The 72,089-nt window shown below is 48.8% G+C and overlaps 2 protein-coding genes across 2 annotated transcripts; one reads left to right on the top strand and one right to left on the bottom strand.

Moving 5' to 3' along the window:
- Positions 1–19,455: 19,455 nt before the first annotated feature.
- Positions 19,456–23,945, top strand: pln2 (phospholamban 2). The gene is made up of 3 exons (XM_080519959.1): positions 19,456–19,721; positions 21,000–21,059; positions 23,116–23,945. Exon 3 carries the CDS (start codon positions 23,210–23,212, stop codon positions 23,369–23,371), a length of 162 nt encoding a protein of 53 aa, XP_080376085.1. The 5' UTR covers positions 19,456–19,721; positions 21,000–21,059; positions 23,116–23,209; the 3' UTR covers positions 23,372–23,945.
- Positions 23,946–28,839: 4,894 nt separating this feature from the next.
- Positions 28,840–69,737, bottom strand: LOC308147544 (protein FAM184A-like; the record flags this gene model as incomplete). Its single annotated transcript, XM_080519756.1, is given in 27 exon segments — positions 28,840–28,888; positions 32,597–32,701; positions 32,791–32,908; positions 33,014–33,160; positions 33,270–33,454; positions 33,531–33,658; positions 36,799–36,952; positions 38,856–38,953; positions 40,067–40,136; positions 40,138–40,182; positions 43,099–43,250; position 43,359; positions 43,361–43,425; positions 43,428–43,479; positions 51,476–51,637; positions 51,730–51,852; positions 58,618–58,803; positions 59,390–59,571; positions 61,776–61,911; positions 64,213–64,374; positions 64,443–64,616; positions 64,807–65,013; positions 66,908–67,006; positions 67,658–67,792; positions 69,314–69,391; positions 69,584–69,591; positions 69,674–69,737. Coding segments are annotated over 27 exon segments (3,045 nt in total). The 3' UTR covers positions 28,840–28,879.
- Positions 69,738–72,089: the final 2,352 nt, after the last annotated feature.

The following is a 72,089-nucleotide window of genomic DNA, read 5'->3' as shown; positions in this document are numbered from 1 at the left end:
GAGACACGTTCATTCCCACACCCTCCTCTGACTCCACCCCCCCCCCCCCCCCCCCCCGTCCTCCAGACCCCCCACCCCGGTCCTCCAGACCCCCCTCCCCGGTGCTCCAGACCCCCCCCCCCCCCTCCAGGTTCTCTGGGCGTTTCAGATAAATCCTAAATGAACCAGTAACGTGGTGGATCAACATCTAGTCTAGCAATCTACTCATCTGATCCACCGCCAGGCTGGTCCCCTCCTGGTCCCCCCCTGGTCTCCTCCTGGTCCCCTCCTGGTCCCCCCCCTGGTCTCCTCCTGGTCCCCTCCTGGTCCCCCCCTGGTCCCCCCCTGGTCTCCTCCTGGTCTCCCCCTGGTCTCCCCTGGTCCCCTCCTGGTCTCCCCCTGGTCTCCCCCTGGTCTCCTCCTGGTCTCCTCCTGGTCTCCTCCTGGTCTCCTCCTGGTCCCCCCCTGGTCCCCTCCTGGTCCCCCCCTGGTCTCCTCCTGGTCTCCCCCTGGTCCCCCCCTGGTCCCCTCCTGGTCTCCCCTGGTCTCCCCCTGGTCTCCTCCTGGTCTCCCCCTGGTCTCCTCCTGGTCCCCCCCTGGTCTCCTCCTGGTCTCCCCCCTGGTCTCCTCCTGGTCTCCCCCTGGTCCCCCCCTGGTCTCCCCCTGGTCCCCCCATGGTCTCCCCCTGGTCCCCCCCTGGTCTCCTCCTGGTCCCCTCCTGGTCCCTCCTGGTCCCCTCCTGGTCTCCTCCTGGTCTCCCCTGGTCTCCTCCTGGTCTCCCCCTGGTCTCCTCCTGGTCTCCCCCTGGTCTCCCCCTGGTCCCCTCCTGGTCTCCCCCTGGTCTCCCCCTGGTCTCCTCCTGGTCTCCTCCTGGTCTCCTCCTGGTCCCCCCCTGGTCCCCTCCTGGTCTCCTCCTGGTCCCCTCCTGGTCCCCTCCTGGTCCCCCCCTGGTCCCCCCCTGGTCTCCTCCTGGTCCCTCTGGTCTCCTCCTGGTCCCCCCCTGGTCCCCTCCTGGTCCCCCCTTGGTCTCCTCCTGGTCTCCCCTGGTCTCCCCCTGGTCCCCCCCTGGTCACCCCCATGGTCCCCCCCGGTCTCCCCCAGGTCCCCCCCCCTGGTCCCCCCCCCCCCCCCCCCCCACCCGGTGCTCCAGACCCCGATGGAGGACAAGGTGTATTATTGAATCCAGGGGCCCCATGGAGGACAAGGTGTATTATAGAATCCAGGGGCCCCGATGGAGGACAAGGTGTATTATAGAATCCAGGGGCCCCATGGAGGACAAGGTGTATTATAGAATCCAGGGGCCCCATGGAGGACAAGGTGTATTATTGAATCCAGGGGCCCCATGGAGGACAAGGTGTATTATAGAATCCAGGGGCCCCATGGAGGACAAGGTGTATTATAGAATCCAGGGGCCCCATGGAGGACAAGGTGTATTATAGAATCCAGGGGCCCCATGAAGGACAAGGTGTATTATTGAATCCAGGGGCCCCGATGGAGGACAAGGTGTATTATTGAATCCAGGGGCCCCATGGAGGACAAGGTGTATTATAGAATCCAGGGGCCCCATGGAGGACAAGGTGTATTATTGAATCCAGGGGCCCCATGGAGGACAAGGTGTATTATAGAATCCAGGGGCCCCATGGAGGACAAGGTGTATTATTGAATCCAGGGGCCCCATGGAGGACAAGGTGCATTATAGAATCCAGGGGCCCCATGGAGGACAAGGTGTATTATAGAATCCAGGGGCCCCATGGAGGACAAGGTGTATTATTGAATCCAGGGGCCCCATGGAGGACAAGGTGTATTATTGAATCCAGGGGCCCCATGGAGGACAAGGTGTATTATAGAATCCAGGGGCCCCGATGGAGGACAAGGTGTATTATTGAATCCAGGGGCCCCGATAGAGGACAAGGTGTATTATTGAATCCAGGGGCCCCATGGAGGACAAGGTGTATTATAGAATCCAGGGGCCCCGATGGAGGACAAGGTGTATTATTGAATCCAGGGGCCCCATGGAGGACAAGGTGTATTATAGAATCCAGGGGCCCGATGGAGGACAAGGTGTATTATTGAATCCAGGGGCCCCGATGGAGGACAAGGTGTATTATTGAATCCAGGGGCCCCATGGAGGACAAGGTGTATTATTGAATCCAGGGGCCCCATGGAGGACAAGGTGTATTATTGAATCCAGGGGCCCGATGGAGGACAAGGTGTATTATAGAATCCAGGGGCCCCATGGAGGACAAGGTGTATTATTGAATCCAGGGGCCCGATGGAGGACAAGGTGTATTATAGAATCCAGGGGCCCCATGGAGGACAAGGTGTATTATTGAATCCAGGGGCCCCATGGAGGACAAGGTGTATTATTGAATCCAGGGGCCCGATGGAGGACAAGGTGTATTATAGAATCCGGGGGCCCCATGGAGGACAAGGTGTATTATTGAATCCAGGGGCCCGATGGAGGACAAGGTGTATTATAGAATCCAGGGGCCCCATGGAGGACAAGGTGTATTATTGAATCCAGGGGCCCGATGGAGGACAAGGTGTATTATTGAATCCAGGGGCCCCGATGGAGGACAAGGTGTATTATAGAATCCAGGGGCCCCATGGAGGACAAGGTGTATTATTGAATCCAGGGGCCCCATGGAGGACAAGGTGTATTATTGAATCCAGGGGCCCGATGGAGGACAAGGTGTATTATAGAATCCAGCGGCCCCATGGAGGACAAGGTGTATTATTGAATCCAGGGGCCCCATGGAGGACAAGGTGTATTATAGAATCCAGGGGCCCGATGGAGGACAAGGTGTATTATTGAATCCAGGGGCCCCGATGGAGGACAAGGTGTATTATAGAATCCAGGGGCCCCATGGAGGACAAGGTGTATTATTGAATCCAGGGGCCCCATGGAGGACAAGGTGTATTATTGAATCCAGGGGCCCCGATGGAGGACAAGGTGTATTATAGAATCCAGGGGCCCCATGGAGGACAAGGTGTATTATTGAATCCAGGGGCCCCGATGGAGGACAAGGTGTATTATTGAATCCAGGGGCCCTGATGGAGGACAAGGTGTATTATAGAATCCAGGGGCCCCATGGAGGACAAGGTGTATTATAGAATCCAGGGGCCCCATGGAGGACAAGGTGTATTATTGAATCCAGGGGCCCGATGGAGGACAAGGTGTATTATAGAATCCAGGGGCCCCATGGAGGACAAGGTGTATTATTGAATCCAGGGGCCCCATGGAGGACAAGGTGTATTATTGAATCCAGGGGCCCCGATGGAGGACAAGGTGTATTATAGAATCCAGGGGCCCCATGGAGGACAAGGTGTATTATTGAATCCAGGGGCCCCGATGGAGGACAAGGTGTATTATTGAATCCAGGGGCCCTGATGGAGGACAAGGTGTATTATAGAATCCAGGGGCCCCATGGAGGACAAGGTGTATTATAGAATCCAGGGGCCCCATGGAGGACAAGGTGTATTATTGAATCCAGGGGCCCGATGGAGGACAAGGTGTATTATAGAATCCAGGGGCCCCATGGAGGACAAGGTGTATTATTGAATCCAGGGGCCCGATGGAGGACAAGGTGTATTATAGAATCCAGGGGCCCCATGGAGGACAAGGTGTATTATTGAATCCAGGGGCCCGATGGAGGACAAGGTGTATTATTGAATCCAGGGGCCCGATGGAGGACAAGGTGTATTATTGAATCCAGGGGCCCCATGGAGGACAAGATGTATTATAGAATCCAGGGGCCCCATGGAGGACAAGGTGTATTATAGAATCCAGGGGAACCCACAACACACATTAGACACTTTCCTCCAGGCGACGTCGAGACAATCTGAAGACTTTTTCTAACAACAGTTTCGTCGTCATGGTAACAATCAGGCACAGACAGGAAGTGTTTCAGTTTTAATGAGACATTAAAAACCCAAAACAAGACGTGACTTGTCAACAAGTGAGGTTCTCTGGTGGTCCACGTTCCATTTCCCTGCAGGCTGCACTTCCTGCCCCGCCCACACTTCCAGGCTGCGGTCAGATGCATGCTGGGTCCACTGGGCAGGTCAAAGGTCAGCCCTCAGCCTTCAGCCGAACCTCCAGGTCAGAGGTCAGAGCTCCACGGGCCCTTCTGCCTTTCACATCCTATTGAACCGTACGTGTGTGTGTGTGTGTGTGTGTGTGTGTGTGTGTGTGTGTGTGTGTGAAGAGCGGTCCTGTGTTGTCATACGTCGTGTTCAAAGCGACCTCACGCAGACTCCTGCTGGTCGCAGCCTTACCTCACGCAGACTCCTGCTGGTCGCAGCCTTACCTCACCCAGACTCCTGCTGGTCGCAGCCTTACCTCACGCAGACTCCTGCTGGTCGCAGCCTTACCTCACGCAGACTCCTGCTGGTCGCAGCCTTACCTCACGCAGACTCCTGCTGGTCGCAGCCTTACCTCACCCAGACTCCTGCTGGTCGCAGCCTTACCTCACGCAGACTCCTGCTGGTCGCAGCCTTACCTCACGCAGACTCCTGCTGGTCGCAGCCTTACCTCACTCGCAGCCTTACCTCACGCAGACTCCTGCTGGTCGCAGCCTTACCTCACCCAGACTCCTGCTGGTCGCAGCCTTACCTCACGCAGACTCCTGCTGGTCGCAGCCTTACCTCACGCAGACTCCTGCTGGTCGCAGCCTTACCTCACGCAGACTCCTGCTGGTCGCAGCCTTACCTCACCCAGACTCCTGCTGGTCGCAGCCTTACCTCACCCAGACTCCTGCTGGTCGCAGCCTTACCTCACCCAGACTCCTGCTGGTCGCAGCCTTACCTCACGCAGACTCCTGCTGGTCGCAGCCTTACCTCACCCAGACTCCTGCTGGTCGCAGCCTTACCTCACGCAGACTCCTGCTGGTCGCAGCCTTACCTCACGCAGACTCCTGCTGGTCGCAGCCTTACCTCACCCAGACTCCTGCTGGTCGCAGCCTTACCTCACGCAGACTCCTGCTGGTCGCAGCCTTACCTCACGCAGACTCCTGCTGGTCGCAGCCTTACCTCACTCCTCCATCAGTCACTCACTGTGTCGGGGAATCTACACTTTATTGTTTATTGAGCAGCCTGGACCTGAACCTGAAGCTGAACCTGAACCTGAACCTGAACCTGAACCTGAACCTGAAGCTGAAGCTGAAGCTGAAGCTGAACCTGAAGCTGAAGCTGAACCTGAAGCTTAACCTGAACCTGAACCTGAACCTGAAGCTGAACCTGAAGCTGAACCTGAAGCTGAACCTGAAGCTGAAGCTGAACCTGAACCTGAACCTGAACCTGAACCTGAAGCTGAACCTGAACCTGAACCTGAAGCTGAACCTGAACCTGAACCTGAACCTGAACCTGAAGCTGAAGCTGAAGCTGAACCTGAACCTGAACCTGAAGCTGAACCTGAAGCTGAACCTGAAGCTGAAGCTGAACCTGAAGCTTAACCTGAACCTGAACCTGAACCTGAACCTGAACCTGAACCTGAAGCTGAACCTGAACCTGAACCTGAACCTGAAGCTGAAGCTGAACCTGAACCTGAACCTGAACCTGAACCTGAACCTGAACCTGAACCTGAACCTGAAGCTGAACCTGAACCTGAACCTGAACCTGAACCTGAACCTGAAGCTGAAGCTGAAGCTGAACCTGAACCTGAAGCTGAAGCTGAACCTGAACCTGAACCTGAACCTGAACCTGAAGCTGAACCTGAACCTGAACCTGAACCTGAACCTGAACCTGAACCTGAACCTGAAGCTGAAGCTGAAGCTGAACCTGAACCTGAACCTGAACCTGAACCTGAAGCTGAAGCTGAACCTGAACCTGAACCTGAACCTGAACCTGAAGCTGAACCTGAAGCTGAACCTGAACCTGAACCTGAACCTGAAGCTGAACCTGAAGCTGAAGCTGAAGCTGAACCGTGACCTTTGCCCTCCAGACTCTGGCCGTGGTTCCCTGAGGAGTCCCAGCAGTGATTGAGGCTCACATTCCCCAGAACGCTAAACCTCCGGACTGTTTCCTGGTTTCTCCACTGAAAAGGCAGAATTGAGCTGGTTTGTGCTTCAGCTTCCCCCCTGGAGCCCAACATGGAGCCTGAGCGCCTCCTGGTGGCAGCACAGGTTATTACTATTATTATTCTGCACGTTTGAATACGTCGATCACAATAAAGTTACTCCTCTGTGCAAAAGATAGGGGGGGGGGGGGGGGGGGGGTTGAAATAGTACAGCTTGATTGAATGTTGGTTTTGCCATTTTACTTTCAAAACGTTTGGTACAAATGTCAAAAAGTACTTTAGAATTCACCATAATGAGACGTAAGGATACAAAACACACACACACACACACACCTGAGAGGAATGTGTGTCACATGACCTTAAACAATACAGTAATTCATCACATGAGATAAAATGAGTTAAAACTCAGAGCAGTTGCAGTTTGAACTCACATTTCAGTTTGATCATCTATACAATAAAGTCATGAATCAATTGATCACAAGATACAACAATAAGAATAAAAGTTTTAAATAGGACTTCTCATGTGAAACACATTGAAGTGCATGAGGCAGAAAACGGGCCGTGAAGGGACAAACACAGCGAGGAGGACATCTCGTGGGACATCTGAAGAACAACACAGATTGAGTGATGATGAAAGCACAGATGAACAAACTGCTCTTCTATCGCTGCAAACAGGAAGTCTTCAATTATCAAACGCCAGGATCTCAGTCAGACACAGAGCATAAACGTGTTCAAAGCTTTTCTCTTTGTTTCTACGAGTACAGGAAGTCCTCCTCCGCTTCACATGCAGGGTCTGCATGCATCACTTTGACTCTGCATCACTTTGACTCTGTGTCACTTTTACTCTGTGTCACGTTGACTCTGCGTCACGTTGACTCTGCGTCACCTTGACTCTGCGTCACGTTGACTCTGCGTCACTTTGACTCTGCGTCACGTTGACTCTGCGTCACTTTGACTCTGCGTCACGTTGACTCTGCGTCACTTTGACTCTGCGTCACGTTGACTCTGCGTCACGTTGACTCTGCGTCACTTTGACTCTGCGTCACGTTGACTCTGCGTCACTTTGACTCTGCGTCACGTTGACTCTGCGTCACGTTGACTCTGCGTCACTTTGACTCTGCGTCACGTTGACTCTGCGTCACTTTGACTCTGCGTCACTTTGACTCTGCGTCACTTGACTCTGCGTCACCTTGACTCTGCGTCACGTTGACTCTGCGTCACTTTGACTCTGCGTCACGTTGACTCTGCGTCACTTTGACTCTGCGTCACTTTGACTCTGCGTCACGTTGACTCTGCGTCACTTTGACTCTGCGTCACGTTGACTCTGCGTCACGTTGACTCTGCGTCACTTTGACTCTGCGTCACTTTGACTCTGCGTCACCTTGACTCTGCGTCACGTTGACTCTGCGTCACTTTGACTCTGCGTCACGTTGACTCTGCGTCACTTTGACTCTGCGTCACGTTGACTCTGCGTCACTTTGACTCTGCGTCACTTTGACTCTGCGTCACGTTGACTCTGCGTCACTTTGACTCTGCGTCACGTTGACTCTGCGTCACTTTGACTCTGCGTCACTTTGACTCTGCGTCACGTTGACTCTGCGTCACTTTGACTCTGCGTCACGTTGACTCTGCGTCACGTTGACTCTGCGTCACTTTGACTCTGCGTCACGTTGACTCTGCGTCACTTTGACTCTGCGTCACTTTGACTCTGCGTCACCTTGACTCTGCGTCACGTTGACTCTGCGTCACTTTGACTCTGCGTCACGTTGACTCTGCGTCACTTTGACTCTGCGTCACTTTGACTCTGCGTCACGTTGACTCTGCGTCACTTTGACTCTGCGTCACGTTGACTCTGCGTCACATTGACTCTGCGTCACTTTGACTCTGCGTCACCTTGACCTCTGCGTCACTTTGACTCTGCGTCACTTTGACTCTGCGTCACGTTGACTCTGCGTCACTTTGACTCTGCGTCACCTTGACTCTGCGTCACTTTGACTCTGCGTCACTTTGACTCTGCGTCACGTTGACTCTGCGTCACTTTGACTCTGCGTCACCTTGACTCTGCGTCACGTTGACTCTGCGTCACTTTGACTCTGCGTCACCTTGACTCTGTGTCACTTTGACTCTGCGTCACTTGACTCTGCGTCACTTTGACTCTGCGTCACGTTGACTCTGCGTCACTTTGACTCTGCGTCACTTTGACTCTGTGTCTCTTTGACTCTGTGTTGTCTTGAGAAGAAAATGAGTCAGCGGATCCTTGAAGAACCGACGGAAACTTTTCCCCCAAAACGCCGTGACTTTTTGTTCACGTTGCAGTAAAAACACAACTTATTGTGTACAGAAGGGACAGTGATGGTAATGGGGGGGGGGGGGGGGGGGCGGGGGGTAAAAATGGGCGACGGGGGAAAGAATGTGATAAACGTGTTGTGTCACACCCTCTGGGCCCTGGGAGCCTTCTTCCTGGGCTGAGGAAGAGGAGGAGGCTGCTCGCCGTCGGCTGGTCTGGGCCCCTGGAGAGGAAGGTCAAACAGGAAACGGGGGGGGGTCAGACGGGGGGGTCACCTGCCAGCCAGGCTTTGCACGGTGGGTTGGGTTGGTCCTACCTTGGCGGCCGCCCCGCGGGGGGCGGGGAGCGGCTGGCCGGTGTTGGGGGTGTTGGGCAGTGGGGGGCGCTGCTGGTCGCGGTTCTGCCTGGAGCGACTGGGGCGGGGGCCGGTGTGGCCCGCCGCTGCTGCTGCTGCTGCTGCTGATGATGAAGATGCTGATGCTGATGATGACCAGGTTTATTGTGTTGATGACGATGGTGACGGTGATCGGTGTTGGTCAACTGCAGACGAAGCTCCCCCTCCTCTGAACCAAACGTTGACAAGAAGAAAGAATTGACTTGATTTAGAATTTCATTTATAGAATCTTGTCAGAACGTTTTGGATCTCTTGTACTGAAGATGTTGAGAAAACATCAACACGCCTGCCAAACGTTGAGCCGACCAGTTCAGGAATTTAAAAAAAAAAGAACACAAAAGAGTGGGAGTCCCAGTACGTCACCCTGAGGGACACCGTTTCGCTCTTCCTTGCCTTTTAGCCGCATGCGCTTCATCCGCCGGTTCCGAATGCAGCAAATGAGGACGAGGACGATCAGCACCAGGACGATACCTGGTGAGAGTGTTGTCATGGTTACGATGCAACGAGACATTCAGAGCGACGGACTCTCTTCACCCAGAACCAGACGTACCTCCTCCACCGCCAACAAACACCCAGATGCTAATGCCCAACACTTCCTTGGGGAAAACTTCAAAAAGAAATGGATTGAATTATTCATGGCAATGAAAGGTGTAAAAGTGAAGATGTGTCACTCAGAGAGAAGAACCGAGCGTCATGAGCGTCTTGAACTAATGTAATAAAACTTCATAGACACTCACTGGGTGTGAAGCAGGTTTGTGTGACGGCCTGACTGTCTGCCGAAATGGCCCGGTTGGAAATCCGGCAAGTGAATTTCTCCTTTTCCACTTCTTCTGCAACGAGCCTGAGAGTCCAGTCCTTGCTTTGGCCAATAGCCTTGCTGTTCTGAGACCAGACCACGGTCAGGTCTTTCTCCTGCGGCCGGTCTTTCTGCAGGACAAGAGGGAAAACAGAGAGAATAGCCAGGATGCTAGGTGGTCGGAGAAAACCCCCAAAAGAAAAGACTACTAGGTGGAAGGGGAGACGTGTTGCTGCTCACGTCCTGAATCACGCAGGTGAAAGCGACTTGTGCGCCGTCCTTTTCACACTTGACGTGGACTCTGGGTTCAGACACGGGTTCTGGAGACGTAAGACATTTGGTTCAGTCAAACTTTTCAACGTCGGCCCGACATTTGGATTTGGGGTCGACCTACCGATCACACACAGTCTTGTCGGCTTCAGATCTTTCTCGGCCACTTGTTGTCTGTTGTGGACCTCCGGCGTGTAGACCCCCGACTGGCTGACGCTCAGGTCCTTCAGGATCAGGGAGCCGCTCTGGTCCACGTCGCCGGGCTTCCCCGGTTTGACCAGAGTCCCCCTCCGGGTGAAGATGGCCGTCACGTTGTGACGCCACGTCAGTCGGTATGGTTCCTTCTCCTTGGAGCTCAGAGGCACGACGAAGTCCTGACCGGCCGCCACGTAGCTGTCGCACTGGCTGAGGGAGTCTGAGAGACAAAGACTCGTCAGAGGATTCGTGTGTGTTGGCGAACCCCCCCCCCCCCACCTCCACCCCCCCCCCTCCACCTCCGCCTAGGCTGCTGTCAACTTTGTTCAGTTCGCCTCAGAAAGGTGAAGAAATGAAACTCCTGCACAGATCAGCTTTTCGGCGAGGTCATATCCTGTTGCCTCAGAGCGTTGCCGTCCACGACACGGAAAACACGACAACACATCGCCCGGTTTACCGCTCGACTGCAGAGAACAAGTCCTGGCACATTTCCTGTGGTCAAAAACCACAACCACCCCAAAAAACTCATCTGAGTCTGTTTCAAAGAAATCATGTGGAAACACATGAAGCAGAGAAGTTCAAAGAAATCATGTGGAAACACATGAAGCAGAGAAGTTCAAAGAAATCCTCAGAGAAAGTCTGAAAACACGAGACATTTACAGTTTCTATTCATAAAGTTTCTATAAAAGGTTTACATTTTTATCACATTGTGTGTTTCTATTTTTTTTACAACTAAAAAAAACAACAACCCTCATTTACAATTCCATTAAGATTGTTCATATATTTCAGATTATTTTAGGTTCTAGAGATTATTATTATCATTATTATAATTTTTTTCTTTTTTCTTTTTTTATCAAAAATTTGTATTGGTGTTTACATCGGGAAGGTACAGACACATGTAAAAACACACCAGATGTGCAACAGTAGTCATCTCTCAATGTACTTAAACTCTCTACGGTAGAACATAAGATGGAAACCTTATTTGCATTAGAGAGCAAATCTCCCTTCCCGAACCAAATTAATCATTCAGTCGCAGCATTAACACCACAAGACAAGACAAGACAAGACAAGACAAGACAAGACAAGACAAGACAAGACAAGACAAGACAAGACAAGACAAGGACTCAAGGGTTAAAGATAATCACAATGAAAAAATTATGTAAATAATTACATATTAATTAAAAATAAATAAATAATAATTAAAAACAAAAAAACAACAACAATAACAACATGATCAAATAGCTTGTTATTTTACGACATATTACTTGTTTCTAAATCCTGAAACTGTTTTAAACTCGGGTCAGAACAACTGGATGTTCGGGTTTGAAATAAGTCTCATATTCCAGTAAATATAGAATCTGGGGAAAAAAGGCAATCCAGTGTAATTTAGTGGAACCTCAAACTCTCAGGTTACAACAGATTATTAACTTTAAAGCATTACGGACAATATTTGCCAACAAAAGCGTCAGATGTCAAATGATAAGCACCACACTTGATCCCATTTAACACAAACAGGTTCTGCATTTTTCACACTGGATTTTCTCTTTCAGAAGAAGTAACAAAATATATTTAAAAAAAAAAGGTTTCAAATCAATTCTACACATGATGTATAAATTGCCAAAGTAAAGCGAAAAGGTGAAACGGGTCTTTTATTGAAATGATTTTATAACGAGTAAAAGAGGAGTGAAGATGGTAGAACACCAAAACACAAGGGAGGATTTTGCATTGAATCATATTTAAAAAATAAAAAAATAAAACTGTAATAACTAAACTGTAATGAAACAAAACGTGTACCTGCTGGGACGACGACGGCGCAGCAGAGCAGAAGCAGGAAGGCGGTGGAGGCAGAAGCCATCTTCATCATGTCCTCGTCGCGCTCAGAGCAGAAGAACATCCACCTTCCATTATCAAGGTCATTTCCTGTGTGTGTGTGTGTGTGTGTGTGTGTGTGTGTGTGTGTGTGTGTGTGTGTGTGTGTGTGTGTGTGTGTGTGTGTGTGTGTGTGTGTGTGTGTGTGTGTGTGTGCTACAGTTTGGAGAGGAAGTGATTCTGAAGACAATAAAGCAAGTGAGCTCACTCATCACCTATAGAAACTGGGGGTTCAGTAGCTACTCTCTGAAGTACCGTCACTTCCAAGTTGAAGAAATGTTCCGTCGTGACTCCTGCTACTTTCAACACGACAAGCTAGCTCATGAACACAGTTCGGCTTCTCGCCATGCAGCCGATGATTTGACCTTTACGTAGTGACATCGTGGTTTCCCTTCGCCAATGCGAGCTGCAGACCTCCCGGTTGGGTGAAACAGTGTTCCTCTCTGAAGGAGGGAATCAGTTCTCACAAGTGTAGTAGGCCTGACTCCAGTCTCGCCGCACGGCGAAAGGCAAGGCGATGCGGAGGCCAGGTAGGGTTCCTATTTGACGGTAGCAGAAGATAGAAACTGCACAAGTTCCCTTTTAGAAACGACTTGAGCTTTTCGTTCCTCGTGCAGCGCGAGGGAACAGATCCTCATCGTGAACGTTCCGCCTGCGTCGCTAGCAAGCTCACAACCCTTTAACGTCATTAGGATCCTGTACGACCCTCGGTTCTCCTCTATAACGTCATTAGGATCCTGTACGACCCTCGGTTCTCCTCTATAACGTCATTAGGATCCTGTACGACCCTCGGTTCTCCTCTATAACGTCATTAGGATCCTGTACGACCCTCGGTTCTCCTCTATAACGTCATTAGGATCCTGTACGACCCTCACGGTTCTCCTCTATAACGTCATTAGGATCCTGTACGACCCTCATGGTTCTCCTCTATAACGTCATTAGGATCCTGTACGACCCTCATGGTTCTCCTCTATAACGTCATTAGGATCCTGTACGACCCTCATGGTTCTCCTCTATAACGTCATTAGGATCCTGTACGACCCTCGGTTCTCCTCTATAACGTCATTAGGATCCTGTACGACCCTCGGTTCTCCTCTATAACGTCATTAGGATCCTGTACGACCCTCGGTTCTCCTCTATAACGTCATTAGGATCCTGTACGACCCTCACGGTTCTCCTCTATAACGTCATTAGGATCCTGTACGACCCTCATGGTTCTCCTCTATAACGTCATTAGGATCCTGTACGACCCTCATGGTTCTCCTCTATAACGTCATTAGGATCCTGTACGACCCTCATGGTTCTCCTCTATAACGTCATTAGGATCCTGTACGACCCTCATGGTTCTCCTCTATAACGTCATTAGGATCCTGTACGACCCTCATGGTTCTCCTCTATAACGTCATTAGGATCCTGTACGACCCTCATGGTTCTCCTCTATAACGTCATTAGGATCCTGTACGACCCTCACGGTTCTCCTCTATAACGTCATTAGGATCCTGTACGACCCTCATGGTTCTCCTCTATAACGTCATTAGGATCCTGTACGACCCTCATGGTTCTCCTCTATAACGTCATTAGGATCCTGTACGACCCTCCTGGTTCTCCTCTATAACGTCATTAGGATCCTGTACGACCCTCACGGTTCTCCTCTATAACGTCATTAGGATCCTGTACGACCCTCATGGTTCTCCTCTATAACGTCATTAGGATCCTGTACGACCCTCATGGTTCTCCTCTATAACGTCATTAGGATCCTGTACGACCCTCATGGTTCTCCTCTATAACGTCATTAGGATCCTGTACGACCCTCACGGTTCTCCTCTATAACGTCATTAGGATCCTGTACGACCCTCATGGTTCTCCTCTATAACGTCATTAGGATCCTGTACGACCCTCACGGTTCTCCTCTATAACGTCATTAGGATCCTGTACGACCCTCCTGGTTCTCCTCTATAACGTCATTAGGATCCTGTACGACCCCCACGGTTCTCCTCTATAACGTCATTAGGATCCTGTACGACCCTCATGGTTCTCCTCTATAACGTCATTAGGATCCTGTACGACCCTCACGGTTCTCCTCTATAACGTCATTAGGATCCTGTACGACCCTCACGGTTCTCCTCTATAACATCATTAGGATCCTGTACGACCCTCACGGTTCTCCTCTATAACGTCATTAGGATCCTGTACGACCCTCACGGTTCTCCTCTATAACGTCATTAGGATCCTGTACGACCCTCACGGTTCTCCTCTATAACATCATTAGGATCCTGTACGACCCTCACGGTTCTCCTCTATAACGTCATTAGGATCCTGTACGACCCTCACGGTTCTCCTCTATAACATCATTAGGATCCTGTACGACCCTCCTGGTTCTCCTCTATAACGTCATTAGGATCCTGTACGACCCTCCTGGTTCTCCTCTATAACGTCATTAGAATCCTGTACGACCCTCATGGTTCTCCTCTATAACGTCATTAGGATCCTGTACGACCCTCATGGTTCTCCTCTATAACGTCATTAGAATCCTGTACGACCCTCATGGTTCTCCTCTATAACGTCATTAGGATCCTGTACGACCCTCATGGTTCTCCTCTATAACGTCATTAGGATCCTGTACGACCCTCACGGTTCTCCTCTATAACGTCATTAGGATCCTGTACGACCCTCACGGTTCTCCTCTATAACGTCATTAGGATCCTGTACGACCCTCACGGTTCTCCTCTATAACGTCATTAGGATCCTGTACGACCCTCACGGTTCTCCTCTATAACGTCATTAGGATCCTGTACGACCCTCGGTTCTCCTCTATAACGTCATTAGGATCCTGTACGACCCTCCTGGTTCTCCTCTATAACGTCATTAGGATCCTGTACGACCCTCCTGGTTCTCCTCTATAACGTCATTAGGATCCTGTACGACCCTCACGGTTCTCCTCTATAACGTCATTAGGATCCTGTACGACCCTCCTGGTTCTCCTCTATAACGTCATTAGGATCCTGTACGACCCTCGGTTCTCCTCTATAACGTCATTAGGATCCTGTACGACCCTCACGGTTCTCCTCTATAACGTCATTAGGATCCTGTACGACCCTCCTGGTTCTCCTCTATAACGTCATTAGGATCCTGTACGACCCTCACGGTTCTCCTCTATAACGTCATTAGGATCCTGTACGACCCTCATGGTTCTCCTCTATAACGTCATTAGAATCCTGTACGACCCTCATGGTTCTCCTCTATAACGTCATTAGGATCCTGTACGACCCTCATGGTTCTCCTCTATAACGTCATTAGGATCCTGTACGACCCTCACGGTTCTCCTCTATAACGTCATTAGGATCCTGTACGACCCTCACGGTTCCGTCTTATCCGTTGATGCACTGCAGACCCATCAGAGGGGACGAGGCTGGCCAACGATTCAAGGCCATTTCAAACCCTCAGTGACAGTACCCCCATCTGCCCACAAGGTGGCAGTGGAACCTCACTTAATTGACACCAATTGTTTTTTAAGGCCTCATATTGACTTCAAATAGAGCGTCGTGGTTTTATAATAGTATTAACAGGACAGGACTTCTGCAGGATGATGGTCCAATAAGGGACTGAAGGTTTTTCAGGGGAAAAAGGGGGAAGAAGCTTGAACGTGTCAGTTTCAAGGCAGAACCAAGGAATGTTGACCGTTTGTGTTCCAAAGACCACGATGACCCCGTTCTTCTGAACTGGGTCTTTATAAATAGAGCAGTGATGTTTCCACTGCGCCGGTCCAACCGGTCCAACCGGTCCAACTGGTCCAGCTGGTCCAACTGGTCCAACTGGTCCACACATCAGACCCTTTACATTACGCCAATCGGGGCGCTCGCCTCCGCGGCCAATCAGAGCCAAGGGTTCTCGGGGGGGGGGGGGGGGGGGGGTCTTTTGGCATAAGTTTTGTTGGTTCCATGAGTTACCTCCACTCCAAGACACTTCCACTGATCCCAAGGGCCAGACCATTACGGGATGACTGGGGGGGGGGGTCCAAAACCTAAATAGGAATCAATCGTCCCTCCAACCTCTCCGCCGTTTCCTGTCCGCTCTGCACAGACTCAGTTGGATTCGAGGCCGACAGCAGCGGAGGAAGAGGAAGGAGGATGAGACAAAACAGGGTCACGTTGTTTTTTTTTGTTAAACAAAACAATTAAGAAAAGATAATAAACAAACCCAGACAGGATTAGTGACATCCAACAAAAGCAGTGCATGATGGGATAAATGTCCGATATCGGGGGCTCTATTTGTAGAGGAATGACAAGTGGCTCCCAAACTGCTGCACAGCGGGGGGTATTTTTAGCGTCCCGGGGCGTTTTGGGGGGGGGGGGGGGGGGTGACTGATCGCCTGCCGGGTGTCTCTGGGGGAACGCTGGGATTAGTTTGGAGACGTGATGGTGGACGACACTGCTCAGCTGGTTTTTATTACTGGTTTGAAATGACCACAGGATTTGGGGTTTGTGTTTTGATCCATCGGTTCGTTGTACCACCTTTGATGTACCACCTTTGATGTACCACCTTTGTACGGTGGCCGACAAGTACAACAGAAACGCTTTTTCAAAACTGAAACGTTTTTTCAAAAGGCAAGCGCTTTTTCAAAACATAAACGCTTTTTTAAAAGAGAAATGCTCTTTCAAAACAGAAACTTTTTTCAAAACAGAAACTATTTTTCAAAAGAGAAACGTTTTTTTCAAAACAGAAACACTTTTTCAAAACAGAAACAATTTTTCAAAAGAGAAACGTTTTTTTCAAAACAGAAACACTTTTTCAAAACAGAAACTATTTTTCAAAAGAAAAACGTTTTTTTCAAAACAGAAACACTTTTTCAAAACAGAAACAATTTTTCAAAAGAGAAACGTTTTTTTCAAAACAGAAACACTCTTTCAAAACAGAAACAATTTTTCAAAAGAGAAATGTTTTTTTCAAAACAGAAACACTTTTTCAAAACAGAAACTATTTTTCAAAAGAGAAACGTTTTTTTCAAAACAGAAACACTTTTTCAAAACAGAAACTATTTTTCAAAAGAGAAACGTTTTTTTCAAAACAGAAACACTTTTTCAAAACAGAAACTATTTTTCAAAAGAGAAACGTTTTTTTCAAAACAGAAACACTTTTTCAAAACAGAAACTATTTTTCAAAAGAGAAACGTTTTTTTCAAAACAGAAACACTTTTTCAAAACAGAAACTATTTTTCAAAAGAGAAACGTTTTTTCAAAACAGAAACACTTCAAAAGAGAAACGCCACCAGTAACGTTAACAAACGTCACCACTGTAAATCCACTGCTCCAAATATCAACAGACTCAGGTCAACTATTAAAATCTATTACAAGTATTTCCACAGTCGCACCTGAAGGCCTCATGGAAAGAAAGAAGAAGAAAAGAAAAGAAAAGAAGAAGAAAAGACGTCACACACCTTCCTGTGTCGTCTTCTGCCTCAGCTTTAATTTACTTATTTTTTGTCACAAATTAATTGGGGGAAGAAAATATAAAGTGCTTCATGAATTTAATCAATAAGTTCAAAAATGTGAGAAAACAGGCCCAGATATGTAAACATTCTATGTATTTACAGGATCAAAGTGATTTTCACTAATCAGACCATTGATGTCGTGACGTCGTCACGTTAGCGGAGGGAAGATCAATGTTTTCTGTTGTTGGAGTCGTCGCGGCGCATTTCAGAAGTCCATGTTGGATAAATCCCGCTGTGAGGCCGAGGCCTCGGGGGGAAACGACGCTGGAGCTTCCTCTGCATAGCTGGCTATATCTGGAGAACGGAGAGAGAGAGAGAGGGAGAGAGAGAGAGAGAGAGAGAATGTGTGTTAGGCTGCCAACAGCAGCAGTAAGTCTTCCAGGGTAAACACAGCTGAAGGGGTGAAGCCTCCCTCCGTCCTTCGCCATCCCTCATCCATTCAGCCGTCCATCGATGGCGGACGACGCGGCGTTCCGCGGTGCGACAGCTAGCCTCTCCGTTCTGCGGTGCGACGGCTAGCCTCTCCGTTCCGCGGTGCGACGGCTAGCCTCTCCGTTCCGCGAGGCGACAGCTAGCCTCTCCGTTCCGCGGTGCGACAGCTAGCCTCTCCGTTCCGCGGTGCGACAGCTAGCCTCTCCGTTCCGCGGTGCGACAGCTAGCCTCTCCGTTCCGCGAGGCGACAGCTAGCCTCTCCGTTCCGCGAGGCGACAGCTAGCCTCTCCGTTCCGCGGTGCGACAGCTAGCCTCTCCGTTCCGCGGTGCGACAGCTAGCCTCTCCGTTCCGCGAGGCGACAGCTAGCCTCTCCGTTCCGCGGTGCGACAGCTAGCCTCTCAGTTCCGCGGTGCGACAGCTAGCCTCTCCGTTCCGCGAGGCGACAGCTAGCCTCTCCGTTCCGCGAGGCGACAGCTAGCCTCTCCGTTCCGCGGTGCGACAGCTAGCCTCTCCGTTCCGCGGTGCGACAGCTAGCCTCTCCGTTCCGCGAGGCGACAGCTAGCCTCTCCGTTCCGCGGTGCGACAGCTAGCCTCTCCGTTCCGCGAGGCGACAGCTAGCCTCTCCGTTCCGCGGTGCGACAGCTAGCCTCTCCGTTCCGCGAGGCGACAGCTAGCCTCTCCGTTCCGCGGTGCGACAGCTAGCCTCTCCGTTCCGCGGTGCGACAGCTAGCCTCTCCGTTCCGCGAGGCGACAGCTAGCCTCTCCGTTCCGCGGTGCGACAGCTAGCCTCTCCGTTCCGCGAGGCGACAGCTAGCCTCTCCGTTCCGCGAGGCGACAGCTAGCCTCTCCGTTCCGCGAGGCGACAGCTAGCCTCTCCGTTCCGCGGTGCGACAGCTAGCCTCTCCGTTCCGCGAGGCGACAGCTAGCCTCTCCGTTCCGCGAGGCGACAGCTAGCCTCTCCGTTCCGCGAGGCGACAGCTAGCCTCTCCGTTCCGCGAGGCGGCGCCGCCGCCTCGCGGAACGGAGAGGCTAGCTGTCGCACGGCTGGTCTTTGTTCGGGGGATCGACTTCCTCGCTTCGTCTTGCGCTCGCTGACACGTCGAGACAAACATTTCAGTTTGTATTGAATCCCTCCGCTATAGTGGCTCGTTGTCGTACGTTCAGCAGTACAGCGCAGTTCATCACGGGGTCGGGGGGGGGGGGGAACATCGCATTCAAGTGTTTGTCCAAACTGACGCTTATTTAGCTGAAATGACCAAAAAAACCACCACCTTGAGGTACAAAGTGGTACTGCAAGACGTTCTGACATGAAGATTGAAAACTTTCGTTGCGTCTTTTTGAACTTTTTGAGGACGCTCCATCTCCATGGAAACGGGGGGAAATGCAAAAGAACCCCCCAAAAATCAACAATGGCCGCCTCCAGAGGGGCACAACACGATCTACCACCGTTTTCAGCGTTCCGCGGTTTCCCCATGGAAACGGACGTCGTTTCTCAAGGTGTTTTCACTCCGTCTGCATTCAGACGTTTGCTTTGCTTCAGTTCAGAGGGTTAGCTTGGTGTCGTCCCACTTCAGGCCACTGGGGGAGCCGTTGAGTCACACTCACTGACACTGATAAAAGAGTTTTCCTCCTTCCCCTCTGTCAGTCTCTCTTCCCAGTGGAAGGTCGGAGGAGTGTGGTATTTCACCATGTATGGCTGCAGAGCACAGCCGCTCCCGGGGAAGAAGAAGAAAAAAACAAAAAAAGAGGAAGACAAGTCTTTTCTTGGTGGAGCAGTGTTGGTCATTCTCCTCCAGCTGGGAGAGAAAAGCTCGACGCCCTGAGGTGGAGTTCACTTGACTTACTCATCGTTGCGTAGCGCTGAACGGACTGGGCCGAGGTGTACTACTATTATTAGTAGTATTGTAATACGGCGGTATATTTAGCGGCGCCAGCAGCTGTTGGCAGCAGGATAATGAAGACAATGGAGCTTCAGCGTGACATTTGGACCACAGGTGACTGTTTCCAGCCGCCGCGTCATCAAAGCACTAAAAGCAGAGCGACGGACGCCGTTCATTCATTCATTCATTCATTCATTCATTCATTCATTCAAGTCACATACCTGCTATTTATTATTAACCCCTGAATCCCACAGGAGGCGCTGGTTGGACTGATCTTACTGAGATACATCAGGTATCGACCTTTTTCTCCTTTCACCTTCTTTTCAAGACAAATATCTCAACAAACATCGGCCTGTATGTGATTGTGTGTATTTGATTGTGTGTATTTGATTGTGTGTATTTGATTGTGTGTATTTGATTGTGTGTATGTGATTGTTGTACAAGGAAGAAAGGATGAATCTTATTGTCTTTTCCCCCATTGTGAGACCTACTTCTTCTCCTAATAGTCTTTTTTTTTATATATTATATTTTTCTTTTTTCTTCTTTCCTTTCTCCTTACATTCTCGTTTCTTCTTATTTTTTAATCTATTTTGTCTTTTTTCTCATTTATTCTTTCCTTTCTCTTTATATTCTTCTTTTTTAATAAATTTTCTCTTTTTTTCTAATTTCTTCTTTCCTTTCTCTTTATATTCTTTTTTAATCAATTTTCTCTTTTTTTCTAATTTCTTCTTTCCTTCTCTCCTTAAATTCTTCTTTTTTTCTTATTTTTCCTTTCGTATTTTTCTTTAATTTCCTTTCCTTTTCCTTTTGTCCTTATTTCTCAAATCTTGTTTCTCTTTCGTCCTGTTCACTTTTCTTGCTGTATTTTCTAAATCTTTTTTTTTTTTAATCTTTTTTTAATCTATTTTAAATTAGTCTGATTCAGTGACAATGAAAAGATGATAAAACATTCATCCACGCTGAAAACTGGGTTTTAAGTACATTACAATCATTGAATGCCCAATAAAAGAAACAGTCCTTCCAATATAAGGATTATTGATATTTTATAGAAAATACTTCACTATGCTATTGAATTAACTTGTTTCTTCACTAATAGAATTCCATCTTCTTCCAGAAGCAATAAAAACATGTTGTTTTCTTCAGGCACGTAATGAAAAGTGCATCTAAACTTATTAAAAGAGACTTTGAAATGTTTGACTGCTGAAAACTTCCAGTTGGTAACGACTAGAACTCATAAAGCTGTCTGCAGTCAGTTTGAAGGGATCCAGACGAGGTAACCCCCCCAGCCCCCCCCCCCCCCCCCTTTAACTGGGATGCCCTGCCTCCCTCCCTCCCTCCCTCTCTCTCTCTCTCCCTCATTTTAAAACCCTCTCGCCCTCACTGTGTTTACAGCCTTCAGAGCTCTGCATATCTGACATTTCTCCGTCACCAAGCTGCTCTCCCTTCTGAAAGGTAAGGTCCAGCATCCTCCTCATGTAGGGACGGGACAAGTCCCACATTTAGACCAGCAAGAGGTTTAGATCAGTGGAAGTGAAGTGAGAGGTCTTCCTCACAGTGTGGATCTTGTTTTGTTCGTCGTTCTTGTGAGAAGTGGTGGTTCCCACACGGCGGAGCAGCGGGGGGGAACGGAAGCTGGATAAACACTCGTCCCCTCGGCTTTGATCTCCGGCTGGTCCCACAAGTTCAAAGAACCAGGGAATCGATACATAAGAAAAAAGAATCGCTCGATTTCACCCAATCGATGCTGCAGAATGAGCAGCTTCTTACATAATCTGCTGAGAGGGAAAGGGATTTGGGAACATGGGAGCAGGAATTGGCCTTTTTCTGGTCCTCGGGGTGAAACAGACCAGCTGTGAGGACGACTGGAGACTGACGGTGTCCTAGTTAGAACAACAGTCCACGACCAGGAGCTGGACCTGGAGACTGACGACCAGGAGCTGGACCTGGAGACTGACGGCGTCCTAGTTAGAACAGTGGACGACCAGGAGCTGGACCTGGAGACTGACGACGTCCTAGTTAGAATAAAGTGGACGACCAGGAGCTGGACCTGGAGACTGACGACGTCCTAGTTAGAATAAAGTGGACGACCAGGAGCTGGACCTGGAGACTGACGACCAGGAGCTGGACCTGGAGACTGACGACCAGGAGCTGGACCTGGAGACTGACGGTGTCCTAGTTAGAACAACAGTCCACGACCAGGAGCTGGACCTGGAGACTGACGGCGTCCTAGTTAGAATAAAGTGGACGACCAGGAGCTGGACCTGGAGACTGACGACCAGGAGCTGGACCTGGAGACTGACGACCAGGAGCTGGACCTGGAGACTGACGGTGTCCTAGTTAGAATAAAGTGGACGACCAGGAGCTGGACCTGGAGACTGACGACCAGGAGCTGGACCTGGAGACTGACCACCAGGAGCTGGACCTGGAGACTGACGACCAGGAGCTGGACCTGGAGACTGACGGAGTCCTAGTTAGAATAAAGTGGACGACCAGGAGCTGGACCTGGAGACTGACGGTGTCCTAGTTAGAATAAAGTGGACGACCAGGAGCTGGACCTGGAGACTGACGACCAGGAGCTGGACCTGGAGACTGACCACCAGGAGCTGGACCCACATGCAGCAGTGGACTGAACCGGATCACTGCAGCTGATGGGGACGGCGGGCTGTCAGTCATTTTACAGGACTACAACTGTTGCTGGAGGGAAAATTATGAAGACAAATCAATGAGATTTTTCTTCATAATGGTCAGATCTCGTCAGATGGCGGCCCGAGCTTTAAAGCCCGAAGAAAAAAAGAAAAAAAAAACCAAAAATGGATATTTGTTGCTCCAGAATGTGAAGTCGGATCCAGAGAGGTTTAAAGGTCGAGACTCCATGTGGAAACTGGAAAGAATCCAAACTGCTAGTCTTTAAAATCCAGAAAACATCTCGACACTGAAGTCATCCAGTGTGTGTGTGTGTGTGTGTGTGTGTGTGTGTGTGTGTGTGTGTGTGTGTGTGTGTGTGTGTGTTTAAAGGTGTTAACATGGCGAGCGATAGCGGTGCAGATTAGGAAAAGTGGTGCGACAAAAATAGACGTGCGAAGACGAACCATTTAAAATGCGAGAGCAAAACGGGACGATCTCCCAACGAGAATCCAACTTCCCCCCGTCGGGGGGGATGCGAGAGCACGATGCGACCATCGGGGGGGGGGGGGGGGGGGGGTCCGACGTACCGGTGGCAGTAATGTCACTGTTAGCAGGGGACGCTAATACGGGAGCAAGGTAACCTTGCGAGCGCGGCTTTGATCCCTTTCAAGCCGCCGATCGGGTGACACGCGGGGATTAAGGCAGCGTGTTAGCATGACCCGCGGGAACAAACGGCAGCGGCGCTCCCCGGACGCCACTGCGACCCGACACATCGTCTCTTGTCAACGCTCGCCACGTTCTGGAGGAGCGCCGTCGCCTCCGCCAGGGCGTCTGCCTGTTTTTGGTTTTCCTGCAGATTAGCGTGTATCTGCTCTTTGTTCAGGACGCCAGGGGATCGTCTGGCTCCAGATCACCTCCAGCCAGCAGCAGTCGGCCTGACTCCGCCCCCTTCCCTCGACCTCAGCGCCGCCGCCAGCATGGAGCGCGTGCAGCACATGACCAAGTCGGCCATCCGCCGGGCGTCGCAGATCGAGGTCAACCCCCAGGTCAAGAGGAACATGCAGGAGCTGTTCGTCAACTTCACGCTCATCCTCATCTGCCTGCTGCTCATCTACATCATCGTGCTGCTGAGCAGCTGAGCGTCCGGGGGCCGGGGGGGGGGGGGGGGGGGGCTCTCCCTCTTTCTTTCTCAAGGCGACGGTCTGAAGAGAATCAGCCATCTCCTCCATGAAGCGATATCCTGCATACCCCAGAGAACGATGTGTTTCACACTGACGTACCATCAGATTTGAAGTCTTTTGTTGTTGTAGTTGCAGCTTTAGCGCCCTCCAGTGGCTAAATGACAGAATGTTCACAATGGTTCTCCAAAGCGCCAGGTTTCCACCTATTCCTCAGACTCACACAACACTTCATATAAAAGTGTATTTTTTTCCCGTTCCAACCTGCAAACGTGTGAATGTGCTTGGCGTGGCGTAGCGTTTCTCTGCAGCTGTAGCCTCCACCACCTCATTTAGTCCACAGACGTCGTTATGAACCCACATTGTAGCTCTGCAGAGGAAACTAGTGAACAATGTGTGAGCCAGGATCTGTCCTCATGCGTTTGTACAAACTGACAGAATGTGTTGATTGTGTCTTTGTGATGCGCATGAAAGACTGTCACACCTGATACTTACTTTCTAATTTGAGGAACACGGAATAAACTGCATGTCGATACGTGTTAGTGCGAGTCTTTTTGTCGTTATTGAAAAGTGTCAAACCAACATGTGGGTTTTAAAACTGAATAACTCGCCAAAGAAGACTTTCAATGTTCATCAGGTGTCACAATAATCCAGGTTTCTGCACGTCAGATTACAATTTGCACAAATTCAGAGGTTGTTTTCTGGGAGTTTCAGGAAACAGGAACTCACCTGAGCCTGGACAGGAAGTGAGTTGTGACATCACGGGGCCCGCCCACTGGAAGAGGACACGTGATTGGATGATTAGACAGCCGGTCTAAAAAAAACTAAACAAAACAAAGCAAAACAAGAAATAGAGGGAAAAGGATCAAATGAAAAAAGGAAAAAATTAAAAAGGGAAAAAAGATTAGGAGAAACAATAGAAAAATAAAAAAGAGGAAAAAGAGGAAAAAAGAAAGGAAAAAGAGGAAAAAAGAAAAAAAGGGAAAAGTGTTACAAGAAAACAAAGGAAAAGTGGAAAAAAGAAAAAAAAAAAGAGGAAAAAAGAAAAAAGAGGAAAAAAGGGAAAAAAAGAGTAGAGGAAACAGGAAATAGAAAAAATAAGGAAAAAAAGGGAAAAAAGAAAAAAGGGAAAAAAGTTACAAGGAAACGGTGGAAAAAACAAGAAAAGAGGAAAAAAATTGGAAAATAGAAAAAAAAGGTAAAAAGATGAAAAAAGGAAAAATTAAAAAAGATAGGGAAAAAGAAAAAAATGGAAAAAACCCCATAGGAAAAAAAGAAGAGAAAAAACATGGGGAAAAAGAATAAAAACAAGAAAAAGGATAAAGGAGAGAACAAAGAGTAAAAAAGAAAGAAAGAAAACCAGCCCGTCCCTGTTTGAGTCTCCACCACAAAGAACATGACCAGGATGGACATTTCTTTTATTTCACCTCTACTTAACTCAACATCCACGAAAACTAAAGGTAATAAAATGTAATTGTAATTTAATTACATGGTTTGAATGAATGAAATGGTTTAAATTCCAATTAAACCATTTCACTTTCAAATGTTTTCAATCTTGTAAAGTGAAATAATGTGAATAATCTGTTGACGGTGTCGTCGTCACTGTTTAAATACACAAAGACATTGTAATTATATAATAAAAGATATTCATGTTCCAATAATTAATTCACACAAAGAAATGAGTCCAACAGTATATTTTTTGTCTCACAATCATAATTTTACTGTTCCATAACATACAACAGAAATTATATAAATAAATATTATTATTGTTATATTTGTTACATATTAAAAAATGGCAAGACAGACATCTTTAAAGTCACAAAGAGGACGTCAGTTCACTTCCAATCCAGTCTTTTTACTTTTTAAACATTTTTTTTTTTTTAAAGCATTTTAAGGAAAAAGACTGAGTGGAAAGTGAAACATTTAAACTGTATATTGTCACATTAAAGCAAAACAGACAAAACCAAACCAGTTAATGTTGCAGGTTCCATGTAAGTGTTATAAAACCTTCATCTGTCAGGCATCAACTCTCGGTTTAAAAAGATCAAAGAAAAAAGAAAAAAGAGTAACAGTAATGAAAAAGAGGAAGTAAAATGAGTTAGTCCTTCCCTCGATGTGCTTCTTGGACCCACAACGCCACGCTTCTTGTTTTTAGGGAGACAAGTATGATCAAACTTACAACAGGGAGGCAGTAAAATTGGAAGTGATTGTGAGAAAAGTGCTATTAATTAAAAAAAAACTCAAAACAAAACACTATGAACAAAAGAAAAACAAAAACCCTTCTGCATCGCAATTATAATGCTTTAAAAATTGGAATAAAAATAATTTTCACAGTGCGCATGGAGGAACCAGCCAGCAGTGGTTGGGTGGAGTCGAGGACGCCGGCGTTTCATTCCACCGGGCCGTCGCTGAGGTTTGCCGCGTCGTTCAAGACCAGTATTTACACTTCCGACACGACATGAGAACACATTTACGATCAGATGGACTCATCTGATGGCACGCTTTTATTTTGAACCACCTTTCCCACATGCCACGAAGACCTGCCGGAGGTTTCAGCTGAGCTTCAGGAAATTCACTGCTTCATTCTGCCTTTGTGTCAGTGAGTATTTAGGTAATCGGCTGCGTTGTATTTATTTATCTTTCGGTCATTTCACTAACTTTTCCTGAAAAACTGTCAAACGGAATTGGATGAAATTTTCAGGGATGATTCGTCACCATCACAACGGTTAACTGTTTTCCAATAAATCACTCAAAAAACTGTGAAAAAATGTCCCATACAACGCTTTGTACGGGACATTTTTGTATGTTCTGCTTTGATCTGCTTTGATGAGGTGCCTCCCCCATCAGCGGATGGGGGAGGCACATCATCAAAGCAGATCAAAGGAGATCAGCGTCTGTTGCTCCCTGCTCAGCGTTTCACAAAGTGATGTTGCTTCCCGACATACCTATGCTATTGATGCTAACTCGGTTCTGCAAACAAATGTGGCGCCGGTGAGTCAGTATGCGCTCTACCGAGTGTAGATCTAGTTTATTTATCAGTTTGTATGTATTTTACCAAGTTTTTTCGCAACAGCTATTGACCAGATTGCATGAAATTTTCTGGGATGATTTGTCACCATCCAAGGACCAATCGATTAAACCTTTGGATCGGTCAGGTCAAAGGTGAAGGTCAGGTAAAAGTCAAAAATTTATTTTCACTAGTTTTAATTCGATTAATGTCAAGCCAATGCCAAAAGGTATTTGCACAACTAAATTGGATTATTCTAAGAGTATGTTAATAATAATAACAATCAAGCTAAAACTCTTTAAATTGGCCACATTATTTACTGTATTTCTGAAAAAAACGTGAACTTTCAGACACCGTCGATTGTCACGGATGTGCAATAATAAAATGTAAACAGTTTGCGGCTGACAAGCTCTGTTCTGTTCTGTCATCATCCCGAGATCTGAGGCGCTCTCCGAGGCCTTCACAAGAAAGGCGGCGGGAAAGCCTTTGAGCCCGGCGAGAGACTTAAAGAGAGCTGGAATCAAATATTCCACCATGAGGGGAAGAAGAAAAACCCGGAGATGTCAAAACAAGCCAGAGAAATCTCATTACCGGCGGCAAGTCCAAAGAAACCTTTCCTGAAGAGCTGAAACCTGGAGTCTCTTCGTATGGAAGACGAGAGCTGAGATGTGTCGCCGAAAGTGACAAACCACGACCATGCAGCTTGGAAACTGTACAGATTACTTGAACGGACTTCGGCACGAGAACCTTGTAAACTTTCAAGTATTTAAAAAACAAAACAAAACAAAACAAAACAGCACGGCGAAAACTGGAGATATGAGGATTTCAAGTGAGCGACAGCAGCATCATGATAAGTGTGTTTTCTTTTTTTCTGTTTTCACATGCTCTATGGTCTGCCTTTCTCTTGCCGGAGAAGAGTCCCGTCGCAGACAACTTGACAAAACTCTCCTTGGCTTTTGAAAAAAGGGAAGAAAAAAAAAGATGAACGTCGGAGACGGGACTCCTGCTCTTGACGTCTCCGCATCACAACCAGACCGTAGAAAAACAGTAGCATCATACGTTATAAATACTGGAATAATAAAAATATTAAGGGATGGGGGGGGGCGCTTGATTCGGCTTCAGTTTGAGGAAAAAGGTAAATCAAGCGCACCCCCACTTCACTTCACTTGCTTAGAAACTTCCAGATACTGTATGTACACAGTCCAAACACGGGGGACAGCAAGCTAAAGTTAGTCTCTTTGCTGGTGTCCTGTACGTTATGGTTACAGTAGAGGCCAAAAAACAAACAAACAAACAAACAACCAGAACTAGAGGTTTGCATTTCCAGAAGAAAATGCAAGTGTGAATGCTGAAGGTTGAATAAAGCTGATCTCCCCGTCTCCATTGATATTGAGTCTTTTCCCAGGGAGATGCTAAGATCAAAGGTTTTGTCCTGCTTTGATCTCAGAGGTACCTCTCTCACCCGTTTGTATGGGGCAATTTTTGGTGATTTATTTGTAACAGTTAAAGACATAAAAAGCACACAACATAGCAATTATCTCATGAACAAGCTGCACGTTTTGATATTTGAACGGTTCAAATCGGTTCAAGATTGCAGGAGATATAGTGGCAAAGATGTCAGAATAATGATATTAATAAAGATTTGGATCACTAATGTGTGACTGCCTTCAGCATTCACACAACCTTTGTTTTTTTCTCCCCTCAAAGCCAGGTTTCAATGCACTGAATGCAAATGGAGCAACACTATGAAAGACTAAAAGGCGGGTATCAAGGCAGTAATCCTGGCTGAGAGCTCAGAAGCAGCCCGTAAGACACATGGAACTTCAAATACTCCTCCAAACATCAGCACAGGTGATCACACCGGGTCATTCCACGTGGAATCCCTCATTTCTCCAAGATTTCAGATCAAACCTTGCATAAGTCACTGCTTTCAGTAGAGTCAAGTCAGATTATAATCTGAGAAGCTCAAGCCAGCCTCACTGTGGGTCTCTTCACCATCTGACTGGGAAAAAATTAATAAATCACTGAACTTATTCGAAAAATAAACAAGTTTAATGACGCTGGTAACTTAACCAAACTATGTTATGGTGTGAAGCGACATTCATCTTTTTAAAGTTGTATATTCGACATGAAATGACTGAAAAAACAGCAGAAGAATTCGAGCATGACGCCTCGGAAGCCCTCGGTGGAAATGATCTGATATTCAGGACTCTCCAAACACCTGGAGTTTGATCGCTGTCCAACTTTAGCTCTCTGTCCCAGTACTTCTTGTTTTTGTTGTTGCATTGTTGACAGAATTGGGATGTTGTTGTTGGTTATTATTCCCCCCCCCCCCCCCCCCCCCCCTCCCCCCAGCCGCCGGTCAAAAAGTGAAGTACTGAGCGTTCAGTTCCTCTTCTTTTGTAGTTCTGCTTTGTCCCGCCTCCACCCCACTCGGGTCTGACGGCGTGGCGGCGCTGCCTTCAGGAAGGCTGCAGGAAGAGAGAGAGAGAGAGAGAGAGAGAGAGAGAGACACCGGGTTTGTAAAATGACAACGAGAGGAGAGAAAAGACATTGAAATACACAAGACGACACGTCAAAAGATTGTTTTGTGGAGTGACTGAAGAGATCCAGTGCTCAGTGGGAAGCAGTTTGACGTCCAACACATCAGCAAACAGAGGAGCTGGACTTGAACCAGACATTAAAAGGTACCACACTAATATGTAATGCACTGCCACTGTTGTCCACTAGGTGGCAGTTGTGAGTCACAGAATATTTGAGCAGCAGTGTCACGGAACACATTTCTAGCCTCAGAGACCCTGTCAGGGTGGAGAAACATGGATTTCTTTCTCTCACCATGGAAATTGGCTTCATGTTGAGCTTTTTGTCATTTTCCTGTGGTAAACGTGTGGTTTTGTCAAAATACAGACGTTTTAATCACGTATACTGCACGACAAAGAAGAACTTGAAAGTTTCAGTCTAAGTTCCTCTGGCTCACTGCTTCAAGCTGGAACTCAAATATTACATGTGGTACCTTTAAATAGACACACACACACACACACACACACACACACACACACACACACACACACACACACACACACACACACACACACACACACACACACAACACACACACACACACACACACACACACACACACACACACACACACACACACACACACACACACACACACACACACGCCCCATTCAAAGCCGATGTGTGACTCCATCATTTCAATCAGGTGAATCAATCCAGAACATGCAGGACGGTGACAATCCAGGTGCATTTCCATTTCTGATCCTTTGGGTGAGGCCTGGGGTGTGTCTTGTCTTGTCTTGTCTTGTCTTGTCTTGTCTTTTTACACGTCAGTTTGCACTTCATGAGATGGTCAAAGTGGCTTCAGAGGAGGCGTTTCTGCGTTTCCACGTCTTTCACCGCCGAGGAAGCTCCTTGTGTGTTTGCTTTATTTAGTAAGACTATTTGTACTGTGAGAAGCAAACGGTGATTGTGGATCCATCGTCAATAGGTGAGGTGAGGGGGCAGTGGAGGCAGCAGACGTCACGGGGGGGGGGGGGGGGGGGTGGTTTCTCACCTCCTCAAGTTGGCAAGGCACTGAAGCTGCAGCGGGGTTTCCTGAGGGTGAGGAGAGGGAGGAGGGGGGGGAGGAGGGGGCCGCTGGGGGAGGCGGAGGGGAGGGAGGGAGCTGAACAGGGGCAGGGCCTTCCTGAGTCGGGGGAGGGAGCGGTGGAGGAGGGAGTGGGGGGGGCCCCGCTCCTCCGCCTCCCGGGGCCCCCCTCCATGGCTCAGGACGAAGTGCAGAGCCGAGTGGCTCGGGAAGCTGCTGGAGCCCCCTCCCATTGGGACTATTGACACACACAGGGGGGGCCGGGGGGGGGGGGGGGGGTAGAGGAGACCACCGTCCATCACCTTCAAGTTCACCCCCCCTCGCTACTGAAGACTCACATCCTTTAAAAGTGAAGTGTTACTCTAAATATCCTCCATCCGACAAATGATGGGTGTTACCTAACAGGAGGAGGAGGAGGAGGAGGAGGAGGAGGAGGAGGAGGAGGAGGAGGAGGAGGAGGAGGAGGAAGAGCAGGAGGAGGATGAGGAGGAGGAGGAGGAAGAGCAGGAGGAGGAGGAGCAGGAGGAGAAGGAAGAGGAGGAGGAGGAGGAGGAGGAGGAGGAGGAGGAGGAAGAGGAGGAGGAGGAGGAGGAAGAGCAGGAGGAGGAGGAGCAGGAGGAGGATGAGGAGGAGGAGGAGGAAGAGGAGGAGGAGGAGGAGGAGGAGGAGGAGGGGGAGGAAGAGGAGAGGAGGAGGAGGAAGAAGAGAGGAGGAGGAGGGGGAGGAAGAGGAGAGGAGGAGAGGAGGAGGGAGGGAGGAGGAGGAGGAGGAGGAGGAGGAGGAGGAAGAGGAGGAGGAGGAGGAGGAGGAGGAGGAGGAGGAGGAAGAGAGGAGGAGGAAGAAGAGAGGAGGAAGAGAGGAGGAGGAGGAGGAGCAGGAGGAGGAGGAGGAAGAGGAGGAAGAGAGGAGGAGGAGGAGGAAGAAGAGAGGAGGAGGAGGGGGAGGAAGAGGAGAGGAGGAGAGGAGGAGAGGGAGGGAGGAGGAGGAGAGGAGGAGGAAGAGGAGGAGAGGAGGAGGAGGATGATGATGATGAACTGATATGATGATGGTGAAATCAAAGCGTATTGTTTGGAGTGACTGGTGGTGATTGATGTGTTCACACACCGAGCCTGGGAGACTCACTGACTCACTGAGTCACTGAGTCACTGAGTCACTGAGAAGAATGGAGACGTGACGAAGAAGAAGCAGAAGAAGAAGAAGAAGAAGAAGAAGAAGAAGGAGAAGAAGAAGAAGAAGAAGGAGAAGAAGAAGGAGAAGAAGAAGAAGCAGAAGAAGAAGAAGAAGCAGAAGAAGGAGAAGAAGAAGAAGAAGAAGAAGAAGCAGAAGAAGAAGAAGAAGCAGAAGAAGAAGAAGAAGAAGAAGTACCTCCAGCAGTACTAACCCTACCCTCAGAGCTGCTGTAGAAAGTAGAACACAGACGCTGGGATTCATCTGATTACTGCCAATAATAATCAATATCTTCATCTGGCAGCTGTAAACAAAGCTGGTTAACTGTGTGTGTGTGTGTGTGTGTGTGTGTGTGTGTGTGTGTTTGGATGATGAAGCGTTTCCTCAGCGAGTTGCGGCTCACTTTTTATCAGCGCCGTAAAAAACTCTGATTGATTATATTTTGCTGCGGGGGGGTTGTGGGGAGGGGGGGTTGTGGGGAGAGGGGGGTGTTGGGGGGAGGGGGGGGTTGTGGGGGGGGGGTTGGGGGTGTTGGGGGGGTTGAGAACCTGCAGGCACACACTGAGATATACAGAACGGAGTCTTTCTCCGGGCGGATGAAGGGAAATGTTGCACATTAACTTCAATGGCTTAGAAGTCGACACCGTGACGTATTCCGGGGGGGGGGGGGGAGGGGGGGGGTAATAACCACCATTAAAGGAGTAAACGCTCGTTCAGGACGACCTGGACGATAATGAAATATCATATTTGGCCTGTTTCCAACATTCCTCCCAGATCAATAACTTTTTAAATTCAAGTACAATTCAAATATGTTGAGAATCTAAACGCATCAAATTATACAAAAGGTTTTTTATCTCTATTCAAACATGCCATTCTCCTCCGGCATCCCACAGGGCTCAGTCCTCGGTCCCATCTTCTTTATCTATCTCCTCCCACGTGATCATATCTTCCATAAACACAATATACAATTTCACTGCTATGTGGACGACACTAGGCTATACCTTATACCTTATATATATATATATATATATATATATATATATATATATATATATATATATATATATATATATATATATATATCAGAATGAGCTCCTCACCTTGATGAGAGGGTGAGTATATTGGCCTTATAGCAGAATATATATATATATATATATATATATATATATATATATATATATATATATATATATATATATATATATATATCAGAAGCTGCTCACCTTGATGAGAGGGTGAGTATATTGGCCTTATAGCAGAATATATATATATATATATATATATATATATATCAGAAGCTGCTCACCTTGATGAGAGGGTGAGTATATTGGCCTTATAGCAGAATATATATATATATATATATATATATATATATATATATATATATAGCAGAGCTGCTCACCTTGATGAGAGGGTTGATGACGCCGACGTTGGCACTGGAGTTGAAGACTTTATTGAATCCCGTCTCTCTGTTCACCAGCTCCAGCTGGTAAAACTTCTTGTCGTCCTGAAAAGTTCATGAAAGAAGATGAAATAGTGAATATGCAGGCGAGTCCCCCCCCCCCCCCCACCGCCCCCCCCCCCCAGTCAACCCACCACCAGCTTCTTGACCAGCGCCTCTCGCTCAGTGACCATCTCCCTGAGCTCGGCGATGACGTGCAGGTCTTCTGGACGAGACTCTCGGTTCCTCAGCTTCTCCTCCGTGCCTTCCAACCTGGAACACAACACAAGCGTCAGGCTGGTGGGGGCGGGGCTGGTGGGGGCGGGGCTGGTGGGGGGCGGGGCCACCGGGCCCCCGAGCCGCCGAGCGTGGACTCACAGTATCTGCAGGGCGGAGATCTTGTCCTTCAGGACTTCCTGCGCCTTGTTGAAGTCGGCCAGGATGATCTGCGTCTCCCGGTGGTGCACCACGCTCAGCTCGCCCAGCTCACGCTCGTGTCTCTTGGCCAGGTCTTGCTCGTGGGCTCTGCAGCAGAGACAGACAGACCTAGTGAATAAAGGCAGCGTTAGGGTCAGGAAGTGGTCACAGGAGGTCGACTGGAGGCGACGGTCCTCTCAGAGCGCTGGCGTCCTACCTGATCTGGTGGTTGGCTTCGCTGCGGACCCGCAGCACCTCCTTGCCCTTGAGCTCCAGCTCCCGGGTCAGCGTGTCGATGGTCTCGTTCAGCGAGTGGATCTCGTGGTCCAGGTCGGTGATGCGGTTGCAGCGGGAGCACACCTCCGTCTGCAGGTCGGAGATTCGCACCAGCAGCTCCTGCTCCTTCAATCGAAAAGACAAAAACAGGATGAATGGCCGGCCCACACGGATCGGGGGGGAGGGGGGGGGGGTGGAGGACCTGCTTGTGGCTGTGCTCCATGGCGTTCTCCAGCTCCCTCTTGGCCGCCGTGTGTTCTTTGAGGTGGATCTGCTTCAGGTGCTCGATGGCCGAGGCGTGGAGGTGGTTGAGCTCCGCCCGCAGGGAAGCTGGCGGAGGAACGTCGTCACTACACTGGCAAACATCGTAGGACCGGGGGTCCACGGGAACTTCCATAGTATACACACTGGCAAACAACGTAGGACCGGGGGTCCACGGGAACTTCCATAGTATACACACTGGCAAACATCGTAGGACCGGGGGTCCACGGGAACTTCCATAGTATACACACTGGCAAACAACGTAGGACCGGGGGTCCACGGGAACTTCCATAGTATACACACTGGCAAACAACGTAGGACCGGGGGTCCACGGGAACTTCCATAGTATACACACTGGCAAACAACGTAGGACCGGGGGTCCACTGGAACTTCCATAGTATACACACTGGCAAACAACGTAGGACCGGGGGTCCACGGGAACTTCCATAATATACACACTGGCAAACAACGTAGGACCGGGGGTCCACTGGAACTTCTATAGTATACACACTGGCAAACAACGTAGGACCGGGGGTCCACGGGAACTTCCAGAGTATACACACTGGCAAACAACGTAGGACCGGGGGTCCACGGGAACTTCCATAGTATACACACTGGCAAACAACGTAGGACCGGGGGTCCACGGGAACTTCCATAGTATACACACTGGCAAACATCGTAGGACCGGGGGTCCACGGGAACTTCCATAGTATACACACTGGCAAACAACGTAGGACCGGGGGTCCACGGGAACTTCCATAGTATACACACTGGCAAACAACGTAGGACCGGGGGTCCACGGGAACTTCCATAGTATACACACTGGCAAACAACGTAGGACCGGGGGTCCACGGGAACTTCCATAATATACACACTGGCAAACAACGTAGGACCGGGGGTCCACTGGAACTTCTATAGTATACACACTGGCAAACAACGTAGGACCGGGGGTCCACGGGAACTTCCATAGTATACACACTGGCAAACAACGTAGGACCGGGGGTCCACGGGAACTTCCATAGTATACACACTGGCAAACAACGTAGGACCGGGGGTCCACGGGAACTTCCATAGTATACACACTGGCAAACAACGTAGGACCGGGGGTCCACGGGAACTTCCATAGTATACACACTGGTCATAATGCACTTGTTTTATATATGTGGTACGTTTGGATCAAGACGTGATGGAACAATTCACTTCTACCCTGACGACAGGAAGAAACAACTGCATCAGGGGGCCCAAGAAAATGGCCATTTTCAGCATAAAAATGGCCGCCATTTACAAACGAAGGACTTTATGAAAATAATTTTTAGGTGGGAACAATAGCAATGACCCATATTATGCCCTTCTCAAATTATAAAAAAAAGAAACAATTTTTGTTAAAATAGCCTTTAAGTGCTGCAAACTGCTAATTTCAGTATAAAAATGGCCGCCATTTACAAAAAAAGAAATATACGAAAACAATTTTGGGACACTAACAATGACAGTCACACATATTATGCCCTTGTCAAATTAGAAAACAAATTATTTGACAATTTTTGTTAACCCTCTGGGGCCTGAAGCATTTTGTGCCGTTTTTCACTACAATTGATTTTTCCTTTATATCTCAGATATAAAATCCTTAAACCTTGCCTTTTTTGGTGTCATTTTGTTCAGGACAACCTCATAAATGCATTTCTGAAGTATTTTCATCACTTTGGCATACTGTATTAAAACAGTGGATCTAAAAACACCATAAAATTACAAATTCGGGTGGTAAAAACATAGATTTATTGACTATAAAATTCACAGACATGGTTAACGAATCATTTTGTTTACTTGTAAAGTAAATCTAAACTATAATTAACTAAAATGTATCAAAACAGGACTGAAAAAACAATTATATACAGATATTTACAGTGAAATAGAAGCACTGCCTCAGGCGTTTTTGTAAAACTATTTACAAAAGGTCACACATATAATGTCAGGTGAAGACAAATGATTTGTGCCACTCAAAAAAACAGATTGTGTCCAACACAACACAGAGGGACACGTCACACATGGCATTTCCATGGAGTGTTTTTCCTTTTCTTGTGTTCCTGCAGGCAATGTTTACATTTTAGCCTTTGGCTGTTGTGGTGGAGCTGGAATGATGGGGACAGGGGTGGGGGACACGTCTCCTGGTCTGGGGGACACCTCACTCCCCTCTAACAAAAACAAGCTGAGGTGTTCAATATTGCCATCAGAATCACTCTCACACTCAGTGTCAGACTCGATGCTCTGCTCCTTCAAAAAAAAAAAAAAGTCGGAGCGCCTGATTGACGTTCATAAGACGTCATTGTTTTGATAGGAGAAAAAAAAAGAGTTCACTTGAAACTAAAAAACACTCTAATCTCACTCACTACACACTAACTACACACTAACTACACACTAACTACACACTCACTACACACTCACTACATGGTCAAATCATGATAATAGTCGCTTTTTCTCTGATATAAATCTCAACTCACTCTCTCTGTCTCCGTCTCTCTGTTTACTTTTTCACGGGTGAACTAAACAAAATGACACCTCCCACTATGGAAACTTTTGATTGGACATGGGCTCTTCTTCTCAGCCAATGAGTGAAAGGTATACTGGCACATTACAAGTGTTGTTTTTTTTTGCTGCTCCGTTACTTTCACTTTCACTCCTGACCGCTCTTCTGCACCTGACGCACTAAAATGTCGCGGAAAAACACGGACACAGTTTTCCTCATATCTCCGCTTTTATTTGGGCGATCAACATCATTTAAAAACGAGCTTGTAGTTTTATATCTGCACTTTCGACACGGATTGAAACACTGGACCAGATGACGCTATGCTGTGACGCTACTGCCTTTTCAAACGGTCATGTGATTTTGACGCTGCAGAGCGTCAATCGGCCCCAGAGGGTTAAAATAGCCTTTAAGTTCTGCTAATTGCCAAATTCAGCATAAAAATGGCCGCCATTTACAAACGAAGGAATTTATGGAAATGATTTTTAGGTGGGAACGATAGCAATGACCCATATCATGCCATTCTCAAATTATGAAAAAATAACAAAAGAATATGAGATAATGTTTGTTAAAATAGTCTTTAAGTGCTGCAAATGGCTATTTTTGACGGCTATTTCCAAACACACAAATCTACGAATATAATTTTTGGAGGAAGACATGAAAACGCCGTCGTGGGCGCGGTGTGGTCTACCCAGCTTGGCCTTGCCCTCGTCCTCCAGCTCGAAGCGCAGCGTCTGCAGCTCCTGGTCCGACTGCTGGCGGAGGATGTCCAGGGTCCTCCTGTGCGCCTCCTTCAGGGCGTGCACCTCCTCCCTCTGCTCCTGCTTCAGACGCTCCTCCAGGGCCTGTTCCACACAGCTGACCGTTACTGACGCCTGACCATACCTCAACACAACGCTGTTAGCATAAAGCTAACAATCATATCAGAGGAACTCCAGCGAACGGCGTGGCTACAGTAAAAGCTAACAATCATATCAGATGAACTCCAGTGAATGGCATCGTTAGCATAAAGCTAACAATCATATCAGATGAACTCCAGCGAACAGCGTGGCTACAGTAAAAGCTAACAATCATATCAGATGAACTCCAGCGAACGGCGTGGCTACAGTAAAAGCTAACAATCATATCAGAGGAACTCCAGCGAACAGCGTGGCTACAGTAAAAGCTAACAATCATATCAGAGGAACTCCAGCGAACGGCGTGGTTAGCATAAAGCTAACAATCATATCAGATGAACTCCAGCGAACGGCGTGGCTACAGTAAAAGCTAACAATCATATCAGATGAACTCCAGCGAACGGCGTGGCTACAGTAAAAGCTAACAATCATATCAGAGGAACTCCAGCGAACGGCGTGGTTAGCATAAAGCTAACAATCATATCAGAGGAACTCCAGCGAACAGCGTGGCTACAGTAAAAGCTAACAATCATATCAGATGAACTCCAGCGAACGGCGTCGTTAGCATAAAGCTAACAATCATATCAGATGAACTCCAGCGAACAGCGTGGCTACAGTAAAAGCTAACAATCATATCAGAGGAACTCCAGCGAACAGCGTGGTTAGCATAAAGCTAACAATCATATCAGAGGAACTCCAGCGAACAGCGTGGTTAGCATAAAGCTAACAATCATATCAGAGGAACTCCAGCGAACAGCGTGGCTACAGTAAAAGCTAACAATCATATCAGATGAACTCCAGCGAACGGCGTGGCTACAGTAAAAGCTAACAATCATATCAGAGGAACTCCAGCGAACAGCGTGGCTACAGTAAAAGCTAACAATCATATCAGAGGAACTCCAGCGAACGGCGTGGTTAGCATAAAGCTAACAATCATATCAGATGAACTCCAGCGAACGGCGTGGCTACAGTAAAAGCTAACAATCATATCAGATGAACTCCAGCGAACGGCGTGGCTACAGTAAAAGCTAACAATCATATCAGAGGAACTCCAGCGAACGGCGTGGTTAGCATAAAGCTAACAATCATATCAGAGGAACTCCAGCGAACAGCGTGGCTACAGTAAAAGCTAACAATCATATCAGATGAACTCCAGCGAACGGCGTCGTTAGCATAAAGCTAACAATCATATCAGATGAACTCCAGCGAACAGCGTGGCTACAGTAAAAGCTAACAATCATATCAGATGAACTCCAGCGAACGGCGTGGCTACAGTAAAAGCTAACAATCATATCAGATGAACTCCAGCGAACGGCGTGGCTACAGTAAAAGCTAACAATCATATCAGAGGAACTCCAGCGAACAGCGTGGTTAGCATAAAGCTAACAATCATATCAGAGGAACTCCAGCGAACAGCGTGGTTAGCATAAAGCTAACAATCATATCAGAGGAACTCCAGCGAACGGCGTGGCTACAGTAAAAGCTAACAATCATATCAGAGGAACTCCAGCGAACGGCGTGGCTACAGTAAAAGCTAACAATCATATCAGATGAACTCCAGCGAACAGCGTGGTTAGCATAAAGCTAACAATCATATCAGAGGAACTCCAGCGAACGGCGTGGTTAGCATAAAGCTAACAATCATATCAGAGGAACTCCAGCGAACGGCGTGGTTAGCATAAAGCTAACAATCATAAAGCCATTCTGGTGTGCAGGAGTTCACTAATGATGGGAAATGCTGCATTGTTGTTGTTGACGACGCGACACAAGGACAAAAAATGAGTAATGAGTGAGACGGAACGTAAACTTGTGTTGAGTTGTTTTGTTTCTGTGTGTTCCGTGTGAGTCGTACTCGGATCTGGTGCTGCCGCGCCTCCTCCATGGTGCTCAGGGCGCAGCAGTGGGCCTCCTGCAGCCGGTGCTCCCTCCTCTGGTGCTCCCGCTGCAGCTCTGCACACACACACACACACACACACACACACACACACACACACACACACACACCACACACACACACACACACACACACACACACACACACACACACACACACACACACACACACACACACACACACACACACACACACACACACACACAGAATTTGATGTACACAGGACATGAACTCAGTGCAGGTGTAAGGTCCATGTAGGACATGAACTCAGTGCAGGTGTAAGGTCCATGTAGGACATGTACTCAGTGCAGGTGTAAGGTCCATGTAGGACATGAACTCAGTGCAGGTGTAAGGTACATGTAGGACATGTACAGAGTTGTTAAACATCCTAACAGCTGTAGGGAGGAAGGACTTCCGGTTACTTATTCTAGTTTTTGTGCTCTTTTTGCTCTTGTTAGATATTTACATATGTTTATACATTTTAATTCCTTAATTTTATAAGTTCTGCACCTTTTTATCTTGAGCTGTTGTAAGTTTGTGTTTCCCCCTGGGGAGGAATAAAGCTCTCTTCTATTCTATGAAGTTCCAATGGGCTGTCCTATGGTGTACCACAGGGCTCCGTCCTGGGTCCCATTCTCTTCATGATCTATCTCAATTCTGTCCGTACAAATAATATACAATAGCACATCTGAGATATTCAATCCCGAGACACTTAAACCCCATCTTAAAACTCATCTTTTATATTCATGTTCAACAATGTCAGTTCAACTGAAAAATGTTACACGCATGTTGTTTGTTTTAATCTTTTAAATGTCTTTGAACATGTCGGTTGTGTACGGTGACCTTGGGTGTCCTGGAAGGTGCTGATGAATAAAAACTGTCTCATTATTATTTAATCTCTACTGATGCACCTTCTTACATTCTGGTTCTTATTTTAGATTTAACGTAACGCAACCATCCCAAAAACATCTCCACCTCTGCTGGCCGGACGTTCTCCACCTTTCTTAAAGTGCTGCACCCTTCACTTCCGGAGGTTTGAGCCGTGTGGCTGTTTGTTTGATTTTAAATGATGGTTGTTCAGACGGAGGAGCTCCTCCCACAAGCTCCTCCCACATTGTAGAGTCGTGAACAGGAGGCGTGGTCACATGACAGCGCCCGCCAGGCCTCACCTTTCAGTTGCTGACTCAGCAGCTCCCTCTCCTGGCTGAACTGAGACTGCAGCTGCTGCAGGGCCGACTGGGGACTGAGACAACTGCAGCTCCAGGGACTGTTTCAGTAGTGAGATCTGAGGAGGAGAGGGACCGTCAGTCCGGGGGGGGGGGCGGAGGGGGGGGGGGGGGGGGGGGTCACACTCCTCCGCCACATCCCCACCACACTGCTCTAATTAGGCCAACGCTGGAAAACACTGTCGTTCTCTTTGTTTGGTTTGTTCTCTCCGTCTGTCTTCCTCTCTGATTCAGTTTCAACAACTTCCCACTGGTGGCGACACACACACACACACACACACACACACACACACACACACACACACACACACACACACACACACACACACACACACACACACACACACACACACTCTCTCGTCTCGACGAGCCAACAAGAGCGACAGCAGCCAAATGACAGTCGGCCTCGTCCACCGTTTTGTTTTGCGGTGGATCGGGGGGATATCAGGGAGGGGGGGGTATCGGGGGGGATATTGGGGGGGGATATCAGGGGGGGGTATCAGGGGGGGGGGGGATATCAGGGGGGGATATCAGGGGGGGGGATTTTGGGGGGGGGTAATCAGGGGGGATATCAGGGGGGGATATTGGGGGGATATCAGGGGGGGATTTTGGGGGGGGGGGGTAATCAGGGGGGGATATCAGGGGGGGATTTTGGGTGGGGGTAATCAGGGGGGGATATCAGGGGGGGATATTGGGGGGGATATCAGGGGGGGATTTTGGGGGGGGGATATCAGGGGGGGATATCAGGAGGGGATATTGGGGGGGATATCAGGGGGGGATATTGGGGGGATATCAGGGGGGGATATCAGGAGGGGATATTGGGGGGATATCAGGCGGGGGATATTGGGGGGATATCAGGGGGGGATATTGGGGGGATATCAGGGGGGGATTTTGGGGGGGGATATCAGGGGGGATATCAGGAGGGGATATTGGGGGGATATCAGGGGGGGGATTTTGGGGGGGGGATATCAGGGGGGATATCAGGAGGGGATATTGGGGGGATATCAGGGGGGGATTTTGGGGGGGATATCAGGGGGGATTTCAGGAGGGGATATTGGGGGTATATCAGGGGGGGTATATCAGGGGAGGGGGTAAAACATGAGAGTGTCCGGACTGGAGTAGCCATCCGGCTCCGGTCCTTTGCTTCCACTCTTCCTCCGGTTCTTAAATTCCCTCGTCAAGCAGGATTTAGCCGCCGTGGAAGTAGAATATTAGCAACCGGAGGGTCAGGTGGAATAAAAAAAAAAAAAAAAAAAATAGTTCAGACGTCGGTTGTGGATTTAAAAAAAACAAATAAAGTTTTATCCTCCACCTGACCTCATCATCCAGCGCTGTTTAAAGAGACAGCGCCCGGGGACGCCACCTGACCACACACACACACACACACACACACACACACACACACACACACACCACACACACACACACACACACACACACACACACACACACACACACACACACACACACACACACACACACACACACACACACACACACACACACACACACACACACAGCCATGTGGTGATGTCATGACGCTGATGTGCGGCGGCAGAGTCTTTATGTCACTTCTGATCTGCGACGCGCCGGAGAACGGAGAACGTCTGCTTCCAGAGAGAAACAGGCCGGGGGGGGGGGGGGGCACATCACTGAGCTGATACCTGGAGTCTCATATATGTGCTTCTGCAGCACGTTGACGTGAAGGCACTGATGCACACACATCAATATTAATAGATAGAAGCTGCAGTGCATGGGGGGGGGGGGTTGGGGGGGGGTTCTTTATTTAGGCCTACTGTGGTTGATTCCTCTTGTGAAATCAAATGAAAAACGATGGTAAGTGAGGGACGATCTTTCTGGAATTGTTTTATACGATTTATACGAGGATTTAAAGAGGATCAAACATTAAAGCATCATAAGGCTGCATCTCGCCAGGATCAAAGGAATACAAAAGAAGTTGTGAGTTTGATTCCTTCTGCATCAAAACTAATGATTGTGCACTTTGCCTCCAGCGTTTCCTGGCAGGAGGGGGGAGGAGGGTTATTATAGCGTCTTGGTTGGGGGGGCTCTGGTTCAACGTCCAGCCAGGGAGCCTCCTCAGATGTGGCGGGTCACGGGGCTGGGGGGGGGGGAGACGGGGCTGGAGGGGGGGGGGGGGGGGGGGGGGGCACCCGGGGAGGGAACACTAAGGAACTACGTCATGACGAGCAGAGGACAGCAGGGGGAGTGACGTCCTGCTCTGCTAGCACACACTGACTGGTTCTGAATGGTGGGGGGGTCTGGGGTAAACATTCACACATCTGGGGGGGGGGGGGGGAGAGTGACAGAGAGGGAGAGAGAGGAAGAGAGAGAGAGAGAGGGAAAAAGAGAGGGATAGGAGAGAGAAAAGGAGAGACAGAGAGAGAGAGACAGAGAGAGGGATAGGAGAGAGAAAAGGAGAGAGAGAGAGAGAGAGAGAGAGAGAGAGAGAGAGAGAGAGAGAGAGAGAGAGAGAGAGAGAGAGAGAGGGAAAGAGAGAGAGAGAGACAGAGAGAGGGATAGGAGAGAGAAAAGGAGAGAGAGAGAGAGAGAGAGAGAGAGAGAGAGAGCGAGAGAGAGAGAGAGAGAGAGAGGGAAAGAGAGAGAGAGAGACAGAGAGAGGGATAGGAGAGAGAAAAGGAGAGAGAGAAAAGGAGAGAGAGAAAAGGAGCTCCACATCCAGCAGAGCTGCCAGTCAGACTGGACTCCAGTGGTAGGAGGGGTCAAAGGTCACCGATGAGAACTCCTGGCCACTCCTGCAGTGGTGTCCACTCCACCTGCTCCAGCAGGTCCTCCACCTTCCTCCACCTCCCTCTCACCTGCTCCAGCAGGTCCTCCACCTCCCTCTCACCTGCTCCAGCAGGTCCTCCACCTCCCTCTCACCTGCTCCAGCAGGTCCTCCACCTTCCTCTGCCAGCCCTCTCACCTGCTCCAGCAGGTCTCCACCTTCCTCTCACCTGCTCCAGCAGGTCCTCCACCTTCCTCTGCCAGCCCTCCCTGGCCGCCATCATCTCCAGCTCCTTCTGCTGCGACAGCTGCGTGAGCGCCGCCTGCTTGTCGGCGTCGTACTCCTCCGTCAGCTCCTCCTTCAGCAGGCGCACCTCCTCCCCTGTGGAGAGCAGACGGTGTGAGCGGCGTCCCGGAGCGCGAGGCAAGGAGTCCACGCCCCCCCCCCCCAGGGAGGGTCCCCCCCCCCCCCCCCCCCCCCAGTCCGCACCGCAGCGCGTCACGCCACTTCTGGTCCAAGTCGTCGGCCATCTTGTCCGTCTTCTGCTTCTCCTCGTCCGGATGGACATCACCCTGGCCTCGTGCTGCTGCTTCTGGGTCTCAATCTCCTCCTGCACACACCATGCCATACATGTAGGACACCATACCTCCTGCACACACCATGTCATACATGTAGGACACCATACATCCTGCACACACCATACATGTAGGACACCATACATTCCCTGACCCTCCTCCTGCACACACCCATGTCATACATGTAGGGACACCATACCTCCTGACCTCCTCCTGCACACACCATGTCATACATGTAGGACACCATACATCCTGCACACACCATACATGTAGGACACCATACCTCCTGCACACACCATGCCATACATGTAGAACACCATACATCCTGCACACACCACGCCATACATGTAGGGCACCATACCTCCTGCACACACCATGTCATACATGTAGGACACCATACCTCCTGCACACACCATGTCATACATGTAGGACACCATACATCCTGCACACACCATGCCATACATGTAGGACACCATACCTCCTGCACACACCATACATGTAGGACACCATACATCCTGCACACACGCCATACATGTAGGACACCATACCTCCTGCACACACCATGTCATACATGTAGGACACCATACCTCCTGCACACACCATTTCATACATGTAGGACACCATACCTCCTGCACACACCATGTCATACATGTAGAACACCATACATCCTGCACACAACCATGTCATACATGTAGGACACCATACCTCCATGCACACACCATGTCATACATGTAGAACACCATACATCCTGCAGACACGCCATACATGTAGGACACCATACCTCCTGCACACAACGCCATACATGTTAGGACACCATACCTCCTGCACACACCATGTCATACATGTAGGACACCATACATCCTGCAGACACGCCATACATGTAGGACACCATACCTCCTGCACACACGCCATACATGTAGGACACACCATACCTCCTGCACACACCATGTCATACATGTAGGACACCATACATCCTGCACACACCCCATACATGTAGGACACCATACCTCCTGCACACACCATGTCATACATGTAGGACACCCATACATCCTGCAGACACCATGTCATACATGTAGGACACCATACATCCTGCACACACGCCATACATGTAGGACACCATACCTCCTGCACACACCATGTCATACATGTAGGACACCATACATCCTGCAGACACCATGTCATACATGTAGGACACCATACATCCTGCACACACCATGTCATACATGTAGGACACCATACATCCTGCAGACACCATGTCATACATGTAGGACACCATACATCCTGCACACACCATGTCATACATGTAGAACACCATACATCCTGCACACACCACGTCATACATGTAGAACACCATACATCCTGCAGACACCATGTTATACATGTAGAACACCATACATCCTGCACACACCATGTCATACATGTAGAACACCATACATCCTGCACACACCATGTCATACATGTAGAACACCATACATCCTGCACACACCATGTCATACATATACAATACCATACATCCTGCAGATGCCACGTTATAGATATACAATACCATACATCCTGCAGACACCATGTTATACATGTAGACCACCATACATCCTGACCTCCTCCTGCAGACACCACGTTATAGATATACAATACCATACATCCTGCAGACACCACGTTATACATTTAGAACACCATACATCCTGATCTCCTCCTGCAGACACCATGTTATACATGTAGAACACCATACATCCTGACCTCCTCCTGCAGACACCATGTTATACATGTAGAAACACCATACATCCTGACCTCCTCCTGCAGACACCATGTTATACATGTAGAACACCATACATCCTGACCTCCTCCTGCAGACACCATGTTATACATGTAGAACACCATACATCCTGACCTCCTCCTGCAGACACCATGTTATACATGTAGAACACCATACATCCTGACCTCCTCCTGCAGACACCATGTTATACATGTAGGACACCATACATCCTGACCTCCTCCTGCAGACACCATGTTATACATGTAGAACACCATACATCCTGACCTCCTCCTGCAGACACCATGTTATACATGTAGGACACCATACATCCTGACCTCCTCCTGCAGACACCATGTTATACATGTAGAACACCATACATCCTGACCTCCTCCTGCAGACACCATGTTATACATGTAGGACACCATACATCCTGACCTCCTCCTGCAGACACCATGTTATACATGTAGAACACCATACATCCTGACCTCCTCCTGCAGACACCACGCTTTAGCTGGACCATACCACATTTCCTGGACGAGAAGTCGCAGATGTTTCTATATTTTAGCTGGTCGTGCAACTTATATATCAAAATATACAACAAGTATAACACAGCTGGTATTACGGCGAGCACCTGCTTTGTTCTGTCCCTGAATAGTGACAATAGAAATAAATATTCTGCTTTCATTCGTATTCAATTTGCATTCCACACTGGGTTGAAAATAAAAGGTCAAAAACAGTCAAGGTAAAACAACTAAAATATACAGAATAGCTGGAATTTTTAAAAACTAACAAGATAGTAAAAAAAAGAAAAAAATGTGCAAAATAAAATGACTGAAATTGCTAGTATGGCTTTTTTGTGGAGGAAGGGGGGGAAGAGAAATAAAGGGGGGAACGAAATAAAGGGGGAATGATAAAACAAGAGGAAAAGGAAAAAAGAAAATGAAAAAGAAAACAAAAAGAAAAGAAAAAAATTGGAAAAAAAGAAAAACAAGTCAAAGAAAAGAAAAGACAAAGTGAAGGACAAAAGAAAAAAGCATTAAAACCATGAGGAAGCAAAGAGCTAAAATGAGGAAACAGCTGAAATAAAAGGCTAAAAGATGCACAAAATGACCAAAGCAGGAAAAACCATGAATAACAAAGTCTTTCAAAATGTGACTTATAGTAACAAGTCCCTTATATATCAACATATATAGCACATATAACACAGCTGGTGTTGTGGGCACCTCAATAGCATTAGCTTAGCATAGCAACCTGCGCCTCCACCGATCGGCGGTTAGCTTAGCCGTCAATCAGCTGTTCCAACTTGGGAGCTGTTTTCACTGTTGTGGTGTAAACGAACAACCGGAACGTAAGAAAAGCTTCACAGGAAGACAGGCCCTGAGGGCCCTTTCACATTAAGACAGTCCAGGACTAGGTTGACTTGTGAGGGGGGGAGGAGGCGAGGACCCCCCCCCTCGGTTTGGTTCGATACCGTTCACATTCACTTCAGAGACCAAACCACTAGGAAAATGTCCTGCAGTTACACCAGCTCTAGGATAGGGGGCGCTGCCACCTGAAACCAACACTGACCAGAGAGGAAGGGAAAGAAGAAACACCGCTCATTGATTGGTCCGCTTTAGCCTGTGGTGGCTAGGCTAGTTAGCTCCTGGCTCATGCTAACAACAAACAACCACAAAATGAAGTCTTCACACCAGATATCAATGAGTCTTCTTCTCTACTTCCTCCTCTCTACTTCCTCCTCTCCACTTCCTCCTCTACTTCTTCCTCTCTACTTCTTCCTCTCTACTTCCTCCTCTCCACTTCCTCCTCTACTCTTCCTCTCTACTTCCTCATCTCTACATCCTCATCTCTACTTCCTCCTCACCACTTCCTCCTCTCCACTTCCTCCTCTACTTCCTCCTCTACATCTCCTCTCTACTTCCTCCTCTCTACTTCTTCTTCTCTACTTCCTCCTCTCTACTTCCTCCTCGACATCTTTCTCCTCTACTTCCGCCTCTACATCTTCCTCTACACTACCCCTCCTCTCACTCTTCCTCTCAACTTCTTCTTCTCTACTTCTTCTTCTCTACTTCCTCCTCTCCACTTCCTCCTCTACTTCCGCCTCTACATCTCCCTCTCTACTTCCTCCTCTCTACTTCTTCTTCTCTACTTCCTCCTCTCTACTTCCTTCTTCTCTACTTCCTCCTCTCTACTTCTTCTTCTCTACTTCCTCCTCTCTACTTCCTCCTCGACATCTTTCTCCTCTACATCTTCCTCTCTACTTCTTCCTCTCTACTTCCTCCTCTCTACTTCTTCTTCTCTACTTCCTCCTCTCTACTTCTTCTTCTCTACTTCCTCCTCTCTACTTCTTCTTCTCTACTTCCTCCTCTACATCTTCCTCTCTACTTCCTCCTCTCCATTTCCTCCTCTCTACTTCCTCCTCTCTACTTCCTCCTCTCTACTTCCTCCTCTCCATTTCCTCCTCTCCATTTCCTCCTCTCTACTTCCTCCTCTCTACTTCCTCCTCTACATCTTCCTCATCTCTACTTCCTCATATCTACTTCCTCCTCTCTACTTCTTCTTCTCCACTTCCTCCTCTCTACTTCCTCCTATCTACTTCCTCCTCTCTACTTCTTCTCTACTTCCTCCTCTCTACTTCTTCTTCTCTACTTCCTCCCCTCTACTTCCTCCTCTCTACTTCCTCCTCTCTACCTCTTCTCCACTTCCTCCTCTCTACTTCCTCCTCTCTACTTCCTCCTCTCTACCTCTTCTCCACTTCCTCCTCTCTACTTCCTCCTCTCTACTTCTTCCTCTCTTCCTCCTCTCTACTTCTTCTTCTCCACTTCCTCCTCTCTACTTCCTCCTCTCTACTTCTTCTTCTCCACTTCCTCCTCTCTACTTCCTCCTATCTACTTCCTCCTCTCTACTTCCTCCTCTCTACTTCCTCCTCTCTACTTCTTCTTCTCTACTTCCTCCTCTCTACTTCTTCTTCTCCACTTCCTCCTCTCTACTTCCTCCTATCTACTTCCTCCTCTCTACTTCCTCCTCTCCACTTCTTCTTCTCCACTTCCTCCTCTCTACTTCCTCCTATCTACTTCCTCCTCTCTACTTCCTCCTCTCCACTTCTTCTTCTCTACTTCCTCCTCTCTACTTCTTCTTCTCCACTTCCTCCTCTCTACTTCCTCCTATCTACTTCCTCCTCTCTACTTCCTCCTCTCTACTTCCTCCTCTCCACTTCTTCTTCTCCACTTCCTCCTCTCTACTTCCTCCTATCTACTTCCTCCTCTCTACTTCCTCCTCTCCACTTCTTCTTCTCCACTTCCTCCTCTCTACTTCCTCCTCTCTACTTCCTCCTCTCTACTTCCTCCTCTCCACTTCTTCTTCTCCACTTCCTCCTCTCTACTTCCTCCTCTCTACTTCCTCCTCTCTACTTCCTCCTCTCCACTTCTTCTTCTCTACTTCTTCTTCTCTACTTCCTCCTCTCTACCTCTTCCTCTCTACTTCCTCCTCTCTACTTCCTCCTCTCTACTTCTTCTTCTCTACTTCCTCCCCTCCACTTCCTGAACCCCCCCAGAACCCCCCACTGTTTGTGTCAGTGTCTTTCCCCCCTCTGCTGGGTGAGTCATGCTCACTGCCTCCACCTCCCTCCACCAGCCTGCCCCAGACCACAGAGCAGAACCTCCATGTGGTTCTCCTCAGACAGGTGAGCTCCATCACCTGAAATACGCCAGATGATTCAATCAGCTGCTTTTTGGGCCGTTTAATCCTGGAGCTTTGGTATTTATAGCGATGGATGCTCCGCTGAGCTGGAATCGTGTTTCATTTGTTTTATTGTGACAGGCACAACGACAAGACGTCGTCCACTGCTTCATGAAGGAACAAGTATAAATGAGTCACTTGGGTTTGCAGGTGAAACTGCCGCCTCAGCAGTAAATCATCCCGGGACGTACAGTAGAAGTATACAACATGACGGTGCAGCGTTTCAAGGTTGCAGCTACTCAACAGCAACTTTTCACTTGAACTTCAGAAAAGCTCCTCCTTTTTAAGAACAACACAGCGTGTCCCCCCCCCCCCCCCCCCCCCCACACACACACACACAGTCACAGAGTTGAAGCGGTACATTAGCGAGGTGGTTATCAGCCCAATCATACATTATGAAACAGGATTGGATTGTCTGAGCTGCGTCGGCTCGTTCCGCTGAGTCAGCGCGGCCAGAAAAGCTGGACGCGTTTAAATATTCAACAGCTGGGAGGAGGAACTCCAAAAACACACACGAATGAAATGGTTAATTTATGGTTGGTGGAGCTTAATTAATCCTCCAAAAAAACTACAAATGGAACTAGAAAGAGCAAGAAAATAAAGTTCCGAACATAAAATAGTCATGTGACACCTCAAGTTAAAGGAGCGCCTCACTATTCAGCACTGAGATCTACTTCTCAAGCGTTAGACTTTCAAAACTCCAGCTGAACTTTTAAATCTTCTTGTTAGTGGCCTTTTTTCTTCTCCCTAAGCTACTCAGGGTTTCGTTCCCAGCCAAACAATGGCTGTGCTCAATGTGCCGCGGAGCTGGATTTGTTCTGGCGTCTCTCCTGCGACGTGCTCGCTGGGAATACGAGATACAATCCGACGCCGGGCTCGGCTTCTTTAACCGGCTAAATCCTTCTTTCTGCAGAGGACGGGCTGCCGGGAAAGCCAGGAGCTGTAATTGCATGTAATTATTGCTCTTCATGTTCTCTTCTCTCTGCACTGGGGCTCCATTACAGCTTCTGTCTCCTCCTTTCAGTCGCCTCATTCATGCAAGGCTTTGCAGCTGACACGTTTAATATACTGTATATACACACACACACACACATATATATATTTGTTCACGCTAATTATTATGATCGAGCTAGCTTTAATAAATTACATCTAGGCTCTGATTTTAAGAAAAGCCCAAAGTATTTTTTTTTTAAAGTATTTGCAACTTTTCTAGAGATATTAAGAGCAGAAAACCTTCCATTGGTAAGATCATTAATATTAATATCATTATTCTGACTTCTTTTCCACCACACTATATCTCCTGCAATACTTAACTGATTTGAGCCGTTCCAATATCAGAACGTGCAGCGTGATCATGAGACGACTGTTATGCACTTTGATTATTAGGTCTTTAATTGTTTCTGAATAAAAAAACCTATGAAAAAATGTCTAATACAAAGTGGATGGGAGAGGCACCACATGGAGATCAAAGCAGATCAAAGCAGGAGAAAACGGTTGATCTCCATGGCAACAAACGGTGGGCTCCTTTATGTGCTGAGGCACTGGACACTCTTTATTCACCCTTCAGCATTCACACTTGCATTTTCTTCTGGAAATGCAAACCTCTAGTTTTTATTCATATTATTATGAACAAAATAAATCAAGACTGTGATTTGAATTGAATTATTAAAATAATGTAATTACCTTCTTGATTTATTATTAATAATATCTTCTTTTCAATCAACTTGACCACCAAAACACGAGACTTATGTGCATGTATTTAAATGTCTCTTGTCATATTGTGGTGATTACTCAGTTTAATAGCAAAAGAGGAAGACAAAGCAGTAGAGAAGATGGAGTGATGGGAGATGAGCTCCGCCTCCCACTCGTCATTCCTCCGCACACGCTCCTCGCCGCCTCTCCGGCTCTTTGTGGAAACGCAGGACCTCTCCACTCATAATGGCCTCATCATCATTATCTCACAGCTGGCCTTCAGCGCCGCACTTGTTTCTCTCCGCTAGCTGGCTTCCTGCTCTCCTGCTTTACAAAGCTCTCTTCCTGCTCTCAGTCCTCGCCTCCACTTCCACTCTCCTCGCCAAACTTTGGTTTGTTGGACTTTCTGACCTGATGATGTCACTCAGGACGAACCGCTACCGATCGAATGTTGAGGATAAGTGGTGGAAAAAGGTAGAAAACAAGCCGTCCACCTACGCTGTGTGACTCACAGCTGAGTCAGAGACCCAGCAGGCTTTGCTAACGGTTCCATATTGTGCTAAATTCACTTCACAGTGCTTTTCTAACAGCAATGTGTCGACATCATCTGTGTCTGAGGCCCCGAAGAGGAGAAAGTCTGTCATCTCCCGCACTTTTACACCTTTTAGCAAACCTGTGATCATACAGGCCATTTTCCCTTCATGATGTCATCAGGGGGAAATAACCACTTTTTTTGACTTTCACACAGGGAAGATGAGTTCTGCCCCAGCAGGCACCATATTTTTTTTCTCAGCACATTACTGGACGTGTGATTGTGTGAGGGCCTGAACACCCGGCTCCGCCCTCACCTGGAGGTCGGTCAACAGGTTGCTCGTCTCTCGGACTCGCGCTCGCGTGGCGTCCAGCTCGATCCGGAGCTTTTCCTGAGTGTCCTTCAGGCAGTTGATCTGCGTCTGAGCCGAGCCCAGGTTCTGCTCGCCCTCCCTCACCAGCTCCTGGAGGTGGGACACCTGGAAAGGAAGGGGGGGGGGGGGGGGGGGGAGTTGAGTCCACACGGCAGACGAGCCGTCGCCGCAGCGACACCCTCTGGAAGCGGACGCACCTCCTGGTTGGCCATGTTGAGCTTGGCGGACAGTTCCTCCTTCAGGTTGTCCAGCTGCTGCTGCAGACGGTCCCTGTGCTCCTCCAGCGACAGACGCTGGATCTCAAACTCCTGGCTCATCTTCTGCAGCGGGGAACAAAAGATGGCCGCCACGAGAACCCGTCGTCACCTTCCCTCTGGAATCTACTGGAAGCTTGTGGAGCTGCAGCGTAAATCCCAGCGGAGGCAGCTGATTGAAGCCGGAGCCACGTGAGGCGTCGTTCACACTGAAACAGGACACCTGGTCACACCGGACGCTTCTAGAACCCTGCTAATCCTTTGGGCCACTTTGACTTCCCCCTCAGTCGTTCTCCCTCAGTCGTTCCCCCTCAGAGTCGTTCTCCCTCAGAGTCGTTCTCCCTCAGTGGTTCCCCCTCAGAGTCGTTCCCCCTCAGAGTCGTTCCCCCTCAGAGTCGTTCTCCCTCAGAGTCGTTCTCCCTCAGTCGTTCTCCCTTAGAGTCGTTCTCCTTCAGAGTCGTTCTCCCTCAGAGTCGTTCTCCCTCAGAGTCGTTCTCCCTCAGTGGTTCCCCCTCAGAGTCGTTCTCCCTCAGAGTCGTTCTCCCTCAGAGTCGTTCTCCCTCAGTCGTTCTCCCTCAGTCGTTCTCCCTCAGAGTCGTTCTCCCTCAGAGTCGTTCTCCCTCAGAGTCGTTCCCCCTCAGAGTCGTTCCCCCTCAGAGTCGTTCTCCCTCAGAGTCGTTCTCCCTCAGAGTCGTTCCCCCTCAGTCGTTCTCCCTCAGAGTCGTTCTCCCTCAGAGTCGTTCTCCCTCAGAGTCGTTCCCCCTCAGAGTCGTTCCCCCTCAGAGTCGTTCTCCCTCAGAGTCGTTCTCCCTCAGAGTCGTTCCCCCTCAGTCGTTCTCGCTCAGAGTCGTTCTCCCTCAGAGTCGTTCTCCCTCAGAGTCGTTCCCCCTCAGAGTCGTTCTCCCTCAGTCGTTCTCCCTCAGTCGTTCTCGCTCAGAGTCGTTCTCCCTCAGAGTCGTTCTCCCTCAGAGTCGTTCTCCCTCAGAGTCGTTCTCCCTCAGAGTCGTTCTCCCTCAGAGTCGTTCCCCCTCAGAGTCGTTCTCCCTCAGTCGTTCTCCCTCAGTCGTTCTCGCTCAGAGTCGTTCTCCCTCAGAGTCGTTCTCCCTCAGAGTCGTTCTCCCTCAGAGTCGTTCTCCCTCAGAGTCGTTCCCCCTCAGTCGTTCTCCCTCAGAGTCGTTCTCCCTCAGAGTCGTTCCCCCTCAGAGTCGTTCCCCCTCAGAGTCGTTCTCCCTCAGTCGTTCTCCCTCAGTCGTTCTCGCTCAGAGTCGTTCTCCCTCAGAGTCGTTCTCCCTCAGAGTCGTTCTCCCTCAGAGTCGTTCTCCCTCAGAGTCGTTCTCCCTCAGAGTCGTTCTCCCTCAGAGTCGTTCCCCCTCAGAGTCGTTCTCCCTCAGTCGTTCTCCCTCAGAGTCGTTCTCCTTCAGAGTCGTTCTCCCTCAGAGTCGTTCTCCCACAGAGTCGTTCTCCCACAGAGTCGTTCTCCCACAGAGTCGTTCTCCCACAGAGTCGTTCTCCCTCAGAGTCGTTCTCCCTCAGAGTCGTTCTCCCTCAGAGTCGTTCTCCCTCAGAGTCGTTCTCCCTCAGAGTCGTTCCCCCTCAGAGTCGTTCTCCCTCAGTCGTTCTCCCTCAGTCGTTCTCGCTCAGAGTCGTTCTCCCTCAGAGTCGTTCTCCCTCAGAGTCGTTCCCCCTCAGAGTCGTTCTCCCTCAGAGTCGTTCTCCCTCAGAGTCGTTCTCCCTCAGAGTCGTTCTCCTTCAGAGTCGTTCTCCCTCAGAGTCGTTCTCCCTCAGAGTCGTTCTCCCTCAGAGTCGTTCTCCCTCAGAGTCGTTCCCCCTCAGAGTCGTTCTCCCTCAGAGTCGTTCTCCCTCAGAGTCGTTCCCCCTCAGAGTCGTTCTCCCTCAGAGTCGTTCTCCCTCAGAGTCGTTCTCCCTCAGAGTCGTTCCCCCTCAGAGTCGTTCTCCCTCAGAGTCGTTCTCCCTCAGAGTCGTTCTCCCTCAGTTGTTCTCCCTCAGAGTCGTTCTCCCTCAGAGTCGTTCTCCCTCAGAGTCGTTCCCCCTCAGAGTCGTTCCCCCTCAGAGTCGTTCTCCCTCAGAGTCGTTCTCCCTCAGAGTCGTTCCCCCTCAGTCGTTCTCGCTCAGAGTCGTTCTCCCTCAGTCGTTCTCGCTCAGAGTCGTTCTCCCACAGAGTCGTTCTCCCACAGAGTCGTTCTCCCACAGAGTCGTTCTCCCTCAGAGTCGTTCTCCCTCAGAGTCGTTCTCCCTCAGAGTCGTTCTCCCTCAGAGTCGTTCTCCCTCAGAGTCGTTCCCCCTCAGAGTCGTTCTCCCTCAGTCGTTCTCCCTCAGTCGTTCTCGCTCAGAGTCGTTCTCCCTCAGAGTCGTTCTCCCTCAGAGTCGTTCCCCCTCAGAGTCGTTCTCCCTCAGAGTCGTTCTCCCTCAGAGTCGTTCCCCCTCAGAGTCGTTCTCCCTCAGAGTCGTTCTCCCTCAGAGTCGTTCTCCCTCAGAGTCGTTCCCCCTCAGAGTCGTTCTCCCACAGAGTCGTTCTCCCTCAGAGTCGTTCTCCCTCAGAGTCGTTCTCCCTCAGAGTCGTTCTCCCTCAGAGTCGTTCTCCCTCAGAGTCGTTCTCCCTCAGAGTCGTTCCCCCTCAGAGTCGTTCTCCCTCAGTCGTTCTCCCTGAGTCGTTCCCCTCGACGTGGAAAACCTGCAGGGCTGCGGCCCTCCAGGATCTGACACCTCTGGTCTAAAAAGCCTTTATTGTGGCGGGGCCTGTGGAGCGGCGCCGTGGCTGCAGGCGGAGCGTGAATGAAGAGGGTGAAGTGACTGTGAAGCACAAACAAGCCAGAAACAATCCTCCAGTAAACTGCGGCCATCTTCCCTTCAAACAGCGCCTCTTCTTTGACGTAGGGAAAGACGTAGGGAAAAGACGTGGGGAAAGACGTAGGGAAAGACATAGAGAAAGACGTAGGGAAAAGACGTAGGGAAAAGACGTAGAGAAAAGACGTAGGGAAAAGACGTAGGGAAAAGACGTAGAGAAAAGACGTAGAGAAAAGACGTAGGGAAAGACGTAGGGAAAAGACGTGGGGAAAGACGTAGGGAAAGACATAGAGAAAGACGTAGGGAAAAGACGTAGGGAAAAGACGTAGGGAAAAGACGTAGGGAAAAGACGTAGGGAAAGACGTAGGGAAAAGACGTGGGGGAAGACGTAGGGAAAGACATAGAGAAAGACGTAGGGAAAAGACGTAGGGAAAGACGTAGGGAAAAGACGTAGGGAAAGACGTAGAGAAAGATGTAGGGAAAGACGTAGGGAAGGACGTAGAGAAAAGACGTAGGGAAAGACGTAGAGAAAAGACGTAGAGAAAGACGTAGGGAAAGACGTAGAGAAAGACGTATGGAAAAGACGTAGGGAAAAGACGTAGGGAAAAGACGTAGGGAAAGACGTAGAGAAAGACGTAGGGAAAAGACGTAGAGAAAAGATGTAGGGAAAAGACGTAGAGAAAAGACGTAGGGAAAGACGTAGAGAAAAGACGTAGAGAAAGACGTAGGGAAAAGACGTAGGGAAAAGACGTAGGGAAAGATGTAGGGAAAAGACGTAGGGAAAAGACGTAGAGAAAAGACGTAGGGAAAAGACGTAGAGAAAAGACGTAGGGAAAAGACGTAGAGAAAAGACGTAGGGAAAGACGTAGAGAAAAGACGTAGGGAAAAGACGTAGGGAAAGACGTAGAGAAAGACGTAGAGAAAGATGTAGGGAAAGACGTAGGGAAAGACGTAGAGAAAAGACGTAGGGAAAGACGTAGAGAAAAGACGTAGAGAAAGACGTAGGGAAAGACGTAGAGAAAGACGTAGGGAAAAGACGTAGGGAAAAGACGTAGAGAAAAGACGTAGGGAAAAGACGTAGGGAAAGACGTAGGGAAAAGACGTGGGGGAAGACGTAGGGAAAGACATAGAGAAAGACGTAGGGAAAAGACGTAGGGAAAGACGTAGGGAAAAGACGTAGGGAAAGACGTAGAGAAAGATGTAGGGAAAGACGTAGGGAAGGACGTAGAGAAAAGACGTAGGGAAAGACGTAGAGAAAAGACGTAGAGAAAGACGTAGGGAAAGACGTAGGGAAAGACATAGGGAAAGACGTAGAGAAAGACATAGGGAAAGACGTAGGGAAAAGACGTAGGGAAAGACGTAGAGAAAAGACGTAGAGAAAGACGTAGGGAAAGACGTAGAGAAAGACGTAGGGAAAAGACGTAGGGAAAAGACGTAGGGAAAAGACGTAGGGAAAGACGTAGGGAAAAGACGTAGAGAAAGACGTAGGGAAAAGACGTAGAGAAAAGATGTAGGGAAAAGACGTAGAGAAAAGACGTAGGGAAAGACGTAGAGAAAAGACGTAGAGAAAGACGTAGGGAAAAGACGTAGGGAAAAGACGTAGGGAAAGATGTAGGGAAAAGACGTAGGGAAAAGACGTAGAGAAAAGACGTAGGGAAAAGACGTAGAGAAAAGACGTAGGGAAAGACGTAGAGAAAAGACGTAGAGAAAAGACGTAGAGAAAGACGTAGGGAAAAGATGTAGGGAAAGACGTAGAGAAAGACGTAGAGAAAGATGTAGGGAAAGACGTAGGGAAAGACGTAGAGAAAAGACGTAGGGAAAGACGTAGAGAAAAGACGTAGAGAAAGACGTAGGGAAAGACGTAGGGAAAGAAGTAGGGAAAAGACGTAGGGAAAAAACGTAGGGAAAAGACGTAGGGAAAGACGTAGGGAAAAGACGTAGAGAAAGACGTAGGGAAAAGACGTAGAGAAAAGACGTATGGAAAGACGTAGAGAAAAGACGTAGAGAAAAGACGTAGAGAAAAGACGTATGAAAAGACGTAGAGAAAAGACGTAGAGAAAAGACGTATGAAAAGACGTAGAGAAAAGACGTAGGGAAAGACGTAGGCGTAGAGCGGCGTTGTTCCACGTCTCGGCCTTAACGCCGACCTAATTAAAAGCTTCACCCACATACGTTTTCCTTCCCGGACGTTTTTCTCCGAGGGGCCAGTTTAACTGATTTCAATACTGGGAGAAGAAGATCAAAGGAGAGGATGACATAAAGTACAAAAAAGACCAGAACCCTGCAGGCCAACACTTCTGAGGTGGAAACCCTGGACTGAACCAAGAACTCCAGCCTGCTCCACCTTTACCATCCAGTCGTCTGCTGGAGTTCTCCTCACAGCAACAATAAGAATAAGAATAAAGAACATTTCCATGTTGAGTTCCCCACACACCGTGGTCCCCGACCTGTTGATCACCGCGGGCCGGCCAGTGCTAGACTATGGTGCTGGGGGGTCGTAGCTTGTTTATATTAGTGAAGGCTTCATGGCCTCGCTAGCGCCGTTAGCAGAGCGGGAATCAGCCGTCGCCATCAGTCCATACTTCAGTAGAACTCCTGGTACCACTTCCTTCTTCCTGGAAGTTGTCTGCTCTTCTTCTGTCTCTTCACTCTTTCCTTCCAAAACAAACGTTCCAAACACGTCTGTTCTTTGCTCATCTTGCTAGCTTGTGAGTTAAACGTTTGGCGCTCAAGTGACGAGACGCAACCGAGCGAATCTGATCATTTTTCAAAATAAAAGATTGTTCAGACAGATAATATATACAACGGAAACGGTTAATTATTTCTTGGGCGGCCCAGTACTGGTTGATCCGCGGCCTGGCACCGGTTGATCCGCGGCCCGGCACCGGTTGATCCCCGGCCCGGTACCGATTGATCCGCGACCCGGTACTGATTGATCCGCGGCCCGGCACCGGTTGATCCGCGGCCCGGCACCGGTTGATCCCCGGCCCGGCACCGATTGATCCGCGGCCCGGTACCGATTGATCCGTGGCCCGGTACCGATTGATCCGCGGCCCGGTACCGGTTGATCCATGGCCCGGCACCGATTGATCCACGGCCCGGTACCGGTTGATCCGCGACCCGGCACCGATTGATCCGTGGCCTGGCACCGGTTGATCCGCGGCCCGGCACCGGTTGATCCGCGGCCCGGTACCGATTGATCCGCGACCCGGTACTGATTGATCCGCGGCCCGGCACCGGTTGATCCGCGGCCCGGCACCGGTTGATCCCCGGCCCGGCACCGATTGATCCGCGGCCCGGTACCGATTGATCCGTGGCCCGGTACCGATTGATCCGCGGCCCGGTACCGGTTGATCCATGGCCCGGCACCGATTGATCCGCGGCCCGGTACCGGTTGATCCGCGACCCGGCACCGATTGATCCGCGGCCCGGTACCGATTGATCCGCGGCCCGGTACCGATTGATCCGCGGCCCGGTACCGATTGATCCGCGGCCCGGTACCGATTGATCCGCGGCCCGGCACCGGTTGATCCGCGGCCCGGCACCGGTTGATCCGCGGCCCGGTACCGATTGATCCGCGGCCCGGTACCGGTTGATCCGCGGCCCGGTACCGGTTGATCCGCGGCCCCGGTACCGATTGATCCACGGCCCGGCACCGGTTGATCCGCGGCCCGGTACCGATTGATCCGCGGCCCGGCACCGGTTGATCCGCGGCCCGGTACCGATTGATCCGCGGCCCGGTACCGGTTGATCCGCGGCCCGGTACCGGTTGATCCGCGGCCCGGGTACCGATTGATCCACGGCCCGGCACCGGTTGATCCGCGGCCCGGTACCGATTGATCCGCGGCCCGGTACCGGTTGATCCGCGGCCCGGCACCGGTTGATCCGTGGCCCGGTACCAATTGATCCGCGGCCCGGCACCGATTGATCCACGGCCCGGTACCGATTGATCCGCGGCCCGGTACCGGTCCGCGGCCCGGGGGTTGGGCACCGCTGCCATACACAATGTATGAACGATGGACTGACCGTCATGAGGAGCTTCGTCTCCTCTTCCTTCTCCTCCTGCGCCTCCTCCCGCATGGCCCGGTGCTTCTCCTCCAGCTCCTCCAGCGCTCGGACCTGCGCCTCCTTGAAGCGGAGCGTCTCCTCCTCGTAGTGCACCCTCAGCCGGGACAGCTCCTTCTCGTAGCTCTGGTGCTCCTCGCGCAGGGACTGGAGGAGGAGGAGGAGGAGGAGGAGGAGGAAGAGGAGGAGGAGCAGAAGGAGGAGGAAGAGGAGGAGGAGGAAGAAGAGGAGGAGTAAGAGGAGGAGGAGCAGGAGGAGGAGGAGGAGCAGGAGGAGGAGGAGCAGGAGGAGCAGGAGGAGGAGGGAGGAGCAGGAGGAGGAAGAGGAGGAGCAGGAGGAGGAGGAGCAGGAGGAGGAGGAGCAGGAGGAGGAGCAGGAGGAGGAGGAGGAGCAGGAGGAGGAGGAGGAAGAGGAGGAGCAGGAGGAGGAGGAGGAGCAGGAGGAGGAGGAGGAAGAGGAGGAGCAGGAGGAGGAGGGAGGAGCAGGAGGAGGAAGAGGAGGAGCAGGAGGAGGAGGAGCAGGAGGAGGAGGAGCAGGGAGGAGGAGGAGCAGGAGGAGGAGGGAGGAGCAGGAGGAGGAGCAGGAGGAGGAGGGAGGAGCAGAGGGCGACAGTCAGACTGTAGCGGTGCCTGATGATGATGGTTATGATGATGGTTATGATGGTTATGATGATGATGATGATGATGATGATGATGATGATGATGATGATGGTGATGATGATGATGAAGCCCACCTGCTCCAGGTGGACCACCTGCTGCTTGTGCTGCTCGCTGAGCGCCTGGCTCTGGAGGAGCAGGGCCTGGCGCTCCTCCTCCAGACGCTTGATCTTCTCCTTCAGGCGGCTCTGCTCCTGGTCCAGGTTCCTCATGGTGGCCTCGTGGGCCATCTGGGTGGCCTGCAGAGACCCGATCTGACCTGGGAGCAGGGGTCAGAGGTCAGAGGTCAGAGGTCCATCAGCCCAACGCCACGCCAGTTTCCTTTATTACTCACAATATGTTCAACTCTGCAGCTCCATTTCACCTGCTAATGCTAACTAAGATTAGCTTGCATTTCTGTCATTGAAATTGCATTTCACACTGGTAGAAGAAGAAGAAGAAGAAGAAGAAGAAGAAGAAGAAGAAGAAGAAGAAGGGTCTAATAAACTGTGAACTAAGGTAAAACAACAAAAATATAAAGAATAGCTGGAATTACTAAAAAATGCAAAAAATTAATAGTAAAAATGAGTCAGGAAACTTAAAAAAAGAAAGGGAAAAATAAAATGCTGAGTAAAATGAGTAAAACTGCCAGACTGTTTTTCTTTGAGAGGAAAGAGGAAAAAAGAAGTAAAGGGGAAAATGAATAAAATGAGGAAATGAAAAAGGGAAATGAAAGGAAAACAACAAAGGAAAAGAAGAGAAAAATTAGGAAAAATTAGGAAAACAAAAACAAGAAAAAAGGACAAAAATGGTAAATATTCGGAAAAATTTAAAAAAGGAAAAGAACGTGCGGGAAAAAAATGCTAAAAAATGAAAAAAAGTGACAAAAGCAGAACTAAATCAGGAAGCAGCTGAAATAAAAGGCTTCAAGATGCATAAAACGACCAAAGCAGGGAAATCATGAATCATAAATCTTTCAAAACGTCTACAAAAGCTAAAAATGTAATTTCATATATTCAAATTGTACCTGTGACACTTTGTGAATGCATTTTTTTTTCTTCAATCCGCAGCATTTAATGCTGATGGGGAGGCGTGTTGGATGCAAAGTGCTGAGTCATGATGGGGAGGCGTGTTGGATGCAAAGTGCTGAGTCATGTTATGATGGGGAGGCATGTTGGATACAAAGTGCTGAGTCATGATGGGAAGGCGTGTTGGATGCAAAGTGCTGAGTCATGTGACGGGGGCATGTTGAATGCAAAGTGCTGAGTCATGACAGGGAGGCGTGTTGGATGCAAAGTGCTGAGTCATGACGGGGAGGTGTGTTGGATGCAAAGTGCTGAGTCATGACGGGGAGGTGTGTTGGATGCAGAGTGCTGAGTCATGTGACGGGGGCGTGTTGGATGCAAAGTGCTGAGTCATGACGGGGGTCGTGTTGGATGTAAAGTGCTAAGTCATGACGGGGAGGCGTGTTGGATGCAAAGTGCTGAGTCATGATGCAGTCCGAACAGTTGTATGTCCAATTTCCTGTCAAAGACATCGAACTTGATCTCCTGTTGGATGCAAAGTGCTGAGTCATGATGGCGAGGCGTGTTGGATGCAAAGTGCTGAGTCATGACGGGGAGGTGTGTTGGATGCAGAGTGCTGAGTCATGTAACGGGGGGGCGTGTTGGATGCAGAGTGCTGAGTCATGACGGGAGGCGTGTTGGATGCAAAGTGCTGAGTCATGACGGGGAGGCGTGTTGGATGCAAAGTGCTGAGTCATGATGGGGAGGCGTGTTGGATGCAAAGTGCTGAGTCATGACGGGGAGGCGTGTTGGATGCAAAGTGCTGAGTCATGACGGGGAGGCGTGTTGGATGCAAAGTGCTGAGTCATGATGGGGAGGCGTGTTGGATGCAAAGTGCTGAGTCATGTGACGGGGAGGCGTGTTGGATACAAAGTGCTGAGTCATGACGGGGAGGCGTGTTGGATGCAAAGTGCTGAGTCATGACGGGGAGGCGTGTTGGATGCAAAGTGCTGAGTCATGACGGGGAGGCGTGTTGGATGCAAAGTGCTGAGTCATGACGGGGAGGCGTGTTGGACGCAAAGTGCTGAGTCATGACGGGGAGGCGTGTTGGACGCAAAGTGCTGAGTCATGACGGGGAGGCGTGTTGGATGCAAAGTGCTGAGTCATGACGGGGAGGCGTGTTGGATGCAAAGTGCTGAGTCATGACGGGGAGGCGTGTTGTATGCAAAGTGCTGAGTCATGACGGGGAGGCGTGTTGGATGCAAAGTGCTGAGTCATGACGGGGAGGCGTGTTGTATGCAAAGTGCTGAGTCATGACGGGTAGGCGTGTTGGACGCAAAGTGCTGAGTCATGACGGGGAGGCGTGTTGGACGCAAAGTGCTGAGTCATGACGGGGAGGCGTGTTGGATGCAAAGTGCTGAGTCATGTGACGGGGGGGCGTGTTGGATGCAGAGTGCTGAGTCATGACGGGGGGTCTCACTGGCTTTGTGGAGGATCTCGGTGGCCTGCTGCTGGACCCGCTCCCTGCTGCCCTCCAGCTCGTACTCCGTGTCCTTCAGCTGCATCACCCAGATCTCCCCGTCCTGGATCGCCTCCTCCAACTGCTTGTGCAGGTTCTGCAGCACACACACACACACACACACACACACACACACACACACACACACACACACACACACACACACACACACACACACACACACACACACACACACACACACACACACACACACACACACACACACACACACACACACACACACCTCAATGTGCCTGCAGGAAGTGGTCACAGTACATTTCCTTCCCACTATGGACTTAGTTGAAAAGCTGCAGCTCCTCCAGGCTCTTCACTTCCCTTTGTCTCCTGCAACGGTTGTTTCCTTCAGTAGAGCTTCCTCCCTCTCTCCACACCTCCCTCCAGCTCCTGAAGGCCAAACGACGAGGCAACAAGGAGACGTCTTCTTGCACTTTGACCCCTGAAGTTGCTTTACTGCCCCCTGCTGGGTGTAGCTAGCTGTTCCTCACCCTCTCTTCAGCTACGTCTGAAACGTCCTGCTAGCTCTGATCTACTGACTGTCCTGATAACCACTGTCTGAACTCTACACCAGCCCAGGCTCCTTGCTTCCTTTAGAGCCTCCTTTAGCCCAGGAAACACTGATGCTTCCTTTAGCCCAGGAAACACTGATGCTTCCTTTAGCCCAGGAAACACTGATGCTTCCTTTAGCCCAGGAAACACTGATGCTTCCTTTAGAGCCTCCTTTAGCCTAGGAAACACTGATGCTTCCTTTAGCATAGGAAACACTGATGCCTAATAATCTGTATTGAAGCCTCCTAACACCTTTCCTTAATTCCTTTAGGAAGCCTCCTAACTCCTTTCCTTAACTCCTTCAGGAAGCCTCCTAACTCCTTTCCTTAACTCCTTTAGGAAGCCACCTACCACCTTTCCTTAACTCCTGTAGGAAGCCTCCTACCACCTTTCCTTAACTCCTTCAGGAAGCCTCCTACCACCTTTCCTTAACTCCTGTAGGAAGCCTCCTACCACCTTTCCTTAACTCCTGTAGGAAGCCACCTACCACCTTTCCTTAACTCCTGTAGGAAGCCTCCTACCACCTTTCCTTAACTCCTGTAGGAAGCCACCTACCACCTTTCCTTAACTCCTTCAGGAAGCCTCCTACCACCTTTCCTTCACCCCGTGAGGTCCTCCAGGGTTCAGGTAAAGTCCATAAATAAAGAGGACATGAAGAAGCATCAGGAGACCCTCGTGGTGTCCAGTGGTCCTCCAGAGACAGACGTACCTTGATGGTCCCCTCGGCCAGAGACAGACGTACCTTGATGGTCCCCTCGGCCAGAGACAGACGTACCTTGATGGTCCCCTCGGCCAGAGACAGACGTACTTTGATGGTCCCCTCGGCCAGAGACAGACGTACCTTGATGGTCCCCTCGGCCAGAGACAGACGTACCTTGATGGTCCCCTCGGCCAGAGACAGACGTACCTTGATGGTCCCCTCGGCCAGAGACAGACGTACCTTGATGGTCCCCTCGGCCAGAGACAGACGTACCTTGATGGTCCCCTCGGCCAGAGACAGACGTACCTTGATGGTCCCCTCGGCCAGAGACAGACGTACCTTGATGGTCCCCTCGGCCAGAGACAGACGTACCTTGATGGTCCCCTCGGCCAGAGACAGACGTACCTTGATGGTCCCCTCGGCCAGAGACAGACGTACTTTGATGGTCCCCTCGGCCAGAGACAGACGTACCTTGATGGTCCCCTCGGCCAGAGACAGACGTACCTTGATGGTCCCCTCGGCCAGAGACAGACGTACCTTGATGGTCCCCTCGGCCAGAGACAGACGTACCTTGATGGTCCCCTCGGCCAGAGACAGACGTACCTTGATGGTCCCCTCGGCCAGAGACAGACGTACCTTGATGGTCCCCTCGGCCAGAGACAGACGTACCTTGATGGTCCCCTCGGCCAGAGACAGACGTACCTTGATGGTCCCCTCGGCCAGAGACAGACGTACCTTGATGGTCCCCTCGGCCAGAGACAGACGTACCTTGATGGTCCCCTCGGCCAGAGACAGACGTACCTTGATGGTCCCCTCGGCCAGAGACAGACGTACCTTGATGGTCCCCTCGGCCAGAGACAGACGTACCTTGATGGTCCCCTCGGCCAGAGACAGACGTACCTTGATGGTCCCCTCGGCCAGAGACAGACGTACCTTGATGGTCCCCTCGGCCAGAGACAGACGTACCTTGATGGTCCCCTCGGCCAGAGACAGACGTACCTTGATGGTCCCCTCGGCCAGAGACAGACGTACCTTGATGGTCCCCTCGGCCAGAGACAGACGTACCTTGATGGTCCCCTCGGCCAGAGACAGACGTACCTTGATGGTCCCCTCGGCCAGAGACAGACGTACCTTGATGGTCCCCTCGCCGTTGGCCAGCGAGGTCTGCAGGCGGTTGGTCTTGTCCCGGTTCTCCCTGGCCTCCTCGTGGGCCTTCTGCAGCTCGCTCCTCAGCTTGGACAGCGAGCGCTGCAGCGCCGTTTCCTGAGCCTGGAACTCCTTCCGGAGCTCCACCTGCACCGCGGGGGGTCAGAGTCACGGCGCCGGCGCTCTAAGTGTGTGTGTGTGTGTGTGGTTGTCACCTCGGTCCTCTTCCAGGCCAGCAGGTTCTCGGTGGTGAGCTGGTGAGTCCTCCTCATGGCCTCCAGCTCCCTCTCGTAGTACTCCTGGGCCTTGGCCAGCTTGGCCTCGAACTCCTCCACCAGGCGCACCTTGTCCTTGGTCAGCTCCTCCACCCGCTCCATCAGCGCCTCCACCTGCACAGGGGGCGGGGCCAACCTCCGTCACTCAAGGAGACGTCGGGGGAGATCATTTTACAGTCCACAGAGAACCGAGACGGGAGAAATTAAAAATGGGACTAAAAGAAGGGGGATGACATGCAGCGATGGGCTTCAGGTTAGCCCCCCCCCCCAGCGTCCCGCCTCCTCTGACACACTACACCCCCACCTCTTGTCTATGAAGCTTGGCCAGCTTCTCCTGGTCTTCGGTGGAGCTGGCGCTCTGGTTGTGCTGGTTGTTGAGCAGCTCCTCCACCTCCTGACGGTGGCTGCCCTTCAGCTCCTCCAGCGCCCGCCGCTTCTCCGCCTCAAACTGGGCCTGAGACTGGCTGAACGCCCGCAGCTTCTCCTCAAAATCCCGACGCATCTCCTCCACCTAGTGACACCACGAGACAGTACGCTAGTCGCCTCCGCCGCCGCGTTGACAAAAACAAGCGGGGCGACACACCCGCTGTCGCATCCAAGAGCGTGAAGGGTTAAAAAAAGTAAATGAGCAAAGACAGGAAGGAGGAAAACAAGGATGTGATGGTGAGGAAGAGCGTCTCTGTGTGACGCAGAGAGGAAGGTTTGTATTCCAAACTCAGCCGCCACAGTCCAATTCACGCGCGTTCCTTCATGCGCGCCGCCGTCGGGCGCTAGCGAGTCGGGCGCCGTCGGGCGCTAGCGAGTCGTGAGGCGCGACAGGATGTGATGGCGTGACGTGATGGACGTCATATTGAAGCGGCAGCATCTCGTCCATGTTGCTGCTTCACGGCGACGGACAGATCTACAAACACCCAGAAGCCATGGGAAATGGCGTTCAAATAAGCCATATACCCCCCCCCCCCCCCCCCTGCCCCCCCCGGCCCCCCCGCCTGATGTAAAAGTCCTGCTGGACTGCTCCAGATTCATATTTGACGTGACGCCGATGCGAGCTGACAGTCAGACTCGGGCTCCTTCCTGACTGATATTCGTGTGGATCAAGTGAGCGCTCATCAAAGCTGTCATTTTATTTTGGCGGGGTATAAGAGCAGAAAACTGACAGCTGCTGCGCTACGAGTGTTTCCCGAGAAAGGTGCTAGAGTTCCACTGGTCTGACCAATGGCAGCACTGAGTCAGACGGACGGAGAGACACTGTACTTTGCTGTTCATAGGCAGAACTGTTCCAGCATGATGTACTTTTTTATTTCAATCCTTCTGATTTTCTCAGAATTCTGACTTTAAACTCAGAATTCTCACTTTTTCCCCCCAGAATTCTCACTATAAACTCTGAATTCTCACAAAGTCAATCACCAAAATTAGTTCCCTACAGGCACCCGTACTTCTGATTTTAGGTCAGAATTCTGGGGAAAAAAAGTCATAATTCTGAGTTAAAACGTCAGACTTCTGGGTTTATAAGTCAAATTTCTGAGAGAAAAAAGTCACAATTCTAAATTTAAATCCATAATTCTGAGGTTAAAACTCAGAATTCTGAGTTTTCTCACAAAAAAATCATCATTCTGAGTTAAAAAGTTAGATTTCTAGGTTTTAAAGTGAAAATTCTGAGAAAAAAAGTCATCATTCTAAATTTAAATCCATAATTCTGAGGTTAAAACTCAGAATTCCGAGTTTTCTCAGAATAAAGTCATCATGAGTTACAAAGTCAGAATTCTGAGTTTTAAAGTCAAACTTCTGAGAAAAAAGGCGTAATTCTAAATTTAAATCCATAATTCTGAGGTCAAAACTCAGAATTCTGAGTTTTAAAGTCACACTTCTGAGGAAAATTTCAGAATTTTGAGAAAACAAGTCATGATTGTAAGTTTAAATCCATACAGACTCCTGATGGCGGCGGATGTGGAAGCTGATCTTTTGAACTCGACGTGCTTGACTTGTATTTAAACTTTCACACCTTCAATCCTCATCCAGCAGTTTGGCGACGTACCAACCATTTGTTTTGAGTTAATTTGGCGTTTTGGTCTGTGTCAGGTTTGCCACTTGTGCTATTTGAAACTTTAGTTAACGGCCTTCGAGAAAAGAAGCTGCCTTTTTTGTTATGTTTAATATAATATATAATATAATATTGAATCTTGTAAACCTAAGAACTACCAGTAAAACCCTCAATTGTCAGATAAGAGTGACCAAACGCACTTTCCCAAGTCCACGAAGCTCATTCTTTTGTAAACGAGTGCAACTCAAGCCAATATTGGAATGTGTGTGTGTGTGTGTGTGTGTGTGTGTGTGTGTGTGTGTGTGTGTGTGTGTGTGTGTGTGTGTGTGTGTGTGTGTGTGTGTGTGTGTGTGTGAGGCCTCACCTCTCGGCTCATGGACACCACCCTCTGTGTGTGCTGGGCCTCGGTGCACAGCTGAGAATCCTCCATCCTCTGACGATACATCTCGAACTCTGCTAGAGCCTGAGAGAGAGAGAGAGAGAGAGAGAGAGAGAGAGAGAGAGAGAGAGAGAGAGAGAGAGAGAGAGAGAGAGAGAGAAAAGAAGCTGAATTTCGTGATCAGACGGCAGGTTTGGTGCGGCAGCGGCAGAATGAGGGGAGGAGGACCTGTCTCTTCATGTGCTAGGGTTAGGGTTAGGGTTAGGGTTAGGGTGGTGGTGGGCTGAGGGGAGGACCTGTCTCTTCATGTGCTAGGGCTAGGGTTAGGGTTAGGGTTAGGGTTCAGGTTAAAGGGTTAAGGTTCGGGTTAGGGGGTTAGGGTTAGGGTTAGAGGGTTAGGGTTAGGGTTAGGGTGGTGGTGGACTGAGGGGAGGAGGACCTGTCTCTTCATGTGCTAGGGTTAGGGTTAGGGTTAGGGTTAGGGTGGTGGTGGGCTGAGGGGAGGACCTGTCTCTTCATGTGCTAGGGTTAGGGTTAGGGTTAGAGGGTTAGGGTTAGGGTTAGGGTTCAGGTTAAAGGGTTAAGGTTCGGGTTAGGGGGTTAGGGTTAGGGTTAGAGGGTTAGGGTTAGGGTTAGGGTGGTGGTGGACTGAGGGGAGGAGGACCTGTCTCTTCATGTGCTAGGGTTAGGGTTAGGGTTAGGGTTAGGGTGGTGGTGGGCTGAGGGGAGGAGGACCTGTCTCTTCATGTGCTCGTGGAGCTCCACAGATTCCTCCAGGCTGGCCAGCCGCCGCCTCAGGTCCACCTCGTCGGCCATCTTGCTCTTGTACTGCATGATCTTGTCTCTGGTTTCCGTCACGATGTGTTGGACCTGGCGGAGCACAAGAGGCTGATTCAATGAACTACGTCATGGTGGTGCCGAAGCTTCCCTCTCAGAGCCATTCCAATGAAATGACTGATATTCAATAGTGTCTGAAAAGGCTTGTGTCTCGTCACGGAGTCAAACACAACGGTAAAATAGTGCTTTAATAACCTTTTAAACTCAAAACGTTGACGTTTCTCCTCGTTGTACTGCAGAATATACGAGGCCTCTGGAAAATGAGGCTAATCTCACTGCAAAGCCAGTTTTAATGAAACTCTCTGCTGACAATTACAGTAAAAAAAAGCACTCTCAAATTGCTGTTGCATTATGGGTGTTAGTACACCCTGATCATTCAGAGCTACTGGCACACCGCCCCGCCAGGGTGAAGTTACACTAATTACATAATGTATGAATCTGGAGTGGTTAGACTGAACCAAGCACCTCGCATTCATGAAAGCAAACAGCATCTCGCACTTATATATATATGTAATCATCGGAATGTCTGGACATGTATGAATAGGGGTCTGCATGATATATTAGTATGCATAGATATATTTTTATCACCAGTAGTAAATGGGAGCGAAAATAAAAGAGTGAATCTTGGTGATAAGAAAGTGATATCTTGGTCAAAAATATGTCAAAGTGTTGATTTGCTTCACGCTTTTGGAACAACCCCCCCAAAAATCCAACTTGTAAACTTGTTGTTTGTAGAATGTACGGTGGCCGACAAGCGTAAACGTGCTTCACAACAGAAACGCGTGGAAACCTCATGGAACAATGATTGGGAGTTAGGAAAATGGGATAGAGCGTTTCCTCAGCTTTAAAATGAAGCATTGTTTGTGTTGCTACGTGGACTAGCAAGCGAGCTACGAATGTTTTTGTGGATTTTCTAGCCTGGGATCTATATGTTTACCAGGAGCAGGAGACCTATCCAAGATGGCGGCGCCGTAGACGCGTCGTGTCAACAGGTACTGATAGGCCGCGTTTTGAAGTACGTTTCTGTTTTGAGACACGTTTCTGTTTTGAAATGTGTTTCTGTTTTGAGGTACGTTTCTGTTTTGAAGCGCGTTTCTGTTTTGAAGCATGTTTCTGTTTTGAAGCGTGTTTCTGTTTTGAGGTACGTTTCTGTTTTGAAGCGCGTTTCTGTTTTGAAGTACGTTTCTGTTTTGAAGTACGTTTCTGTTTTGAAGTACGTTTCTGTTTTGAAGTACGTTTCTGTTTTGAAGTACGTTTCTGTTTTGAAGTACGTTTCTGTTTTGAAGTGCTTTTCTGTTTTGAAGTACGTTTCTGTTTTGAAGCGTGTTTCTGTTTTATGTGCGTTTCTGTTTTGAAGCGTGTTTCTGTTATGAAGCGTGTTTCTGTTTTGTAGTGCATTTCTGTTTTGAAGCGTGTTTCTGTTTTGAAGCGTTTGCACTTGTCGGCCACTGTAAGAATGTTTATCATGAAGCTTCAAAGTTTCAAAAACAACAAACTTTGTTCTTGTTTTCAGTGTTCTTGGTGCACCCCCCCACCCCCCCACCGCCGGCCCACCTCGTCCTGGTGCGCCTCCTTCAGGGACTCGATCTCCTCCTCGTGTTCGTCGTTCTTGGTGTTGAGAGCGTAGATGACCTGGCGGGAGAAGGGACACGTAAGGCTGCAGGATTACTGGTCTTCAGGTGGATAACACCGACACTTTAATCCCTGGGTCGGCGGACCGTCTTGTCCGTGGCTCTCGCTGCTCGACCAGGAGTTTAGCTAGCTTGAGGAAAGAGGCTAAGCTTCTGCACGTCGGGGCCGGCGGAGAGCCGGAGGTTCAGTCACGCTCACGACTAGTGTGAAAACGCCAACGTCGTTGGAGGAACGGACACAGACTTGAATGAAGAACAACTTCCAGCTGCCACACAGACGTACCGTGACACTTCAAGCTCACGATGAACTCCCCGGTACAGTGAAATCCAATTGTCCTCGAAGGCATCGCGCCTCACCGTGGAGCTGCAGCCACACTAACAGCCCTTCGCTTCCAGCTCGGCGAGGACGACAACACTGATTTGTGGAGACGTCGCAGTGGGATTGTGGGAAAGTGAGCGATCCACTAATGAAAGCAGCCGTCGTACGTCTCACAGCGAGGCAAGGCGAGGCAAGGCTTCACCCGCCGGTTTGATTCCCAGCAGTGGAGCCGCTCCTTTAATTATACATGATTATTTTAATGACGCTGGTGTGCCTGCTGCTTTCATCTCTCTCTCTCTCTCTCCTCCTTTCATGGTGAAACTTGCTCTCCATAAATAATCTCTACAATGCAACCGTGAGGCTAAAAAACCCCAAACAAAACAACAACATGACAACTTGTGATGATGAGAAGCAGCTGGGACTGTGAATAAAAGACATGAATCAGAACATTTCCTGATCAATGAGCTGAAACACGGCTGTTGCAGTCAATCAGCCAGAACATTAAGACCAGCTGTTCCTCATCAGAGCAGCTTGTGAAGAATACACCAAAAAGTCCTTTCTAATGGTTTTCCCAGCAGTAATAATCGTCCCAATGCCCGGGACATGTGTCCTCTCTCTCCCTGGTCGTTCCAGGTTTCAACAAGTGTGTTGCTCCAAGCAGCCAATCAGGAATCAAACCCAAAAAAAATACAATAAATCAAACTAAAAGTGTCCTATACTTCCAACTTGGCAATATCTTTATTTATTTTATTAAAATAAATAAATTAAAAATATTGAACTGTCCTATACTTCCAAATTGCAATTTCTATTTTTTTTATCCAAAAATAAATAAATGAATAAAACTCAGTGTTCAATACTTCCAACTTGCAATTTTTTTAATTTTTTTTTAACAAAATTTAAATAAAATAAAAATAAAAGTGTCCAAGACTTCCAACTTCCATTTTTTTAAATAAAATAAAAATAAATGAAAATAAAAGTTTCAGATACTTCCAACTTCCAATTTGTATTTTTTTTTAACAAAATACAAATAAATAAAACTAAAGGTGTCCTAAACTTCCAACTTCCAATTTAAATTTTTTATAATTTTTTTAAAATAAAATACAAATAAATACATCTAAAATGTTCAATACTTCCAACTTGCAATAAAACATTTTTTAATACAATTAAAATAAAATAAAAATAAAAGTGTCCAATACTTCCAACTTCCATTTTTTTAAATAAAATAAAAATAAATGAAAATAAAAGTTTCAGATACTTCCAACTTGTATTTATGTATTTACTTATTTTAACAAATTACAAATATATACAACTAAAGGTGTCCTAAACTTCCAACTTCCAATAAAACATTTTTATTCTTTAAAAAAAAATAAAATACAAATAAATACATCTAAAAGTGTTCAATACTTCCAACTTCCAATTTTTTAGTTAAATAAAATAAAAATAAATGAAAATAAAAGTTTCAGATACTTCCAACTTCCAATTTGTATTTTTTTTTTTTTAACAAAATACAAATAAATAAAACTAAACGTGTCCTAAACTTCCAACTTCCAATTTTAAATGTTTTATTATTTAAAAAACAAAAATACAAATAAATACGTCAAAAAGTGTCCTACATTTCCAACTTCCAATTAACATTTTTTTATTATTTATAAAAATAATAAAAATTAAAAATTAAAAAATAAAACTAAAAGTGTCTTACACTTCCAACTTCCAATAAAACATTTTTATTATTTAAAAAAAATTAAATACAAATAAATACATCTAAAAGTGTTCAATACTTCCAACTTCCAATTTTTTTTAAATAAAATAAATATAAATGAAAATAAAAGTTTCAGATACTTCCAACTTCCAATTTGTATTTATTTTTTTTTTTTAACAAAATACAAATAAATAAAACTAAACGTGTCCTAAACTTCCAACTTCCAATTTAAATTTTTTATTATTTAAAATAAAAAAATAAAAAACTAAAACTAAAAGTGTCTTACACTTCCAACTTCCAATCTAAATTTTTTAAATAAAATACAAATAAATACATGTAAAAGTGTCCTACACTTCCAACCTGCAGCCCATAATTAATTAATAATCAGCCCCCGGCTGTTCTAAGGCATTATTTACCCCATTTGATCCGAACTGCTTGATATCGGTGCAGCTTCAGTGAGATTTACAACATTGTTGGGCTTCGTATTGACAAAGTGAATCTGTCACTACGCCAGCCGGTTCTCGGAGTGGGGGAACGATCAGCCGTCATCACGGAGGTGGACGGACCCTGAACACGGCGTCAAACAGGTGAAGGAGGAAGAGGAAAGTGTTTCTGTGATGACCGTCTTACGTTCTAATGAACATTTCTTCCCCCTGCTCTCGTTCCTCAAACATCATCTGC

The sequence above is a fragment of the Blennius ocellaris genome (genome assembly GCF_963422515.1).
Source record: "Blennius ocellaris genome assembly, chromosome: 24".
In the NCBI taxonomy this organism is placed as follows: Eukaryota; Metazoa; Chordata; class Actinopteri; order Blenniiformes; family Blenniidae; genus Blennius; species Blennius ocellaris.
The sequence above is the reverse complement of the archived record's forward strand: the minus strand, read 5'-3'. Positions and strand labels throughout refer to the sequence as shown.

Coding starts and splice junctions, on each gene's coding strand:
- pln2 (XM_080519959.1), top strand. CDS start 23,210: ATGGAGCGCGTGCAGCACATGACCAAGTCGGCCATCCGCCGGGCGTCG.